The sequence below is a fragment of the Helianthus annuus genome, chromosome 14, assembly GCF_002127325.2.
Source record: "Helianthus annuus cultivar XRQ/B chromosome 14, HanXRQr2.0-SUNRISE, whole genome shotgun sequence".
NCBI lineage: Eukaryota > Viridiplantae > Streptophyta > Magnoliopsida > Asterales > Asteraceae > Helianthus > Helianthus annuus.
In genome coordinates, this window is record NC_035446.2 from 125505670 (window position 1) to 125577758 (window position 72089).

The 72089-nt window shown below is 39.4% G+C and overlaps 4 protein-coding genes across 4 annotated transcripts; 1 reads left to right on the top strand and 3 right to left on the bottom strand.

Annotated features, from left to right (window-relative positions):
- Positions 1-36566: 36566 nt before the first annotated feature.
- LOC110907321 (protein FAR1-RELATED SEQUENCE 5-like) lies at positions 36567-40489 on the top strand. Its single transcript, XM_022152317.1, has 5 exons — positions 36567-36600; positions 37619-38429; positions 38537-38795; positions 38907-39470; positions 39563-40489. The coding sequence occupies exons 1-5, from the start codon at positions 36567-36569 to the stop codon at positions 40319-40321; spliced, it is 2427 nt and encodes an 808-aa protein (XP_022008009.1). The 3' UTR covers positions 40322-40489.
- A 1068-nt stretch (positions 40490-41557) lies between these two features.
- LOC118486648 lies at positions 41558-43605 on the bottom strand. The gene is made up of 4 exons (XM_035983235.1): positions 43318-43605; positions 42991-43171; positions 42658-42906; positions 41558-42070 (listed from the first exon to the last, which is right to left on the bottom strand). Exons 1-4 carry the CDS (start codon positions 43569-43571, stop codon positions 41660-41662), a joined length of 1095 nt encoding a protein of 364 aa, XP_035839128.1. The 5' UTR covers positions 43572-43605; the 3' UTR covers positions 41558-41659.
- Positions 43606-43655: 50 nt separating this feature from the next.
- Positions 43656-47274, bottom strand: LOC110907320. Its single transcript, XM_022152316.2, has 6 exons — positions 47121-47274; positions 46861-47028; positions 46645-46770; positions 45769-46562; positions 44696-45352; positions 43656-43937 (listed from the first exon to the last, which is right to left on the bottom strand). The coding sequence occupies exons 1-6, from the start codon at positions 47272-47274 to the stop codon at positions 43683-43685; spliced, it is 2154 nt and encodes a 717-aa protein (XP_022008008.2). The 3' UTR covers positions 43656-43682.
- A 16462-nt stretch (positions 47275-63736) lies between these two features.
- Positions 63737-64997, bottom strand: LOC110909313 (E3 ubiquitin-protein ligase RING1). Its single transcript, XM_022154345.2, has one exon. The coding sequence runs from the start codon at positions 64944-64946 to the stop codon at positions 63957-63959; it is 990 nt and encodes a 329-aa protein (XP_022010037.1). The 5' UTR covers positions 64947-64997; the 3' UTR covers positions 63737-63956.
- Positions 64998-72089: the final 7092 nt, after the last annotated feature.

The window sequence follows — 72089 nt, forward strand, 5'->3', positions numbered from 1 at the left end:
AGTCTCGCAAGCTTTGGATGCCATTATTTGTTGGACAATATTTCTTTTTACTTTGATCCCTTGTGTATTTATTTCGACTATTCGTGATACTTGGATATTACATTCGATGGTTGAAATATAATCTATCTTTATGCTTCCGCTATACATTTAAATATTGTGTGGTTTGACTATATTGTTGCCAACTACGTCACGGTAATCCCCCACCGGGCCCACCGGTGATACACGTGGAAATCGGGGTGTGACAGGTTGGTATCAGAGCCAACGTTGAGTTAATTAAACACTATCCTTATGTGTTTAATCTCAATGACACAATTGCACATACTCGAGTCTAGACAAGAACATAGGACAAATTCGAATTGTTATTCTAGTTTGTCTTTTATTGTTTATTGTGATTTAAAAATTTGTTAAGCAGGAAATATGCCACCAGCAATTAGAAGAGGAGGAAGAGGTAAAGGGCCGATCACTACTCACAATGATCACGAGGCCGGACCTTCGCATATGCGAGCTCCTTCCAGCACAAGGAGCGAAGAACCTCAGAGGCGTAGGAGGAACCTCTTTGAACCAGCAAGACGGTCCACCTCACACAGTTCGACACCTTCATACCGTCACTCTTTTGGACCAAATTCGGAGAACGAACCCGGTAACCCTCAACCTTCTTTCATACCTCTCCAGCGTTCTGGTTCGCACCGTTCCTATGGCGATCCTACTCCTTTCTTCCAAGGCCAGTTCAACCCGGCTGATTATGTCCAAGAACCAATAGGTTATAACCCTTTAGGACCCGAAGACCATTTCTCTGAAGATAATGCGGTAGATATGGACGAGGATACGGATCCCATCGAACCCGCAAGAGGTACTCCCAACCATCCTATCGAGATCTCTGATGGGTCATCCTTCCATGGAACACCCTATCAAGTTCCCGACAGTTACCAGGCGAGGTTTAACCAGTGCGAGTGGGACTTTACACCCTCTCACCATTCATCACCTCACCAGCAGCAACAGCAGCAACAGGATCCTTCTGAGGATTCACGTTTCGTGGCAGTTACGCCACCGCCTCCACCGCCACCAGTTCAACAAGCACCTCCAGATCCGCCAAGGCGTAGGAGATCAGGCGCACGGATGTCCACCCGAGGAGGGGAATTTCACTTTAGCACCCCTCGCCACTCGAGTGCAAGTCATTTTCCGCCATTGCCCGAAGAACCCCAAATGGGTGAACCTTCGAGCCACCCTGCAGAGGTGAATTCTGCACCAGTTGCACCACCTCCGCCACCATTTGGGTATGATAACCCTATACCTGCGTACGCCGGTTCCGCAGCGTACAACCCGTTTGAGCAGCCAGCTCATATGCGCTACAACTATAATTATGCGGATGCTGACCCATACGTGGTAGCGGCCAATTACAACGCCCTCCATCCCGAAGGACCTTATGGGGATCCTTGGGGATTAGGATACGCAGCTCATGGGTATCCAGCTCCTGCTAGAACTCCGGCTCAGCACGTAACGCAGCAGCCACGCTTTTCCCCACCAGAACAGGAAGAAATCCTCCACCGTTTGAACCGAGTGGAACGAGACTTTGAGCAAGAACGTAAAAATAATCGTGGATTCCTCAGAGGCCTAGCAAACCTACTAAAAGGGAAGAAGAAGCGAGATCATTAGTCTGTATATGTTCTATTGTATTTCCTATTTTAATCAAGTCCCTGCGTGGACATTTATTGTGTTTAGTCCCTGCATGGACAATTGCCTTTCAGTCCCTGCGTGGACTTATCTTTTTGTCCCTATGCGGACATCTATCCATGTATTTGGTCCCTGCGTGGACTTGTTTTCTGTAAACCTCTGCGTAGGTATTTGTCTATTGAAAGTCCCGTTTAGGGTAGTGTGTAACTTTTTATATGTATTGGAATGGTGAGTTATAAATTTCATCTCTGTCTTTATATGCACTATTATATGAAATAAATAAATCAAAAATCATTCCTTTTAAATTAATCTGCCTATCGGTTATTAAATAAAGAATCTTAATGGTTCAAACCTTCATGCCTTGATTCTCTGAAATCCTGGCTAATAATATATAAAAACGTTCTTGTGACTAGGCTTTTGTGCCACTAACAATATTATTTGTAATTAGGATAAGTTATGTTCAAATCCTAAATAAGAGTGAGTAACAAATTAACCAAATATGGTCTATGTTTACCATGGTTAATGAATTGCCATAAAAGACAATTCCATAATAAATTTCTAAATGAAATTTTGTCATTATCCTCTGTAGCAGATCAAGATCTCAAATGGCTGAACTGAATGGAGCTAATAGTCATTCAAAGGGGGATGACAATGATAACGCCCAAATTCATATAACGGGCGCTGAATTAAAAGCTTTGGTAGACAACGCGGTTAAGACAGCCTTAGATCGGCAGTACGAAGAATATAGCGAGTCTCGAAGCAGGACCTGATCTGCACCGCACTCCAATTCAAAAACCCATTCTGAGCATCACAGCAAACCACCCTCGACCCAGTCTAAGCCTAAGAAGGACGACGATCGGCACTCATCAAATGAGAATAGTGTCCGTCCTAAGAAGAAAGCGTTCGATAATGCACCTCGCGCCAAGGGTTGCACATATAAGTATTTCGTTTCCTGCAAGCCCCAAGATTTTACTAGGGAAAAGGGCGCTGTGGATTGTATGACCTGGCTAGACGAAATGGACACCGTGGTGGACATTAGTGGTAGTGCTGAGAGGGATGTGGTGAAGTTTGTATCCCAGTCATTCAAAGGTGAAGCCCTAGCATGGTGGAGATCGTTGGTTCAAGCCTCAGGGAAGGCTGTGTTGTATAGCATGTCATGGGAGGAATTTATTGCTCTCATCAAAGAAAACTACTTCCCTCAGCACGAGGTTGAGAAGATAGAATCTGATTTCTTATCGTTGGTCATGAAGAACCTGGACTGCCAGGCATATCTCACAAGTTTCAATACTCTGTCAAGATTGGTTCCGTACCTTGTGACCCAAGAACCCAAACGGATCGCGAGTTTCATTGGGGGGTTGGCCCCAGAGATAAAAGCTAGCGTAAAGGCTTCTAGGCCTGCTACATTTAGATCCGTGGCGGATATATCTCTGTCTCTCACACTGGATGCAGTGAGGCAGAGATCTCTGAGAAATGCTGACGGTGAGAAAAGGAAACGTGAAGATGATGATTCACGTAGGTCTAACAAGAAGCACCGAGGAAATCGTGACCACAAGAAGGAGTCAGAGAACAAGAAGAATGATCGACAGTCGGGCGATAGGCCCAAGTGCAACGTTTGTAAGAAGCACCACTTCGGAAAGTGCAGATTTGAGCAGAAATCCCAGCCAAAAGCATGTGGGATATGCAAGTCCTCTGAGCATAGGACTCTTGAGTGCAAGAAACTCAAAGATGCAACTTGTTATAGTTGCAATGAAAAAGGGCACATCAAGACTAACTGCCCGAAGATAGTAAAGAAGGCTGAAGAAGGGAAAAAGACCAATGCGAGGATCTTTCAGATGAATGTTCAAGAGGCTATCCAGAACGACAACGTTATAACCGGTACGTTTCTTATCAATGATGTATTCGCAAGAGTGTTATTTGATTCTGGAGCAGATAAATCCTTTGTGGATGATAAGTTTTGTGAGCTGTTAAAATTGCCTGTTAAAACCTTGAATGTGAAATATGAAGTAGAACTAGCTGATGGGACCATGGGAACAGTCTCAACTGTTTTAGATGGGTGTGTTATATCCATTAGGAATCACTCATTTCCTTTATCCCTGTTACCCTTTAAAATCGCCAGTTTCGACGTAGTGTTGGGTATGGATTGGTTATCGCATAACCAAGCCCAAATTGTGTGCAACAAGAAGCAAGTGGTAATCAAGACTCCGTCTGGAGAACCACTTACCATCCAGGGAGATACTCGACATGGATTGCCTGCACAAGTATCTATGCTAAAGGCATCCAGATGTTTGAAGAAAGGATGTGTCATTTATATGGCACAGGTGACTATCGGTGAGGAGAAACCCAAGATTGAAGACATCCCAGTCATCTCTGACTATCCTGAAGTTTTCCCGGAAGAACTGCCTGGTTTGCCACCAGATAGGCAAGTGGAATTCAGTATCGACATCATTCCAGGAGCCGCACCTATTGCGAGAGCACCTTATAGATTGGCACCCACGGAAATGAAAGAATTGAGAACGCAGCTAGATGATCTGCTAGCCAAAGGTTTTGTTAGACCTAGTTCATCTCCATGGGGAGCACCAATCCTGTTCGTTAAAAAGAAATATGGTTCGATGCATCTATGCATCGATTACCGTGAGCTGAATAAAGTTACAATCAAAAATAGGTATCCTTTGCCCAGGATCGACGATCTGTTCGATCAGTTGCAAGGAGCAAGCTATTTTTCTAAGATTGATCTACGGTCAGGATAACATCAATTGAAGGTCAAGGACGAAGACGTGCACAAGACTGCATTTAGGACTCGTTATGGTCATTTCGAGTTCCTAGTGATGCCTTTTGGGCTCACTAATGCACCTGCCGCATTCATGGATCTCATGAATCGCGTTTGTAAGCCTTATTTGGATAAATTTGTCATTGTCTTCATCGATGACATCCTCATTTACTCCAAGAGTCAAGCTGACCACGAGAAGCATCTTCGATGTATTCTTAAACTGCTCCATCAAGAAAAGCTTTATGCCAAGTTCTCTAAATGTGAATTTTGGCTACGAGAAGTTCAATTCCTTGGACACGTAGTCAGTAAGCGTGGCATCCAAATGGATCCCGCCAAGGTTGAAGCCGTCATGAATTGGCTGGAGCTGAAGACACCTACGGAGATTCGCAGTTTCCTAGGTCTAGCAGGATACTACAGACGCTTCATCGAAAATTTCTCAAGAATTGCTGCACCCCTAACTTCTTTAACTAGAAAGAGTATAAAGTTTAATTGGGGCCCTAAGCAGCAAGAAGCTTTCGACATCCTTAAACAAAAGCTGAGCAATGCTCCAGTGTTGACATTGCCGGAAGGAATGGAAGAATTTGTCGTATATTGTGATGCATCGCACACCGGTATGGGTTGTGTACTTATGCATAGGGGCAAGGTGATTGCCTATGCGTCACAACAATTAAAAGTGCATGAAAAGAATTACACCACCCATGACTTGGAGTTGGGTGCCGTTGTATTTGCACTAAAGCTTTGGAGGCATTACTTATATGGCATTAAATTTGTGATCTATTCTGATCACAAAAGCCTTCAGCATCTGTTCAATCAGAAAGATTTGAATATGAGGCAGCGACGTTGGATGGAAACTCTGAACGACTATGACTGTGAAATAAGATACCATCCGGGCAAGGCCAACGTAGTCGCAGATGCCCTAAGCAGGAAAGAGAGAGTGAAACCGATAAGAATCAATGCCAAGAGCATTGAAATCAAGAACAGTCTGAATGAACGATTGTTAGCTGCACAGAAAGAAGCTGTGTCAGAAGCTAACTATCCCAACGAAAAGCTACGAGTAAGTGAAGAGCAGTTATCCTATGGCAAAGATGGAATTCTGAGATTGAATGGAAGGATAAGGGTTCCTGTTTATGGAGGTCTTCGTGACGTTATCCTCCAGGAAGCCCACAGTTCCAGATATTCCGTTCATCCTGGAGCTGATAAAATGTATCAGGATTTGAAGGCGAACTTCTGGTGGATAGGCTTGAAGAAGTCTATAGCCACCTATGTAGCAAAGTGTTTGACTTGTGTGCAAGTAAAAGCGGAACATCAAAAACCGTCAGGCTTGCTACAACAGCCCGAGCTTCCCCAGTGGAAGTGGGAAATGGTGACGATGGATTTCATCACCAAGTTACCAAAGACAAAGAAAGGAAAGGATTCAATATGGGTAATAGTTGATAGACTGACTAAGTCAGCACATTTCCTACCCATAAAGGAGACTCATAGCTCCGATATGTTAGCCCAGTTGTTTGTAGATAAGATTGTAGCCCTTCATGGCGTGCCTGTGTCTATTATCTCTGATAGAGATACCAGATACACGTCACACTTTTGGAAAAGTTTCCAACAATCTTTGGGCACGCAGCTAAACTTCAGTACGGCTTACCACCCTCAGACAGATGGACAGAGTGAGCGTACAATCCAAACGTTGGAAGACATGCTTCGTGCATGTGCGATCGACCTAGGTGGTAATTGGGATAACCACCTACCATTGGTCGAATTCTCCTATAACAACAGCTACCATACAAGCATTAAGGCTGCACCTTTTGAAGCTCTATATGGTAGAAAGTGTAGAACGCCCGTTTGTTGGGCAGAAGTTGGGGATGTCCAGATGACAGGACCTGATATTATATTTGAAACAACGGACAAGATTGTCCAAATTCGCGATCGATTGAAAGTTGCCCGAGACAGGCGGAAAAGCTACGCATATTTAAAGCGTAAGCCTTTCAATTTCGAGGTAGGCGATAAGGTATTGCTTAAGGTATCACCCTGGAAGGGGATGATGCGATTCGGTAAGAAAGGTAAGTTAAGCCCGAGATATATTGGACCCTTCGAGGTAATCGAACGTGTCGGATCGGTTGCCTACAAATTAAACTTACCGGAAGAGATCAGTGGTATCCACAATGTGTTCCCCATCTGTAATCTGAAAAAGTGTTTCGCTGATGAATCACTGGTTATACCGCATACAGATGTACACATCGATGAAAGCTTAAAATTTTTTGAAAAACCTGTGTCGATCGAGGATCGACAGGTTAAGAAGCTTCGCAGGAAGTATATACCAATTGTGAAGGTAAAATGGGATGCCCGTAGAGGTCCCGAGTATACGTGGGAGGTAGAGTCCACGATGAAAAAAAAGTACCCTCATTTATTTCAATAAATCTCGAGGTCGAGATTTCTTATAAGGGGGTGAGGATGTAACACCTCGAAATTTTTGCGTCCAATAATGTATTGACACGTGTAATAAGTTTACACGTGGTATTAAATACTAAATAAAGGACTAAAGTTGACAAACATTGAAAGTATGTAAATTCAAGGGTTAAAAATGTCAACAAGGGATAAATATACTGTACATTAACCCTAAATGATGCTCGTGCCTTCAAACGAATAAATCATGGATCGTACGGAACGAATTGTGGAAAAAAGTGAGGAATTACAAACTGCAGGGGCCAAATGTGTCAACATGTTTAAGTTATACCTCTGAGTGACCTTTGGGCATACCCGAGGCTTTGTAATGGTAAGTTATACTCACTAGAATGCGCGATATAAATTTTGCAAAGTTCCGTCTTAAAACGAGAAAGTTATGATCAAAATCGTATGCGAAGGGTTAAAAGCGTCAAACTTTGAAAGTTATGACTTTTCGGGTAATAATAAAATTAACCAAGGGTTAATAAGTTGGGTAAAAGCCACGGGGCCCTTATACGCAAATTAACGAGGCCCAAAACGCAAAGTTACCCCTTCGAAACCCAAAGGCCAGTGCAATGATTACAAAAGATTTGAAAATCTTGAAAATCAGGTGATGTGTGTAAAATACAACATATAAATCACATCAATTAAGGCATAAAACTAACCCTTTTTAAGTACTAATGTTGGAAAAAGAGTGTTTTTGTCTTTCTTTTGTATTTTCAGGATGAAATGAGCTCAAATTCACAAAAGAAGCAAAAAGACAACTAATTCTAGCATAAATACAAGAAAAGGAATAAAAGTAGACTGCCCGGACCCTCAACGGCATCCTCCAAGGCAAAGAAGAGAAAGCAGAAGTCTGAACACGCCCCGTGCTCAGCCAGCACGGGGCCGTGCCCAAGAAGCAGCATAAAAGACAAACTTATAGAAGCTTCCATTGCCCACCACGGGGCCGTGTCCAGCGGGCACGGGGGCGTGGTGAAAGTACAGCAGGCGCATTAATTGTAATTGCGAATTACAATTAATGAGGAGAGAGAGTGTCAGACGGGCACGGGGGCGTTTCCAGCGGACACGGGGCCATGCCCAGCCTTCTGTTCAGCCTATAAATAGGAGTGCTTGGTTTCATTCCATCTCATCCCTTGGCACACCACCTCTCTCACACTTCATCCACCACCCACCACCACCATAACACCATCATCCACCACCATCATCCATTGTCCATCATAGAGTGTGTGAGTCGTCTCGGGATCCAAGATTGATCGTAAGAGTTCTTGACAATCAAGGCCATGTTTGCCTAAGTCTCTTACATCACTTGGTGAAGACAAGTGTTTAGTATAATACTTTTTATTTTTAATCTTTTGCACTTTTTATTTGGTTTTGTATTAATGACTTTAATAACTAGTTGCTTATGTTGAAGGTGATCTTTCCTTATCGTTTGTCCGTGGTGTCTTGGCATTATTTTACTGTCTATATAAAATAAAAGATTTTCACCATTCATATCTCCACGGTCTATATGGAGGTATGTTGGCTACCTGGTCGGGGGTTAAGGGAACGGTTTGGTAAGGGTCTTGCCCTTGTTCAGCGTTTAGAGGTCCTGCAAGGGACCTGGGTCAAATTTAGTAGGATCTCCTTCAATGCCCATAGGTATTGGATGGCGGGGATCCAAACTCTTTGACCCCCTCATAAGTTAACTGCTATTAATACTATAACCCGGCTATTTAGGACTGTATCCCTGCTGACTCAGACTACTTAGCCGACGGTAACGTCACCGCCGAAAGCGGGGCCTACCACAATTTGCATTAATAACTTAATTCATTATCTTTCAATAATCCGACCCTTTAGGATTGTATCCTTGCTGACTCAAACTACTGGGTTGAGGGTAACGTCGCCTTCAAAAGAGGGGCCTACTACAATAACTAAGATAATCTCTTAAACAAGTGCAAAAGTGCGAAAATAATCAAAGGTTATACTAATACACGTGTCGGATCCAAGTGATTCATCTTGTCTATCTGTTTTTATTTTTCAGCATTTATTTAGTTTTTATTTTCTTAGTTTAAAAAACATTTTCTCTCACTTTTCGATTTGATTAGACGTTGAGCATAAACCGGTATTAAAAGCTCTTATGTCCTTGGACGACCTCGGTATCTTACCAACACTATACTACGTCCACGATGGGTGCACTTGCCCATATGTGTGTTTAGTGTTAGTAAATATCGTGTTTTATAAATTTAAAACTTGGCTAAAAGTGTAAAAGGGGCTTAAATATACATCAAAAATATAACACACTTCACGCACATCAAGTTTTTGGCGCCGTTGCTGGGGACACAAGGATTTTAAGAAAGTTAGGAATCAATGGCCTAATCATATTTTTATTTTTCTTTTTAATTTTTAGGATTTTTCTTAGTTTTTCAGCTTCTGCAGAGCTCAGCACGGGGCCGTGCCTGCTGAACACGCCCCCGTGCTCAATCATTGGAACTGGCAATCCTGTTTTAAGTCAGACAGTAAGCTGAACACGGGGCCGTGTCCACTCAACATGCCCCCGTGCCCAAGATTCTCTTACTGAAAACAGAACCGTTAGATCCCGGCGGTTGGTAATTTCTGACACAAACATGGGTGATAGTAATTCTTTTTACTTTCGGCACTCTTATGGTATGTGGTGTCGATTATGTGGAGGCGAACATGAAGAATTAAAATGTTATTTTCTAAATTATAGGCCCCACTATATAGACCCACCGATTCCTTATAACCTTAAGAGGGGCGAAAGTAAAAATAAGCACTATCTCTCCCTCGAATGCGCCCAGCCAGATATTCTAGGGGAAATGCTCCTTGACGAGTTATTTCAACTAGAAGAGCTAATTCTAAATTGGTCAAAAGAACTTAGGAAGGATTTTATTGATCCACCCCAAGATGATTACCATGAGGAAATGTTGGAACCGCATTCCGACAACCTCGCTGCTCCCGAAAATACCTTCATACCTAGAAAAGACTTGGACGATAGTCGTCCCTGTGCCGATTGTGCCATGAAGGACTCCCCATCGACTTCGTTCGATGCATACATAGACCTGAGCGATTCGGCATACACCTTCTTTAACGAGAGCCCGGAAAAGGGTTGGACTTGTCCACCTAGAATGAAAATAGGAATTACCCTCACCGATAACCTCTTGCGTTCTCGCCTTAGTATAGGACAATTAAGGTATCTTAGGCACTTTGGGGTTGTTCCAACAAATCAAGAACCACCCGATATAAATAAGCTCCTTAGGAGCAACAAACTCCATAAAACAGCCTCCCGACACGAGGCCGTGTCCGGTGTACACGACCCCGTGCTCACTCAGATGATTCTCTGCTGATTTTGTCAGAATACGGACAAAATGTGTCAGGATTTTCTCTGCACACGGGGCCGTGCCCAGCGGACACAGGGCCGTGTCCAGTGTGCTGTCGTTTTCTTTAAATGCAGCCTGATTCCTGCTCATTTTTTACCACTTCACTAAACAGAGATACCTGGGATCTTCACATATACCATCCTAGGTAAGTGCTAAAAGAAGGTTCCCAAGGACCATCTTGTCTTTTCCACTTTTGTTCATTTCTCCTTCTTTCAAAATTTTTCAAACATCTCCTCCATGGAAGCTTGGAAACCCCATGATTCCAATCTTCTATGAGAAGTTTGTAAGATTATTGGCTGTGGATTCTTGTTTAAAGTTAGTTCCATAACTTTGTTTTAAATTATCTAAGCTTAAACCACAGTTAAAAGATGTTAAAATAATTTAAAACCCAAGAATCGTTAGACAAAAATCCTGCAGACAACTGAACACGGGGCCGTGCTCAGTGAGCACGGGGCCGTGTTCGAGGTACTGTTCTGCAAAAGTTTAGTTATCTTCGGTTTCTTTCACAGAAAATGGCCAGCAAGAATAGCGGATCATCTTCACGAAATAACCGAAATGGAAGAAGGTCGTCCACAGCAGAAGATTCCCTAGTAAACTACGTTTACGCCTTGAGGGAAGCCATAGACGAAATGACGGGAGTAGAAGAAGCATTAGTGGACCGTATTAATCATCTGACGGTAGGATTGGAGGGCTGTCTTCGAGAAGTAAACCTCCTGCACCAGAGGTTAAACCTTCTCGCTTCCCTGCCTTTGGTTCCCGTGATAACCCAAAGAGCGTGGAATGTAGTGCCCGAGGTCATCATTCCGGCCGAATGGCACGCCATGCACCAAATGCCTCAACAAAGGGTGGTGCAAGGAGTCCCGGTGAGCGTTCCTCCTCAAGCCACTGAAGAGAATGAAGCTACCTTCTACCTCCCAAGGGAGACAGAAGAGTGGCTTTGAACAACAACCGAGGAGCCATCGGCTAAAGAGTGTTACTACATCGGGAAGCTATTTCCGAAATTTTCCTAAATAAGTAGAACCTTTATGATAACCTCATGTATCCCCTAGTTATTTAGCTAACTATATGTAATTCTCTATGTTTGCAATGATATGATGGTTTCTAAGATTGATGGTTATTAGTGAATAAAACACACTCATGGTGGTAATGGATGAAAAGGGAAACGAGAAAAATGGCCCCATGCACAAAGAACAGAGCAACCCGACACAAATCTCCATCACAGAAGGCTCAACACGGGCCGTGCCCAACCAACACGGCCCCGTGCTGAGCCACCTGCAGAAAAACGCCCAGTTCAGGTAACTGGACACGGGCCGTGTTCAGCGGACACGCCCCCGTGTCCAGGCTTCTGTCTTATTTCTTTAATTTCTGTTACTGGCACCTGACCACGGGGCCGTGCCCGGTCACCACGGGGCCGTGTCCAGGATGCCAGTAACATAAATCTTTGCTTTTTAACCCACTTTTACACATTCTAATCAACCGAAAACCTTATTTTTGGGACACATTGAGGACAATGTGTAATTTAAGTGTGGGGGGGATGCTAAAACCTTGAATTTTGCAAATCCTAATTACAAGCCTTACACAAAACTCTATTGGAACCGCTAAACACCCCAAATTTTTTCAAAAACTTTTCATTTTTTTTACTTGTCTTGGTTTAATTTGGGAATAACAAGTTCTAAAAAGGTTATATTTTTACAAATTTACAACCGATAGCGTCGTGATAACAAAGAACCAACATAAGAAAATTACGAAACGGCATAACAAGTCTAGTTAAAAATTCGATTATATATACTTGATCGCATTAAAAACCCATTCCCACAAAAGTGAGTTTTGAGCATTTATTGAGCATACAAATATACATCTTTAGACTAAATGCTCATTTTTCGTTTCTTGTGTGAATAGCCGCTTGGTTCTTACAACTCTAGAACTTGCCACGACGATACATTCCCGGTCCTTACCAACTTAAACCCAAGTAAGTAAGTGATGGAGGCATTCGGACTAACCATATTTTTCTTTCTACACCATTATTTTTCATTTTTTTTACCACATACCCAAAATCCCCCTAGTTAGCCCCTTTGAGCCTAAACCTTTCATTTCATTACCCTAAAACCCTTTTTACCCACCAAAAAAAACCCTTTTTTATTTTTCACCCTTTATTTTAGTAACAAGCTCGGTTTTTCGTAAGCTCGCTATTTTATGTGACTCATCAAAAAAAAATAATGAAGTCAAAAACAAACAAAAGCTATATAAAGGCTTGTTTGGAGAAATACTTCAAAATAAAAAGTCACTAAAAACAAGGTGTGTCACGAAAACCGACGCTTTTTACGATTTTCGCCCTTTTACTAACCACTAACCCAACCACCCACCTTTAACCCAAGCCTAACCCTTCACCCAAAAAGTCCTCTTGATATTTACAAAGGTAAAAAGTTAAAAAGGAGGAGGATTGATTGCTTGGCAAGCCTATGGAAAGCGTAAGTTCCATACCGCTCTCGAGTGATTCACTAAAAAAATTACACCTTCGGCCGAGTGTTGAGTGATCTCCCGTGAGGTATGTGAACTTGTATATAAATGGAATTTTAATAAGGCATGCTATGCCCGAATAAGTAATTTATCTTGTGAAACGTTCTAAATAAATCATAACGAATAGGATTGTAAATAAATAAAAATAAAACTTACAAAGATCTTGGATTCCCGACACTCTATGACAAGCCAAAAACTTTCTCTTCTACCTATTCCATTTGGGAGTGTAAGCCACATTTAAAAAGTTTTGCTTGAGGACAAGCAAAAGTTCAAGTGTGGGGGTATTTGATGTGTGTAAAATACAACATATAAATCACATCAATTAAGGCATAAAACTAATCCTTTTTAAGTACTTATGTTGGAAAAAGAGTGTTTTTGTCTTTCTTTTGTATTTTCAGGATGAAATGAGCTCAAATTCACAAAAGAAGCAAAAAGACAACTAATTCTAGCATAAATACAAGAAAAGGAATAAAAGTAGACTTCCCGGACCCTCAACGGCATCCTCCAAGGCAAAGAAGAGAAAGCAGAAGTCTGAACACGCCCCGTGCTCAGCCAACACGGGGCCGTGCCCAAGAAGCAGCATAAAAGACAAACTTATAGAAGCTTCCATTGCCCACCACGGGGCCGTGTCCAGCGGGCACGGGGGCGTGGTGAAAGTACAGCAGGCGCATTAATTGTAATTGCGAATTACAATTAATGAGGAGAGAGAGTGTCAGACGGGCACGGGGGCGTGTCCAGCGGACACGGGGCCGTGCCCAGCCTTCTGTTCAGCCTATAAATAGGAGTGCTTGGTTTCATTCCATCTCATCCCTTGGCACACCACCTCTCTCACACTTCATCCACCACCCACCACCACCATAACACCATCATCCACCACCATCATCCATTGTCCATCATAGAGTGTGTGAGTCGTCTCGGGATCCAAGATTGATCGTAAGAGTTCTTGACAATCAAGGCCATGTTTGCCTAAGTCTCTTACATCACTTGGTGAAGACAAGTGTTTAGTATAATACTTTTTATTTTTAATCTTTTGCACTTTTTATTTGGTTTTGTATTAATGACTTTAATAACTAGTTGCTTATGTTGAAGGTGATCTTTCCTTATCGTTTGTCCGTGGTGTCTTGGCATTATTTTACTGTCTATATAAAATAAAAGATTTTCACCATTCATATCTCCACGGTCTATATGGAGGTATGTTGGCTACCTGGTCGGGGGTTAAGGGAACGGTTTGGTAAGGGTCTTGCCCTTGTTCAGCGTTTAGAGGTCCTGCAAGGGACCTGGGTCAAATTTAGTAGGATCTCCTTCAATGCCCATAGGTATTGGATGGCGGGGATCCAAACTCTTTGACCCCCTCATAAGTTAACTGCTATTAATACTATAACCCGGCTATTTAGGACTGTATCCCTGCTGACTCAGACTACTTAGCCGACGGTAACGTCACCGCCGAAAGCGGGGCCTACCACAATTTGCATTAATAACTTAATTCATTATCTTTCAATAATCCGACCCTTTAGGATTGTATCCTTGCTGACTCAAACTACTGGGTTGAGGGTAACGTCGCCTTCAAAAGAGGGGCCTACTACAATAACTAAGATAATCTCTTAAACAAGTGCAAAAGTGCGAAAATAATCAAAGGTTATACTAATACACGTGTCGGATCCAAGTGATTCATCTTGTCTATCTGTTTTTATTTTTCAGCATTTATTTAGTTTTTATTTTCTTAGTTTAAAAAACATTTTCTCTCACTTTTCGATTTGATTAGACGTTGAGGATAAACCGGTATTAAAAGCTCTTATGTCCTTGGACGACCTCGGTATCTTACCAACACTATACTACGTCCACGATGGGTGCACTTGCCCATATGTGTGTTTAGTGTTAGTAAATATCGTGTTTTATAAATTTAAAACTTGGCTAAAAGTGTAAAAGGGGCTTAAATATACATCAAAAATATAACACACTTCACGCACATCAAGTTTTTGGCGCCGTTGCTGGGGACACAAGGATTTTAAGAAAGTTAGGAATCAATGGCCTAATCATATTTTTATTTTTCTTTTTAATTTTTAGGATTTTTCTTAGTTTTTCAGCTTCTGCAGAGCTCAGCACGGGGCCGTGCCTGCTGAACACGCCCCCGTGCTCAATCATTGGAACTGGCAATCCTGTTTTAAGTCAGACAGTAAGCTGAACACGGGGCCGTGTCCACTCAACATGCCCCCGTGCCCAAGATTCTCTTACTGAAAACAGAACCGTTAGATCCCGGCGGTTGGTAATTTCTGACACAAACATGGGTGATAGTAATTCTTTTTACTTTCGGCACTCTTATGGTATGTGGTGTCGATTATGTGGAGGCGAACATGAAGAATTAAAATGTTATTTTCTAAATTATAGGCCCCACTATATAGACCCACCGATTCCTTATAACCTTAAGAGGGGCGAAAGTAAAAATAAGCACTATCTCTCCCTCGAATGCGCCCAGCCAGATATTCTAGGGGAAATGCTCCTTGACGAGTTATTTCAACTAGAAGAGCTAATTCTAAATTGGTCAAAAGAACTTAGGAAGGATTTTATTGATCCACCCCAAGATGATTACCATGAGGAAATGTTGGAACCGCATTCCGACAACCTCGCTGCTCCCGAAAATACCTTCATACCTAGAAAAGACTTGGACGATAGTCGTCCCTGTGCCGATTGTGCCATGAAGGACTCCCCATCGACTTCGTTCGATGCATACATAGACCTGAGCGATTCGGCATACACCTTCTTTAACGAGAGCCCGGAAAAGGGTTGGACTTGTCCACCTAGAATGAAAATAGGAATTACCCTCACCGATAACCTCTTGCGTTCTCGCCTTAGTATAGGACAATTAAGGTATCTTAGGCACTTTGGGGTTGTTCCAACAAATCAAGAACCACCCGATATAAATAAGCTCCTTAGGAGCAACAAACTCCATAAAACAGCCTCCCGACACGAGGCCGTGTCCGGTGTACACGACCCCGTGCTCACTCAGATGATTCTCTGCTGATTTTGTCAGAATACGGACAAAATGTGTCAGGATTTTCTCTGCACACGGGGCCGTGCCCAGCGGACACAGGGCCGTGTCCAGTGTGCTGTCGTTTTCTTTAAATGCAGCCTGATTCCTGCTCATTTTTTACCACTTCACTAAACAGAGATACCTGGGATCTTCACATATACCATCCTAGGTAAGTGCTAAAAGAAGGTTCCCAAGGACCATCTTGTCTTTTCCACTTTTGTTCATTTCTCCTTCTTTCAAAATTTTTCAAACATCTCCTCCATGGAAGCTTGGAAACCCCATGATTCCAATCTTCTATGAGAAGTTTGTAAGATTATTGGCTGTGGATTCTTGTTTAAAGTTAGTTCCATAACTTTGTTTTAAATTATCTAAGCTTAAACCACAGTTAAAAGATGTTAAAATAATTTAAAACCCAAGAATCGTTAGACAAAAATCCTGCAGACAACTGAACACGGGGCCGTGCTCAGTGAGCACGGGGCCGTGTTCGAGGTACTGTTCTGCAAAAGTTTAGTTATCTTCGGTTTCTTTCACAGAAAATGGCCAGCAAGAATAGCGGATCATCTTCACGAAATAACCGAAATGGAAGAAGGTCGTCCACAGCAGAAGATTCCCTAGTAAACTACGTTTACGCCTTGAGGGAAGCCATAGACGAAATGACGGGAGTAGAAGAAGCATTAGTGGACCGTATTAATCATCTGACGGTAGGATTGGAGGGCTGTCTTCGAGAAGTAAACCTCCTGCACCAGAGGTTAAACCTTCTCGCTTCCCTGCCTTTGGTTCCCGTGATAACCCAAAGAGCGTGGAATGTAGTGCCCGAGGTCATCATTCCGGCCGAATGGCACGCCATGCACCAAATGCCTCAACAAAGGGTGGTGCAAGGAGTCCCGGTGAGCGTTCCTCCTCAAGCCACTGAAGAGAATGAAACTACCTTCTACCTCCCAAGGGAGACAGAAGAGTGGCTTTGAACAACAACCGAGGAGCCATCGGCTAAAGAGTGTTACTACATCGGGAAGCTATTTCCGAAATTTTCCTAAATAAGTAGAACCTTTATGATAACCTCATGTATCCCCTAGTTATTTAGCTAACTATATGTAATTCTCTATGTTTGCAATGATATGATGGTTTCTAAGATTGATGGTTATTAGTGAATAAAACACACTCATGGTGGTAATGGATGAAAAGGGAAACGAGAAAAATGGCCCCATGCACAAAGAACAGAGCAACCCGACACAAATCTCCATCACAGAAGGCTCAACACGGGCCGTGCCCAACCAACACGGCCCCGTGCTGAGCCACCTGCAGAAAAACGCCCAGTTCAGGTAACTGGACACGGGCCGTGTTCAGCGGACACGCCCCCGTGTCCAGGCTTCTGTCTTATTTCTTTAATTTCTGTTACTGGCACCTGACCACGGGGCCGTGCCCGGTCACCACGGGGCCGTGTCCAGGATGCCAGTAACATAAATCTTTGCTTTTTAACCCACTTTTACACATTCTAATCAACCGAAAACCTTATTTTTGGGACACATTGAGGACAATGTGTAATTTAAGTGTGGGGGGATGCTAAAACCTTGAATTTTGCAAATCCTAATTACAAGCCTTACACAAAACTCTATTGGAACCGCTAAACACCCCAAATTTTTTCAAAAACTTTTCATTTTTTTTACTTGTCTTGGTTTAATTTGGGAATAACAAGTTCTAAAAAGGTTATATTTTTACAAATTTACAACCGATAGCGTCGTGATAACAAAGAACCAACATAAGAAAATTACGAAACGGCATAACAAGTCTAGTTAAAAATTCGATTATATATACTTGATCGCATTAAAAACCCATTCCCACAAAAGTGAGTTTTGAGCATTTATTGAGCATACAAATATACATCTTTAGACTAAATGCTCATTTTTCGTTTCTTGTGTGAATAGCCGCTTGGTTCTTACAACTCTAGAACTTGCCACGACGATACATTCCCGGTCCTTACCAACTTAAACCCAAGTAAGTAAGTGATGGAGGCATTCGGACTAACCATATTTTTCTTTCTACACCATTATTTTTCATTTTTTTTACCACATACCCAAAATCCCCCTAGTTAGCCCCTTTGAGCCTAAACCTTTCATTTCATTACCCTAAAACCCTTTTTACCCACCAAAAAAAACCCTTTTTTATTTTTCACCCTTTATTTTAGTAACAAGCTCGGTTTTTCGTAAGCTCGCTATTTTATGTGACTCATCAAAAAAAAATAATGAAGTCAAAAACAAACAAAAGCTATATAAAGGCTTGTTTGGAGAAATACTTCAAAATAAAAAGTCACTAAAAACAAGGTGTGTCACGAAAACCGACGCTTTTTACGATTTTCGCCCTTTTACTAACCACTAACCCAACCACCCACCTTTAACCCAAGCCTAACCCTTCACCCAAAAAGTCCTCTTGATATTTACAAAGGTAAAAAGTTAAAAAGGAGGAGGATTGATTGCTTGGCAAGCCTATGGAAAGCGTAAGTTCCATACCGCTCTCGAGTGATTCACTAAAAAAATTACACCTTCGGCCGAGTGTTGAGTGATCTCCCGTGAGGTATGTGAACTTGTATATAAATGGAATTTTAATAAGGCATGCTATGCCCGAATAAGTAATTTATCTTGTGAAACGTTCTAAATAAATCATAACGAATAGGATTGTAAATAAATAAAAATAAAACTTACAAAGATCTTGGATTCCCGACACTCTATGACAAGCCAAAAACTTTCTCTTCTACCTATTCCATTTGGGAGTGTAAGCCACATTTAAAAAGTTTTGCTTGAGGACAAGCAAAAGTTCAAGTGTGGGGGTATTTGATGTGTGTAAAATACAACATATAAATCACATCAATTAAGGCATAAAACTAATCCTTTTTAAGTACTTATGTTGGAAAAAGAGTGTTTTTGTCTTTCTTTTGTATTTTCAGGATGAAATGAGCTCAAATTCACAAAAGAAGCAAAAAGACAACTAATTCTAGCATAAATACAAGAAAAGGAATAAAAGTAGACTTCCCGGACCCTCAACGGCATCCTCCAAGGCAAAGAAGAGAAAGCAGAAGTCTGAACACGCCCCGTGCTCAGCCAACACGGGGCCGTGCCCAAGAAGCAGCATAAAAGACAAACTTATAGAAGCTTCCATTGCCCACCACGGGGCCGTGTCCAGCGGGCACGGGGGCGTGGTGAAAGTACAGCAGGCGCATTAATTGTAATTGCGAATTACAATTAATGAGGAGAGAGAGTGTCAGACGGGCACGGGGGCGTGTCCAGCGGACACGGGGCCGTGCCCAGCCTTCTGTTCAGCCTATAAATAGGAGTGCTTGGTTTCATTCCATCTCATCCCTTGGCACACCACCTCTCTCACACTTCATCCACCACCCACCACCACCATAACACCATCATCCACCACCATCATCCATTGTCCATCATAGAGTGTGTGAGTCGTCTCGGGATCCAAGATTGATCGTAAGAGTTCTTGACAATCAAGGCCATGTTTGCCTAAGTCTCTTACATCACTTGGTGAAGACAAGTGTTTAGTATAATACTTTTTATTTTTAATCTTTTGCACTTTTTATTTGGTTTTATATTAATGACTTTAATAACTAGTTGCTTATGTTGAAGGTGATCTTTCCTTATCGTTTGTCCGTGGTGTCTTGGCATTATTTTACTGTCTATATAAAATAAAAGATTTTCACCATTCATATCTCCACGGTCTATATGGAGGTATGTTGGCTACCTGGTCGGGGGTTAAGGGAACGGTTTGGTAAGGGTCTTGCCCTTGTTCAGCGTTTAGAGGTCCTGCAAGGGACCTGGGTCAAATTTAGTAGGATCTCCTTCAATGCCCATAGGTATTGGATGGCGGGGATCCAAACTCTTTGACCCCCTCATAAGTTAACTGCTATTAATACTATAACCCGGCTATTTAGGACTGTATCCCTGCTGACTCAGACTACTTAGCCGACGGTAACGTCACCGCCGAAAGCGGGGCCTACCACAATTTGCATTAATAACTTAATTCATTATCTTTCAATAATCCGACCCTTTAGGATTGTATCCTTGCTGACTCAAACTACTGGGTTGAGGGTAACGTCGCCTTCAAAAGAGGGGCCTACTACAATAACTAAGATAATCTCTTAAACAAGTGCAAAAGTGCGAAAATAATCAAAGGTTATACTAATACACGTGTCGGATCCAAGTGATTCATCTTGTCTATCTGTTTTTATTTTTCAGCATTTATTTAGTTTTTATTTTCTTAGTTTAAAAAACATTTTCTCTCACTTTTCGATTTGATTAGACGTTGAGGATAAACCGGTATTAAAACCTCTTGTGTCCTTGGACGACCTCGGTATCTTACCAACACTATACTACGTCCACGATGGGTGCACTTGCCCATATGTGTGTTTAGTGTTAGTAAATATCGTGTTTTATAAATTTAAAACTTGGCTAAAAGTGTAAAAGGGGCTTAACTATACATCAAAAATATAACACACTTCACGCACATCATCAGGTCTCAGGCGGGCCGTGTTAAAGAAACAAGGGACTTTACGCGGGCCGCGAGCACAGGTAAGATATGGGCTCTGACATTAGGTTTCAGGCGACCCGCATAAGAGTTGATATATCATTTACGCGGGCCGCGTCAGCCCCCCAGATGCAAAAAATTCAGACAGAAGCACTGTTGAGTGTTTTAACCGACTTTATGTGCAATAATGAGAGCATGGGCGTCCCCTAAACGTCCCCTAGCACTCAGGGACACATGTTGGTGATCTAAGAACACTTGTAGACTTGTGTGGCAATGATCTAAGGTCCCAAATTTGCTATAAAAGGGCCATGAGTTCCAATCAAGTTCTTCACACCTTCATTCTGCGTTCTGATCAATTCTGGAGCTCAAGCATTCTCTCTAAACTTCACAAGTCGTGCTTAGGACTCTTGTAAGTATGTTTAACCCTTTGTGGTTTAGTTTTTGCTTAGTTATAGCTTAAAAGTCAATCCGTCGTAACTAACGATTGACTTAACGGTTAATCACAAATGGCCCAGTGATTAATCGAAATAAAGGTAGTTATATGTTGGTAATCATGTGGGCTTTAAACCCCTAAAAGGGCACCCTCTAATTCCCACTCTAACTAGTCCAAATGTCGAGTCAAAGTTGCTTAGAAAAAGTCAACAGAATGCTAAATTGCGATTTTATGCATAATCAGCAATGTAGATGGCGTGTAACCTGTTTTGACACTCATAAAACATGATAATAAGTATTATAACTGGTCTAAGCTTGTTTGATCCGACCATTTACTGTTTTGACCCGGTTCGGAACCGCAAGTCGCAAAACTTTGACTTTTGCTTTGACTTCAGTTCTGACCCGTTATGGTATGACTTAGATATGCCTTAGGACTCTCTTAGGACCAGGTTACATGATGGTATACCCTCTGTGACTGGTTCGTTGTTTGTCCGAGTCTTTTGCACATTTCCGTTAAATGCTTAAAAGTTGACCATAACGCCCTTTTCACTTTAAAACGAGAATTTTGGACATGTGAAAGGACCATAACCTTAGTTACTGATTTCTAAGCATGTCCCTAAAATTTCATGTCAATCCGAGGTCTAGAATATGAGTTATGCTAAATAGCGCAATTTCGGAAACTTTAATAATTAAACGGCGCAATTAGCGTAAAGCGTATCTAAACCCAAATTTCGACACCAAACCTTTTACACACTAATGTAAAATAATATTTTGGGATTTTTAAAGATTTTTAATTATTTTTAACCTGCTCATAACCTGCGGTTATGGCATCAATTCGGTAAATACCGAATATACCCTTTTCGGACATAACTTGAGTTCTACATGGTATTTTGACCCGATTCCAGTTGCTACTGATTTTAATTAATAAATAAAGTATTTTGGACTTTATAAACAGTTTGGAAAACTCAGATTTCTTGTAGAACCCAGAAATCTCTTTTATAATCTTTAAAATGACCGAAATACCCCTACGGGGCGTATTTTGGAATTAAACTCATTACGGGCATTATAGAAGGTATCCTACTGATACCACAACCCCTTTTAAAGCATATTGACTTAAGAAACCTGTGTAGGACTCTTACGGTTACCCGTTACGCCTTTTGCGCGCACGGTTCGGTTTATGTAACTAGTTTACATAAACTAGCCGAAACGGGTCAAACCTTATTGTTTTTACTTCAAAATCCAGAGTGTGGTTATTATACCCATATAAAACAAGTCTTCAAACTTGTTGGGTCCAAACCACATTTCATTCTCGGTTTTCGCCCTTCACGCAATTAAACCGTAACGATCCTTTGAAACTGACCGGTCTAAGCTAAGGCTAAATTAAAGACCCGTTAGGATTCTAATAGGTTGTTATAAACCTTCGTTCCAGAATAGGAGACCAGTAAAACATACTTGCATTTGTTTGATTGAGGTTATTACTTGCTCAGGTAAATACTTTTAACTTATTTTTCCGTTATACGGGCTTGGGTTACGGTATATAAAAATACCGCTTGGTCGGGCAATTGACCCCAACTCATTAGTAGTTGGGTATTGTCAATGTGACCCGTTTAAAAATTTGTTTTGTTGGCTTTACGCCTTTGGGAACTTAATGACCATGTCCCGGATATCCTTGGCATCATTTTACGAAATGGCCACGACCCCGACACACGGGTGTTGGCGTACACCCGAAAATGTGTCAATATTATTAAAGGTATAACCGTTGGTTTTCCCGCCACGGCTTTATGCTATGTGGCGTGTCTATTAACCTTAAACCCGGCACGACCCGGGCGACTGAACGCATAGTGAACATGTAATTCTTTTACAAGATTTAATTTATAAATTATCCCAAGTTATAAAGAGTTTGTGCCTTGTGCATTCAAATCAATTTTATTAAACCTTTTTCAAAAGTGTCGGTTGAATGTATTTACCAGTGTAAACTGACGTATTTTCCCCAAAAGATTAAATGCAGGTTCTGCACGAAATAGGCTGGCCACTCCTTAGCATCGTTAGAGTCTCGCAAGCTTTGGATGCCATTATCTGTTGAACAATAATTCTTTTTACTTTGATCCCCTGTGGATTTATTTCGACTATTCGTGATACTTGGATATTACATTCGATGGTTGAAATATAATCTATCTTTATGCTTCCGCTGTGCATTTAAATATTGTGTGGTTTGACTATATTGTTGCCAACTACGTCACGGTAATCCCCCACCGGGCCCACCGGTGATACACGTGGAAATCGGGGTGTGACACCAAGGATATCCGGGACATGGTCATTAAGCTCCCAAAGGCGTAAAACAAACAAAACCAATTTTTAAACGGGTCACATTGATAATCCCCAACTACTAATGAGTTAGGATCAATTGCCCGACCAAGCGGTATTTTATATACCGTACCCCAAGCCCGTATAAGGGAAAATAAGTTAAAAGTATTTACCTGAGCAAGTAATAACCACAACAAGCAAGTGCAAGTATCTTTTACCGGGTCCCCTATTCTAGAACGAAGGTTTATAATAACCTATTAGAATCCTAACGGGTCTTTTACTTAGCCTAAGCTTAGACCGGTTAGTTCAAAAATAAATGCGGTTTAATCGCATGGAAGGCGAAAACCAGAAATGGAATGTGATTTAGACCCAACAAGTTTGGAGACTTGTATAATATGGGTTAACTAAACACATTCTGGATTTTGAGACAAAGATGATATGGTTTGACCTGTTTCGGCTAATATGCGTAAACTAGTTACACAAGCCGATCCGAACGCGAAAGTGCGTAACGGGTAACCAAATAATTCATATACAAGTTCCCTGAGATTATATGCACTAAATATGTTGTGATATCAGTAAGATATGTCCAATTATGCCCAAGATAAGTTTAAACTCAAATTATGCCTCATAAGGGCATTTTGGTCATTTTAAAGGGTATAATAGAGTTGAACTAGTAATCTGAGTTATATATCTGAATAACTCAGTAAATATACTTAGTTAACTATGTTATAACAGTATAGTATCAAATATATGTGAATTTTTGTTAATTATAACCATCTTATGCACCGAAAGGGCATTTTGGTAATTTCACATAAGCCTAAAAGGTCAAAACTGGAAATCTGAGTTCGAAACCTTAGTTTACTGTTATAATATAAAATTTTACTGAATATATCAGTAGGTATTGACTCTTATATATATAAACTAGTTTTGACACATACTATGTCGTAAAAATGCCTAAAAGGCGATTTGGAGCCATTTCCGGTTTTCAAAGCAAAGCTGATATTTTTATAATTCCAGAAGGCTTAAAATAATATATTTATCATAATAAATCAGTAGAAAAAGGTTTGAGGTCAAAAGGATTTATAAAACTCATTTTATAGCCTAAAAGGGCAAAACCGGCAATTACCGAAATAAGCTTAGAACTCTAAGTTACGCTCAGCCTAAAAATAAATAAAAATTTCTAAAAATCCCAAAATATTATTATATATCAGTGGGTATAAAGTTTGATATAAAAATTTGGGTTTAGATAGGCTACATGCTAATTATGCTAATTAATCACTAAGAAAGCTTCTAATTACACTAATGAGCATAACTCTTAATCTAGACCTCCAACTTATGTCAAATTTTTGGTACAAGTGTATAATTCAGTAACTAAGATGTTTACCCTTTCATATTTTCAAAAATCACATTTTATGGATATTTGGGCATAATGGTCAACATATGGCATTTAACGGAAACTTGCATAATAATTAGACAACTAGTGAACCAAGCCGTATAATCATAGAGGGTTATACTAACATGTAACTAGGTCCAAAATAAGCTCTAAGGCAATGCTAAACTTGACTAAAATGGGTCAGAACTGAAAGTCAAAGCGAAAGTCAAACTATGCGACTTTCGGTTCCAAACCGGGTCTAAACAGAAAATTGTCGAGTTGAACATGTTGGGACATGTTCTTACATTAGTTACCAAGTTATATTAATGATCAAATAGGTTGCATGTATCCTACATTGCTAATTATGAGTTAATTTGGATTTAAGCATTCTGTTGACTTTTTAAAGTATGCTTTGACTCGACAATTAACATAGTTAGAGTGGGAATCTGGAAATACCCTTTTAAGGGTTTGTTACCCACATAATTACCTACTTATAGGTATTTTTAATTCGAGATTTGACTGAGTAATTATTGACTAATCTCGAAGTCAAACCTTAATTACGATAGTTTGACTTTTAGCTAATTAACTAAGCTAAACTTAATTATGAATGATTAAGATCACTTACAAAGGTCCTAAATAGGATTAGGGGCTTAAGAGGAACTTGTTTGCTGTCCAGTGAAGCTCCAAGAATGCTCCAAGTGGGTTGCAAAATGAATGATCAAAAGTTACAACCTTCACTCCTTTATATAGTGATCAAGGGAGCTCAAGATCATTCCATGCAACTCTACAATTGTTGTGTGATCACCCCAGGTGTCCCTAGAGGGCTAAATACTGCCTAGCAAGTCCCTGGTTTCGAAAACCATGCTTATAAGTCGGTGTAACAGACTGAACAGGCAGCTGTCCATTTTCTGCTGCCAGCGACAGGCTTACGGACCGTAAGCCTAAGCTCTTGCGGTCCGTATGCAGCTCTTGCGGACCGTATGCTGAAATGGTTGCGGTCCATAACCGACCTTTGCTGAAATCGCCCAGGTATGCACCTTACGAACCGTAATCTTAAAGCCATACGCTCCGTAACCGTTGGCCAGATACCAAAAATTTTGTGAACATCCAAGTATTGACCATGCAATTGTGAAATGCCGAATCTCCAGGCCTTTACTGCAGTGTAGGGTCCATTATTTCAGGTTTTGCATGCTTGCATGAACATCTTTACTTTGGATTCTTATGGCAAGCTTTAAATTGACGGAAATACCAAGAACAAGTCTTGGATTCTCATAATAGTTGAACAAGTTTAATTATCTACTTCCAACTTCCGTTAGACTAGGATTTAAACCAGCATTTTCTTGTAGTAACACTCCTAATAACCCAATTTCCATATGAAGATGGAATTTTATTTATTTAGAAAACAACTGGTTAATATATTAGATGTTTATCAAACGATTTAAGGATCTTGGGATTTATAAATTCGGGTCGCTCAGAGGTGTTTTAATAACATGTCGCCCTTGGGTCGTTCAGAGGTTTTTTTAATAACATGACGCCCTCTTTAAAATCCTACCATACATCTTTTTATTTAATCCGGGTTCCTGACACGTTAGTCTCTCATGACACGTGTCTTTATTTTATTGGGCACGAACTTTCGAGGTGTTACATCCTCACCCCCTTAAAAGAAATCTCGACCTCGAGATTTATTGAAATAATTGAGGGTATTTTTCTTTCATTGTGGATTCTAACTCCCATGTATAATCGGGACTTCTGCGGCCATCCCATTTGACCTTGACAATAGGCACATACTTCCTTCGAAGCTTCTTTACCTGTCGATCCTCAATTGACACAGGTTTTTCCACAAATTTCAAGCTCTCGTCTATGTGCACATCTGTGTGTGGTATGACTAGCGATTCATCAGCTAGACATTTCTTCAGATTGCAGATGTGGAACGCGTTGTGAATACCACTGAGCTCTTCAGGTAAGTTTAACTTATAAGCCACTGATCCTGCACATTCGATAATCTCGAACGGTCCTATATACCTCGGGCTTAACTTACCTTTCTTACCAAATCGCATCACTCCTTTCAAGGGTGATACCTTTAGTAGAACTTTATCACCAACCTCGAACTTGAGGGGTTTTCGCCTTTTATCAGCATAGCTCTTCTACCTATCTCGGGCAGCTTTCAGGCGGTCGCGAATCTGGACAATCTTGTCCGTTGTCTCAAAGACTAAATCAGGACCTGACAATTGAGTGTCTCCTACTTCTGCCCAACAGATGGGCGTTCTGCACTTTCTACCATATAGTGCCTCGAAAGGTGCAGCCTGAATGCTAGTATGGTAGCTATTGTTGTAGGAGAACTCGACCAAAGGTAGGTGCCTATCCCAGCTACCTCCTAAATCAATCACACATGCACGCAGCATGTCTTCCAGGGTTTGAATGGTACGCTCGCTTTGCCCATCCGTTTGAGGATGGTAAGCCGTACTAAAATTTAATTGCGTGCCCAGATACTGTTGGAAACTTTTCCAAAAATGTGATGTGTATCTAGTATCCCTATCAGAGATAATAGATACTGGTACCCCATGCAGGGACACGATTTTATCAACATACAGTTGGGCCAACATGTCCGAACTGTAAGTCTCCTTAATGGGTAGGAAATGTGCTGACTTAGTCAGTCTGTCAACTATGACCCATATAGTATCATTTTCTTTCTGCGTCTTTGGCAACTTGGTGATGAAATCCATCGTCACCATTTCCCATTTCCAAGTGGGAATTTCAGGCTGTTGTAGCAAACCTGACGGCTTCTGATGCTCAGCCTTGACTTGAGCACATGTCAGACATTTGGCTACATGGGTAGCTATAGACTTCTTCAAGCCTATCCACCAATAATTTGCCTTCACGTCCTGGTACATCTTATCCGCTCCAGGATGAACGGAATATCTGGAACTGTGGGCTTCCTGAAGGATAACGTCTCGAAGTCCTCCAAATACAGGAACCCATATCCTTCCATTTAATCTCAGAATTCCGTCTTTGCCATAGGATAACTGTTCTTCAATCACTCCTAACTTTTCATTAGGATAGTTAGCTTCCGACACAGCTTCCTTCTGTGCAGCTATCAACCTTTCATTTAGACTGTTCTTGATTTCAATACTCTTGGCATTGATCCTTATCGGCTTCACTCTTTCTTTTCTGCTCAAAGCATCTGCGACTACATTGGCCTTGCCTGGATGGTATCTTATTTCATAATCATAATCATTCAGAGTTTCCATCCAACGTCGCTGCCTCATATTCAAATCCTTCTGATTGAACAGATGCTGAAGGCTTTTGTGATCAGAATAGATCACACACTTAGTTCCATATAAATAATGCCTCCATAGCTTTAGTGCAAATACAACGGCACCCAATTCCAAGTCATGGGTGGTGTAATTCTTCTCGTGCACTTTTAGCTGTCTTGAAGCATAGGCAATGACCTTGCCTTTTTGCATTAACACACAACCCATTCCGGTGTATGATGCATCACAATAAACTACGAATTCATCAATTCCTTCAGGTAACGTCAATACTGGAGCGTTACTCAACTTTTGCTTCAAAATATCAAATGACTCTTGCTGCTTAGGCCCCCAATTGAACTTGCTATTCTTGCGAGTCAGCAAAGTTAGGGGTGCTGCAATTCTTGAGAAATTCTCGATGAATCTCCTGTAATATCCTGCCAGTCCTAAGAAACTGCGAATCTGCGTAGGCGTCTTCGGCTCCTGCCAATTCATGACAGCTTCAACCTTAGCGGGATCTACTTGGATACCATGCTCGCTTACAACATGTCCAAGGAACTGGACTTCTCGAAGCCAAAATTCCCACTTCGAAAATTTGGCATAGAGCTTTTCTTGATGAAGCAGCTTGAGAATACATCGAAGATGCTTCTCGTGGTCAGCTTGGCTTTTTGAGTAGATGAGGATGTCATCGATGAAGACAATGACAAATGTATCCAAATACGGCTTGCAGACGCAATTCATGAGATCCATGAATGCGGCAGGTGCATTAGTGAGCCCAAATGGCATCACTAGAAACTCGTAATGACCATAACGAGTCCTAAATGCAGTCTTGTGCACATCTTCATCTTTAACCTTTAATTGATGGTATCCTGACCTTAGATCAATTTTGGAAAATTAGCTTGCTCCTTGCAACTGATCGAACAGATCGTCGATCCTGGGCAAAGGATACCTATTCTTGATAGTGACCTTATTAAGCTCACGGTAATCGATGCACAAACGCATCGAACCATCTTTCTTTTTGACGAACAAGATTGGCGCTCCCCATGGAGACGAACTAGGTCTAATAAAACCTTTGGCTAGCAGATCATCTAGCTGCGTTCTCAATTCCTTCATTTCTGTTGGTGCTAGCCTATAAGGCGCTCTTGCAACTGGTGCAGCTCCTGGAATGATGTCGATTCTGAATTCCACTTGTCTATCTGGTGGTAAACCAGGTAGTTCTTCCGGGAAAACTTCAGGGTAGTCGGAGATGACTGGAATGTCTTCAATCTTGGGTTTTTCCTCACCAATGGTTACCTGTGCCATATAAATGACACAACCCTTCTTCAAACATCGGGATGCCTTTAGCATAGCCACTTGCTCAGGCAATCCATGCTGAGTATCTCCTTGAATGGTAAGTGGTTCACCAGACGGAGTCTTGATCACCACTTGCTTCTTGTTGCACACTATCTGAGCTTGGTTACGCGATAACCAATCCATGCCTATTACTATGTCGAATCCGGCTAGCTTAAAGGGTAATAAGGACAGAGGAAAAGAGTGGTTCCTAATGGATATAACACATCCATCTAACACAGTCAAAACTGTTTCCATGGTTCCATCAGCTAATTCCACCTCATATTTCACACTTAAGGCTTTAACAGGTAATCTTAACAACTCACAAAACTTATTATCTACAAAGGATTTATCTGCTCCAGAATCAAACAATACTCTTGGGAAAACATCATTAATGAGAAACGTACCGGTTATGATGTTGTCGTTCTGGATGGCCTCCTGAGCATTCATTTGAAAGACCCTAGCGTTGGTCTTTTTCCCTTCTTCGGCTTTCTTCACTAGTTTTGGGTAGTTGGTCTTGATATGCCCTTTTTCATTGCAACTATAACAAGTTGCATCTTTCAGCTTTTTGCACTCAAGAGTCCTGTGTTCAGAGGACTTGCAAATCCCACATGCCTTCGGCTGGGATTGGGATTTCTGCTCAAACCTGCACCTCCCAAAATGGTGCTTCTTGCAGATCTTGCACTTTGGCCTATCACTTGACTGTTGATCACCCTTCTTGGATCCCGACCCTTTCTTGTGGTCGTTGTTTCCTTTTCGCTTCTTATCTGAGCGTCGTGAACCATCATCTTCACGCTTTCTCTTCTTGGTGTCAGCATTTCTCAATGATCTCTGTCTCACTGCATCCAGTGTGAGAGACAGAGATATATCAGCTACAGATCTAAATGTAGCGGGCCGAGAGGCCTTCACGCTAGCTTTGATTTCTGGGGCCAGACCCCCAATGAAACGTGCGATCCTTTTGGGTTCCGGGGTCACAAGATACGGAACCAATCTTGACATGGTGTTGAAGCTCGTGAGATAAGCCTGACAATCCAGGTTCTTCATGACCAGAGATAGAAAATCAGACTCTATCTTTTCAACCTCATGCTGAGGGCATTAATTTTCTTTGATAAGAGCAACAAATTACTCCCATGACATGTTATACAATGGAACTTTTCCCGAAGCTTGAATCAATGATCTCCACCATGCTAGGGCTTCACCCTTAAATGACTGGGATACAAACTTTACGATGTCCCTCTCAGCACAACCACTAATGTCCACAACAGTGTCCATTTCATCCAGCCAGGTCATGCAATCCATAGCGCCCTTCTCCCCAGTGAAGTCTCAGGGCTTGCATGAAACAAAGTACTTATATGTGCAACCCTTGGCACGAGATGCATCATCAAACACTATCTTTTTAGGGTGAACACTGTTCTCATTTGATGAGTGTCGATCATCATCTTTCTTGGACTTATCCTTCTTAGACTTAGGTGAGGTAGGTGGTGGTTTGCTGTGAGCCTCAGAATGGGTCCTTGGCTTAGAGTGTGGTGTAGACAGGGTTCTACTTTGGGTCCCAGAGGACTCACTATTCTGTCTGTCCAAAGCTCTTGTGACAGCATTATCCACTAGCGCTTGCAGCTCCGCACCAGTTAACTGTATTCTAGCGTTATCGTGGTTTTCCATCGGATGACTATTCGCTTCATCCGACCCGGCCATGTAGCTTCAATTGCTACATGTAAAATAATGGGCAAGGTTTTATTTATAAGCTTTTACAGTAATTTATATTTTATTAACCATGGTTTTAAATTGCCATTTTAGGTTAATTTGCTAAAATTTTAGGATTTTTTTTATTATTACCCTAAAAATATATTAATAATAGCACATAAGGCCTAGTCACAAGGACAATTTATTTTAATTATAGAGTAAATTACACAGATTGTCCTTTAATTACACCCTAAATTGCAGTCCCTGCCCTTTCCCTTTAATGTGTGCATTCCATGTCCTTTAAATATCAAATTTGGACACTCCTTGTCCTTTTCTCCAAACCCCATCCAACAACCCAGTTAAATGCACCCATGTGCCTCTCACATGATGGATAAAATTGTAAATGACCTTCCACCTACCCTTAAAAACCCCAGGAGTCTTCTGATAACATAATGAACAACAACATATCTACAGGCAATTTAATCACAACAACACATGAAGATGACAAGTGCAGCACATGTATCAGTTATCACGATTGACAATTAACATAAATATAACAAAATCACATCTTCACTTTGCACATTTAAAACCACCAATCGGTCAAAACAAACCATCAGACTTCCTACCATATTGACATATAAGCTGTTTATATAAAAAAAAATCATATCATCATCTTCAACTTCCTACCATATTGACACCGCCACCTGATATCCCGACTGCCTCCTATATTTCCGGTGACCACAACCACCAGATTCAACCCAAACGACTGCCAACCCTATGAGAATCATTACAGAACGCGAGACGGGGTTTAAGATCAGAAAATTATCACAATTACTAGCAACATTGGACACTTACAATCTTACCCCATCAGATTCGAAGCCTTCCGGGGTACGAAGACCTGAACAGTAACGCTGTTAAAGTTGTGCTTCGAATTCCGGCGGCTAAAGACAGCAGGAGGGTGAAGAGGGTAGCGTTTGGGCGTCGCGCATCACCATTATTCAATCCCACGAAACCACCTCCTCCACCACCGGCTGCGGCAGCCGCCAATGGCCCATGTTCTGCTGCCGTCGTAACGGTGGTTCTTCCCACTGTCGCTGCACTCGCGACACTCTCTCTCTCTCTCTCTCACCTCTGACTCTCTCTCTCACCTTGCTTTATCTCTAGATGTGCAGATTAAGAGGGGTGTGTGCGGAGTGATACGAGGGAGCTCGGAGAAGGAAGGGTGGCGTGGAGGCGTTTTAAACCAGCAAAAGTGAAGGTCGGAGTCCTGGGGTTTTTAAGGGTAGGTGGAAGGTCATTTACAATTTTACCCATCATGTGAGAGGCACATGGGTGCATTTAACTGGGTTGTTGGATGGGGTTTGGAGAAAAGGACAAGGAGTGTGCGAATTTGTTATTTAAAGGACATGGAATGCACAAATTAAAGGGAAAGGGCAAGGACTGCAATTTAAGGTGTAATTAAAGGACAATCTGTGTAATTTACTCTTAATTATAAACCAGGAATTTTATAAAGTCCCGGTATTCAGGTTTGAACCACAGTTCATCACCCTTTATCTACAGGGAGTCATAAGCTACCACTGTTTTTAGTCCCAGGGGACATTTAATTATTGCCCACAGGCACTTCGCCCCTAAGAGGCGGTTATATAATTAAGGGAATTTAAATTAACCCCTTTTTTTAAAGGTTGGCCTGTGTGACTTTACTGATTCACAGTTTTCCAAGAATGTTAACATACTAACAGATGTTAACAATAATTGGAATCTATTATGTGGATTCTACCCTCTTGGCCATGTCTGCAACAACATAAAGGCTAGGTTTAACCTCTAAGATTCCTTTAATAATTAACGCAGAATAGTCCTAAATTGAGATGTTAATATGGATCTTAATCTAATTATGGAACTACCATCTTGGCCTTGTTTTATGATAACATATGGCTAGGTCTCTGTTCTTTTTAGATTTTACCATTTTAATATAATGGCAGATCTTTTTATTATTTTCATTTATTTCATGTTTTGCACACATAATTAATAATAATAAATAAAATGAAAATTAAACTAGAACATCTCATAAATTGTTTAAACAAGTACATCATTTGCCCCAAATGGGACTTCTACGAAAATAAATGCCCACGCAGGGGCGGAAAACAAAACAAACCCACGCAGGGGTCAACCAAGAGACATGCCCACGCAGGGGCAGAATACAAAATGACAAGCCCACGCAGGGGCTGAGTACTGAAGCAAAAAGTCCACGCAGGGACTTGATTACATAAAAATAAAATAAACAAAGGTCTTCAATGACCCCTTCTCTTGGACTTCCCTTTGATTAGGTCTGACAAACCCTTGAAGAAGCCTCGTGTGTTACTGCGCTCTGTTCGGATTTCCCGTTCACATCGGTCCAATCTTTCAAGGACCTCTTGTTGGCGCTCAGGTGGGATCAACTGTGGCTGCGGCGGCTGATACAGAGGTTGAGGAGGTGGCGGACGCTGGTACCCATAAGTTGGGTAACCAGTGGTCCAAAGACCACCATAGGGTCCCTCTGGGTGACTAGCATTGTAGTCCCATGCCTCCTGGTATGGGTCCACATCAGCATAGTTGTAATGGGTATGCACCGGCTGCTCGAAAGGGTTATACGCCGTAGAGCCGGCGTAGGCAGGGATTGGGTTGTCAAAACCCACTGGTGGCGCCATAGGCGCAGAGTTGATCTCTGGGATGGGGTTTGATGGACCTCCCATCTGCGGGTCTTCTTCTTCCTGAAGTGGCGGATAATGACTGCCATTTGAAGGCTGAGGAGTACTGATACGGACTCCTCCTCGCACGGACATCCGTGCGTTTGACCTTCTCCGCCTCGGGGGCTCCGGAGGCGGTTGCTGTTCCACTGGTGGTGGTGGCGGCGGAGTGACTGCCACAAATCGAGAATCCTCGGAAGGATCCTGCTGCTGCTGCTACTGCTGGTAAGGCGACGAGTGCTCCGAGGGCGTAAAATACCACTCGTACTGGGCGAACTTCGCCTGGTAGCTGTCAGGACCACGGTAAGGTGATCCGTGAAAAGATGACCCATCGAAAATCTCAATGGGGTTGTTCGGTGTTCCGGACGCAGGCTCCACGGGATCTGTATCTTCGTCCATGTCGTCCGCGTGATCCCCTGAGAAGTGATCCTCAGGTCCTAGTGGGTTAAAACCCACGGGTTCTTGAAAGATATTAGCCGGGTTGAACCGGCTCTGAAAGACTGGTGTAGGGTCGCCATAGGAATGATGGGAGTTCGATCTTTGCAAAGGTATAAAAGAAGGTGGTTGGTTGTTGGGCTCGTTTTCCGAGTGGGGCCCAAAAGAATGCAAATACGAAGCTGAGGAACTGAGGGAGGGAGACCGACCGCCTCCCGGGTTCAACGTAGAGCCTCCATGGCTCCTGCGGGCTAGTACTCATGGTAATTGATGGCGTTCGCCGGTGCGATGGTCCGGCCTCATGATCATGGCCCGTAACTGGGCCTTTGCCTCGACCTCTCAAAAATCTCGGCGGCATTTTCGACCTGCAAACATGGTTAAGATAACGACCAATATATATAAAAATAAAGGACCGAATAAATCAAAAACAAAACAGAGTTTGTCCTATGTTCGTTGTCTAGACTCGGAACTCGAGGAATGTGCAATTTGTGCACTGAGATTAAACACAAAAAGGCTAGTGTTTAATTCACTCAGTGTTGGCTCTGATACCAACCTGTCACACCCCTAATTTCCACGTGTCACCGGTGGGCCCGGTGGGGGAGTATCGTGACGCAGTTGATATCATCATAGTAAAATAACACAAATTATAATGCACAGCGGAAGCATAAAGATAGATTTATTTCAACCAAACAAAATGTAATATTCATGTATCACAATGTAGCTGAAATAGATCCACAGGCGGATCAAAATAAAAAGGAGAAATTGTTCAACAGATAATGGCATCCAAGCTTGCGAGACTCTAACGATGCTAAGGAGTGGCCAGCCTATTACGTGTAGAACCTGCACTTAATCTTTTTGGGGAAAATACGTCAGTTTACACTGGTAAATACAATTTAACTGACTCATTTTGAAAACATTTTAAAAATTGATTTGAATGCACATGGCACAAACTCTTTATAACTTGGGATAATTAACAAATTCTAAACTTGTAAAAGAATTACATGATTGTTATGCGTTCAGTCGCCCGGTTCGTGTCGGGTTTAAGATTAATAGACACACCACATAGTATAAAACCGCGGCGGGAAACCAACGGTTATACTTTAATAAATATGGACACATTGTTGGGTGTACGCCTACACCCGCGTGTCAAGGTCGTGACCATTTCATGAATGATGCCAAGGATATCCAGGACACGGTCATTAAGCTCCCAAAGGCGTAAAACAAACAAAACCAATTTTTAAACGGGTCACATTGATAATGCCCAACTACTAATGAGTTAGGGTCAATTGCCCGACCAAGCGGTATTTTATATACCGTACCCCAAGCCCGTATAAGGGAAAATAAGTTAAAAGTATTTACCTGAGCAAGTAATAACCACAACAAGCAAGTGCAAGTATCGTTTACTAGGTCTCCTATTCTAGAACGAAGGTTTATAATAACCTATTAGAATCCTAACGAGTCTTTTACTTAGCCTAAGCTTAGACCGTTTAGTTCAAAAATAAATGCGGTTTAATCTCATGGAAGGAGAAAACCGGAAATGGAATGTGATTTAGACCCAACAAGTTTGGAGACTTGTATAATATGGGTTAACTAAACACATTCTGGATTTTGAGACAAAGATGATATGGTTTGACCCGTTTCGGCTAATATGCGTAAACTAGTTACATAAGCCGATCCGAACGCGAAAGTGCGTAACGGGTAACCATATAATTCATATACAAGTTCCCTGAGATTATATGCACTAAATATGTTGTGATATTAGTAAGATATGTCCAATTATGCCCAAGATAAGTTTAAACTCAAATTATGCCTCATAAGGGCATTTTGGTCATTTTAAAGGGTATAATAGAGTTGAACTAGTAATCTGAGTTATATATCTGAATAACTCAGTAAATATACTTAGTTAACTATGTTATAACAGTATAGTATCAAATATATGTGAATTTTATTAATTATAACCATCTTATGCACCGAAAGGGCATTTTGGTAATTTCACATAAGCCTAAAAGGTCAAAACTGGAAATCTGAATTCGAAACCTTAGTTTACTGTTATAATATAAAATTTTACTGAATATATCAGTAGGTATTGACTCTTATATATATAAACTAGTTTTGACACATACTATGTCGTAAAAATGCCTAAAAGGCGATTTGGAGCCATTTCCGGGTTTTCAAAGCAAAGCTGATATTTTTATAATTCCAGAAGGCTTAAATATTTATCATAATAAATCAGTAGAAAAAGGTTTGAGGTCAAAAGGATTTATAAAACTCATTTTATAGCCTAAAAGGGCATAACCGGCAATTACCGAAATAAGCTTAGAACTCTAAGTTACGCTCAGCCTAAAAATAAATAAAAATTTCTAAAAATCCCATAATATTATTATATGAGTAGGAGTTGTGTGGAAAGTCCTATTTTCCTAGAAAGTCTAGGAAGCAATAGTATAGTGACATGTGGCATGGATGTATTTTAACTAGAGGGGCAAACATGTAATTGCATATATTTTTTTTATTTTTGGTAATTATCTCAATTTATATATTTTTGCATGTTTCGTTTTGTAACTGATTTCTATGCATCAAATTCGGGATTGTAGTTTCTTTTCAATCCAAATCTATTCCAAATTCCACGAACACGAAACACACATCTATATATTATAATCCGATCATCCTATTATTCATCAGCAAAGTTCTTATTCTATATTTTTTAAGTCTGAAAGATCATGGCTTCGAACACCCTCGCTGATGTTGCAGATGGTAATTGCAGTTACCTTTTTAGCATTTTTGTATTGTTTTACTATAACCTTTATTCAAAATATTCAGATTGTTCTTGATGATGTGTTTTAACAGCAGAGGTCACCTTGTTAAAATCCACAGTTTTTTTTTTACGAGCAAGACCATCAAGCTTTGTTGTTGGTGATGTGTTTTAACAGTTATACAGATTCTTATTTGTCTGTGTTTTAACCGTATTGTGTTTAACAAGTTTCCTGTTGCAACAGATATTGAGGGTGTAGTCAACCTTTTATATAAATCATGTTAATGTTGTCTGTTAAATAGTGTTGTGTTTTAACAGTTATTGAGCCTGAAGACAATTTTTTTTAATGTTCCAGAGTGGATGTTGTGTTTTAAAAGTAATGTGTTTTACTAGTTATGTGTTCTATTTTAGTTTCTTATTGAATGATGTGTTCTAAATTGACTGTGTTTTACTAGTTATGTGTTCTAATGTAGTTTCTTATTGAATGATGTGTTCTAAATGTACTGTGTTTTACTAGTTACGTGTTATTATTGGATGTTGTGTTTTAAAAGTAATGTGTTTTACTAGTTATGAGTTCTTTTTTGTAGTTTCTTATTAAATGATGTTTTTTTTAACTGTAATGTGTTTTACCAATTACTTGTTTCAACAGATGTTGAGGTTGTGCCAAACCATCATCATGTTATTGGTGTTGTGTTTTAACAGTCATACATGTTCAGGGTGTTTTTGTTCATTGTTTCACATGAGTTGGATGATTGTTTGTAGTATGAAGGTCACCCCTTTTTTTACATAGTTGAATGTTGTGTTTTAAATTCCATAGTTGCAGTTTTTTGTTCATGTTTATTTTAAACTCTTTATGTGTAAACATCAGTTTGTTATATGTGATGTGTTTTCAACAGTTGTTGAGTTTGATGTGAATGTTTTTTTATAGGTTCACCTCTTATCATTGAATCGCTGTTTTTTAAGTTGCGTTATGTTTGGTTAGTTATGTGTTTTATACCCTTTTTTTGTCATGTCTTGTAGATGCACCTAATTACCAAGTACGTGGTGTTGAACAAGTTTCTCCAAACACCGGAACGAAGAGATATATTCCGGATTCACCCTCTTCGTTGACGCCAGCAGAGGGAATGTTATTCGACACAGTTGATGACGCGTATAACTTTTATAAAACTTACGCAGAAGCGGGAGGTTGGACTGTAAGGAAGGGCACACAGCACGAGAACCGTGGTATTGTTATAAACAAGTACTTTTTCTGTTCAAAGGAGGGTCAAAAAGACTTTCGACCAGTTGATACTTTAGTAGATCAGCCGTCCGATAGGTGGGTACGTAGGGTACCATCAAAAAGGACCGGATGCCAGGCTGCGATCAGAATAAAACTTACCGATGCTAAGAAGTATTTGCTTTATCATTTTATAGAGGCGCACAACCACGATTTTGTGCATGAAGAAGATTTACATCTTCTCAAGGAAAACAGGGGTATTAATCGTGCACACGAAGAGATGATAAACAAGATGTCACATCTCAACATCGGGCCTGTTCGTGCATTTAACATTATGAAGGAAGTGTATGGTGGGTTCGACAAAGTCGGTGCTACCAAAGTCGATTTTAAAAATTTCAAGAAGGAGTTAAATCTTTTTATCGGAGAGTTTGATGCGGAAATGTTTGTCAAGCGTTTGATGAGAAAAAAGGAGTTTTTACCGAACTTCTCTTGTGAATATGAAACCACAGACGAAGGTGTGTTGAAGTGCATTTTTTGGGCCGACGAGGATATGAAGAGAAATTATTATATGTTTGGGGACGTTATATCATTTGATGCTACATACAAGCGTAACAAGTAACTATGAGTTTATTTTTTTACATATTTATTGTGTTTTAAATCTTACTGTGTTATAAATACATCATGATTTGTTTTTTCATCGCTGATTGTGTGTTTTTTTAAAGGTATAACATGATGTTTGTCCCTTTTACTGGGATTGATAATCATAATAGGAACGTGACACTTGGTGCTGCAATTCTCGGTTCGGAAACGGCAGAGACGTATAGCTGGTTACTTAGGGCGATCAAGAACGCATACGGGTACGCGCCTCCTGTAATCGTTACTGACCAAGACCCTGCGATGAAAAGGGCTATAGCTGATGTTTGGCCTGAGTCGAGGCATCGGTTATGTATGTGGCATATCATGGATAAACTCACTACAAAGGTATGGGTTTTATATGGCAGGGTTTTATTTTTTTTTATTTTTTGTGTGATTTGTTCTGTGTTTTAAAATTAATTTTTTTTTTGTCATTCACGATACAATGTGCCATTTTAGGTTGGGGCTGCCTTATGTTCAAATACAGATTTCAGGAAAAGATTGTCTGCAGTTGTTTGGACTGATTCTCTATTGCCCGAAGCTTTTGAGGCTGAATGGGCCGCTATTATTCATGATTTCGGGTTAACCGACCATGAATGGCTGACGTATATATATGGGCTACGTGAATCATGGATTCCAGCTTACTATCGTGAAGAAGAAATGTCTGGTCTTATGCGGACATCATCTAGGTCCGAAAGCGAGAACCACTTTTTTGGAAAAATTAGCAATCCAAAGTGCACGTTGGTTGAATTTCTTAGCCACTTTGATACGGCTATTGAAGCGCAAAGGCATGAGCACCGAAAAAACGATCATGACACTCGATACACCAACCCTGGAGAGTGGAGTGATTTTGTTCTCGAGAAGCAAGCAGCTCAAATATATACTAGAACTTTATTTTTTGATGTTCAACTCGAGATTCAACATGCTATTCATCGTTGTGCGAGTATCAGATTAGATCACGTCGGTGATTTCATTAAGTTTTTTATAAAGGATCTCGATCAGCCATGTTCTTCGTACTTTGAGGTGATTGTTTATTTTTTCTTTATGTGGTCTTATTTTTTGTCTATTATTTATTTTTTTATGAACTGTGTTTTATTTGATATTAAATGTTACAGGTTATGATACGCGAGGAGGATGTTACTGTTAAGTGTACATGCAACAGGTTTGAGCAGTTTGGGCTGTTTTGTAGTCACATTTTTTGCGTGTTACGGATTCTTGATATAAGGGAGTTTCCTAAACAATATATATTGAGGCGTTGGACGCGTGAAGCTGTTCCAAATAGTTCCCCCGGGTCCATTCTTACGGATGGTGGAAATCCAGATCGTAGTGACGAGGTTAACCGGTGTGTTCGGGAGATTAGTCACGCAACGGAGTATGTCGTTAACAAGCTGATTTCAAATTTTGATAAGTTGTCTGATTTTCGAGACCATATCAAGCAGTTTATGTCAGCCGCGGATGAAGCTCAAATAAATGCACCTCCCAAGACACGACGTAACCGATTTGCTGAACTGCTAGGAGTTGCTCCAGAGAGCACGGCCACTATCCGTGTTCCAGTTGGTACCAGGTTCAAGGGCTGTGGTTCTCATAAACGCCTTAAATCTCAAAAGGAGCGAGCCGTAAGTCAGTCTGGAAGTAAACGTCGTCAATGTTCAGTATGTAAAAAATACGGTCATAACAGAGTAACGTGCTGGAAATACAACGTGGCTGGGGCTGAGGCAGGTTCTTCGCGGAATGCTGGTGGTAATGAAGACACAATTCCTGAAGGAGATGCTGCTATGGTTGTTCAAGGTGATGGTACTGGTTTGAACGATGATGATGATGTGTTTTACACATCTGGAAACGATGCAGATATGGACGATGAGGAGATGGCATAGTAGGATCTTTTTTTATCAATATTTTTCTAAGTACTTTTTGCTGAACTATCCGTTTTTTAGTTTTATTTTTTTATCGTATGTTTGTGTTGAGATTTGGTTTTGGTGATTTTAAGACTGATTTGTATTCGACATTTTATGAAAATAGTTGCTTTAGTGTTTTAGTTTTAAGCTCTTTATGTAGTAGCCATATCTGTTTTACGGGATTCTGGATTTGTTCGTGGGTTTGGCATATTTGTTTACTTCGTTAAAAATGTGTTTTAAACTTGTTTTAGTCCATAAAGTGCAGTTTTCAACTGTGTCTTAAGTACTCACTTTGTTCCAGAGTAACGAGCATACTTTTTAAATGTTAATGTGTTTTAGTAGTCATATGTGTTTTAGCATACTATAAATGTTAAATGTTAACTTTGTTCCAGACAAAACACAAGCCTTTTAAATGTTAATGTGTTTTAACATTTTTGATTTGGATTATGTTCCTTAGAATCCATCCGCCTGTTATACGTAATGTGTTTTCACAGATATTCGAACCTGAAGTCATTCTTTTGTATACTTGAAGGTTTTTTCAAATATTTAGTTTATGTTATTGATGTTAAAGTGCGTTAACTTGTTTTAATGTATGTTTTCACAGATACTCGAATCTGAAGTCAATCCTTTGTATACTTGAAGGTTGTTGTAAACTATTTAGTTTTTGTATTTGATATTTAAAGTGTTTTAACTTCGTTTTAAGGCATAGACACTTGATGATATAGATAGGTTGCTTACCAGATTTCATTATTGGCACTAAGTATGTAGACTGTGTTTTAAGGGGTCACACAACTGTAACAATGCCTTTTCCAGACAAACCATCAGCCTCTTTAATTGTTAATGTGTTTTAACAATTTTAATTTGGCTTATATTCCTTAGGATCCATCAGCCTGTTATATGTAATGTGTTTTCACAGATATTCGAAGTTGAAGTCAATCTTTTTAATACTTGAATGTTTTTGTAAACTCTTTAGTTTCTGTATTGATATTAATGTGTTTTAAGTTTGTTTTAAGGTACAGATGCTTGATGACATAGATAGGTTGGTTCCCAGATCACATTATTGGCACTGTGTTTTAAGTATCTAGACTGTGTTTTAATAGGTCATAGCACTGTATATCTTTTGTAGATTGAAACAAAGTAATAATATAGCCACAAATTCACAAGGTTCAAGAGGTTCAAAGTTAACATATTTGTACTTGTTAAAGTCATTGAGATAACTGAACAAAACAAACTAACTGGGTTTTAAGAAAATCAGTGCACAATACGTCAACAAACTACCGCTAACAAAGTTTTTTTTCGAGAACATGTCATTTTAAGCTAGTTATCCAATCTTGCAAGGATTGTGTCATAGGCTTTTGATTCTAGCCTCTTTTTTTCATCCGCCGACAACTTGTTATATTTAGCAACCTCGGCTTTAACAAAACCTCTGTACTCGTTTCCTTCACTTAGGAGCATCTTCGTAATGTACTTACGCCAGAGATCATCAATCTCTTTGCTTTGCTTGTATGAAATCTCACCCGCATCAGTGCACTCATTTGAGAATCCGCATTCCCAACCTTTTCCAGATACGCCCTTGTATGTTTCCATATGGCGCATCAGGAAGACGCCACAATCGATTACATTATTTTTTGTACGCCATGGCATTTCCAATCGTACCGGCTCAACCTTATCGATCACCCCGCCCGCCGGATGCCCATTTTTTTCCAAGTACACCGATAAAGCATCACGCTGCACGATAAACAGTTTAAATCAGCGCTTGTGTTTTAAGCTGAATGCATTATAATGATCAACGTAATTAACAAAGAGATAAATTTAAAGTTCTGACTCAGTGTGTTTTAAGCTCTTAATACCGTTATTAAGTATAGGCACAATACTGTAGTAAAGTAATAAAGTAATACACATGTAGAGGCACAATACAACGTAGAATTAAGTAACAGTGTGTTTTAATTTAATATTTATATGTTATTATGTTCTACACTGTGTTTTAAAGATTCACTAGTGCTGCTAACGTATCATTCATTTTATCAAGTGTGTTTTAGCACACTAAACTTATACTTATCATGAAGTGGGTTTTAACACATTAAGTAACAGTTTAAGTAACATTTTAATGTGTTTTAGCACACTAAACTTATAATATCATCATTTAGAGTCATTTTATTATCACATGTGTTTTAACATCAAACCTTATTCATATATATTTTGTAAACATTTTTTTTGCAGTTTTTAATTTTTTGTGTTTATAAAAAAATTGTAATCCAAATGACATGCATTTACATAACATAGGACTTTTGTATTTTATATACAGACGGGCGTACCAATTTTTCCGGCCTTTTTTTGTATTTCGCTTGCATTGAGACATCCTTAGCGCTGTTGTCCAAAACTTCTACCTTCATGTCCTTTAAATTAAAGCATACACAATAGAAATGAGCTTCGTGTAAGACTGGTACAAAGATGAGGGCATGTTCAGGTATCTTTTTGACATCAGCTGAAACTAAAACCGGTTCCATGTTGTCTCCGAACGTTTTTGCTCTTGATTTTGCATTTTTAATGTAGTCGTCTTCATTCTGCATTTCAAATTAATCGTGTTAAACAATATTTATTACTAAAGTTGACCACTTAAATTGCAATTCCAATATGATCAGCCTTACCAACATATTGACTGAACAGAACAGGCGTGCGATGCTTCCCTTTAGCTTGAATTTTTCTTCGTAATTCAACAAATCCGCCCACGCGCTTATTACCAATATGTGCACCTCGATTCCCGGCAATAATGATTCGAGCGGAGATCTCATCACCGGCACTCCTTTCTTAGTTCTGAAGACAACATCCCTAATGTATACAAATGTGTTTTATTAAATGTTTTACAATTTATTCATCAGAATCAGTTTCAAACTGTTGTGAGTATATCGGTGCATTACTATTTTTTCGAATACAATATTAATGTGTTTTACCAAAACAGATGTGTTGTAACATACCACATTGAACCCCAGGCTGAAAACATGTATGAGCTGACGGAGAGCTCAGCGTTTTCAAGCTTTGCCTTAATCGACACTGCCCGCTTCACGTAAGGTGACCTTAGAGCATCGGTCAACTCTGTTTGTCTTTCCGGTCTTATTTTCGGCTTTCCAAGGTCCAGATCGTGTATTAGCCGCCCACGTCTAATTGTATATTCGTACTCTTCCTGTGTTTTCTGGGAGATTGGTGTGACGGCGAGTGCGGTCTTCTCCATTTCTTCAACCTGAGTCTTCTGTGCGGGCGGCTCAATTACTGCAAGCTGAGTCGTCTGCGTGGTTGTCTTGTCAACCGTCTTGCATACCTCTTCGGCCAATGAAGGTGTCCACTACGACAACTGTGACATATCCAAATTCTCCTTATTTGCCTCTTTTTCCGGTGTTTTATCATCAGGAGTTTGTGGTTGTTCGGTTGTCGTACACGTTGATCCGACCTTTTTCAACTTATCTGTCCACAATTTGTGTACTTCTTTGATTTTTTCACTTTGGGGGTACAATTGGAAACCTTCTGTAAAAGTGTCGGTTATCCTTTTTACACATTCGTCGAATTGATTCAAGAAAACCTCCAACATTCCCGCATGTACCTGAATTACATCATACACACTTTATCATATTCTTATTTCTCCAATTACACAACGTGTTTTTACCAGGTTATAATGTGTTTTCCCTATCAATATTTGTGGTTCTTTTTTAATTTTTTATGTTGTTTGTGTTTTACCTACCAGCAGTGTGTTTTATTAGCAAACAGAATATGTGTTTTAAATGATCAGGCTGTTAATACTTTAATGTGTTTTACCATTCGTAAAGTGGTTTACCAATCACATAAATGTGTGTTTTAACATTTAGCAGTGTGTTTTACTAATACCAAATATGGTTTAGCTGCAGTGTGTTTTAGCAATCACAAGGTGTATTAAATCAGCATTGGTGCTACTTCCAAACCCTGCACTATGTTTTTACCATTATTAAAAGTGTTTTACCTTTTTGGAAAATGCTATTTTCCAATCATTAGTTTGTTTTTTTATTATTAGTGTGTTTTTACCAAATAATTATTAAATCAGCATCAGTATTCTGTTTTTACCAAATAATTAGTGTGTTTTAATAATTCCAGATTAAGTTTTTTGGTATTCTGAATGTGTTATTAGCAAACAGAATATGTGTTTTAAATGATCAGGCTGTTAATACTTTAATGTGTTTTACCATTCGTAAAGTGGTTTACCAATAACATAAATGTGTGTTTTAACATTTAGCAGTGTGTTTTACTAATACCAAATATGGTTTTTAGGTAGTATGATTGTGTGGTTTAAGATGTTAAGTGTAAATAATTGGAAAATTATAAGATTACCTCGTCGCTTTGTGTCGCTGGTGTCGATCCATATTGAGATGCCATAGATGAGCTAATTCCCGGCTGACTTTGTTGTGTTTGTCCCCACTCGCCGGTTTCTCGGTAGTATCTTTCTATATCGGATGTATCTATAATAGGCACTCGTTCCTGGCCAGCTTCTTCATTCATGCAATCTGCGAAATCGGCTTGGAAACCCGCATTAACCGGTATTTCTTCTACAACACGCGCATTTTCCGGACCACTTTCAATTAAAATTTTCTTCTTCCCAGCCTCTCCGGCTTTCGGCAGCTTCTTTTCAGTCTGTTTTTTTTTCGGTGACGGTGAGACCGGAGGTTTACCATGTGCTTTACCGGCCGGCTTTACGAATGTTTTTTTCTTTTTTTCCGGAACACACTTGGTAATGTGTTTTTCAGCCTTCGGTTCATCTTTTTTCTTTGTTTTCACTACTTCTGCTTCGATGTCATCATCACTCTTTTTTGCAAATGGATACCTTTGTTCCGGTTGCAACTCGTACTCTTCCACTAAGATTTGATCTAATCTGACCGAGTCCAACTTTATGCTCACTGCCTCGATATCGTCATCATTGATATCTTCGATGAGATGCGCTGCTCTTTGTTCACCTTCTTTGTATATCTTCTGGTCACGTATCAACGCAGCCTGTAAAAAACCAAATAACGAAACTAACGTCAGATGTGTTTTAAAGGTTTGGTATACTCCAGGTTGTGTTACATCACCTATAATACTGTTTAACTATTCTTAGAATGTGTGTTGATGGTTTTTATATACATAATGGTCTTCAAAATAAGTTTTGAGTCTATCGGTGCATTTCTATTTTTTCGAATACAACATTAATGTGTTTTACCAAAACAGATGTGTTTTAAAGGTTTGGTATACTTCAGGTTGTGTTATATCACCTATAATACTGTTTAACTATTATTAGAATGTGTGTTGATGGTTTTTATATACATACTGTGTTTTACTAGAACAGATGTGTTTTTACCAAAACAGATGTGTTTTAAAGCACATTACTCTTTGTTTTATATTAGGAAATTACATATCTATTTAGAACATACCACTAGCAATGGCATTGGTCCAAGGAAGGGCTCCTTTGGTGTCCATGCTTCCACCGTTCGATCCAGACACCTGATCATGTACTCACACCAGTTAAAACTTTTGATATCCTTCCCTCGATGCAATGCTGGTAAAAACTTCATATTAATTGATGAATTCGTAGTTGTCTCTCCCAGAAGTGTGTTGTAGAACAACAAAAAGTTCAACACAAAGATCCGTCCGCTCGCTTGTTGCCCCTGCATGTATGTTTTGAACTGAACAGGCGTCAAGCGTGCAGGATCACTTTCGAATTGTGCTTTCCATTCTGCCACAACCTCGTGGAAATCAGCCCTTGCCCTCGCTACTTCCTTTATTTCTTCGTTCCCTCTCGGTACTCCGAACACATCGTGCACCAATTCCTCTGTTATTTGAATGTGGTGGCTACCGCAATTCAAGACCCGTGTTTTAGTGTCGTAATTATTTACCAACCACCAACTCAGAGTTGAGGGAATCGGACCCATTCGAAAGCTAAGTATTGACCCGAAACCTATGTTTCGGACAGCCCCCCGTTGATTTTCGTTCAAAGATTCCATTAACTCCCCCATGTGTTTAAGAGCCAATCGCATAGTTAGTTTCCCATCAGCAAGTGGTATGTAATTCTTTACCGGTTGTCGCTTCTTGTGTGTTTTAGAGTCTTTGATTGATGTAGCATATGCGGGTTGTTGTGTTTTTTCAACTACTTTTTGACCCGCACCTGACCTTGTTTTTTTCCAAGGTGGGTTGTCAAAATCATCATCAGAATCGTCTATTGTCGTACCTGACAAAACACCAATATACCAAGCCGGTCAGCAAGTCAGTCTTTTAAGTATCTGAAATTTAGTCCTTAATATTAACTTTACCGTGTGCTGCTTCTTTAATCGGCTTAACCGTTTGTACAGTCGCAGCTTTCTTTTCTTCCGGTATGATTCCAGCCTCTTTGTGCTTCCTCTTCTTACCGGTTTCGTTTCCCTTTTTGTTTGTGGCGGCTGATTTAAAGCCCATAAAATTTGTTAGTACTATGCTGTTGTGTTTTAACTCATTGAACATATGGTTTCACGTTCGTTCATTTAACTTACATATGGGAATTTCACTTTTTTCGTTTGGTTCCGACTGTAATACGACATCTTTATCCATTACGTTCGGAAAGAGATGTGCAATGTCAGACAGAAGGGTACCGGCAGGCGGTTGTTGTGTGGACGATACTTTGCTGTCTATTGTTTCTTTATGTTTTTTAACACGCTCAACTGTTTGTAACAAAAATTAACACAACTTATCAGACAGGTGGCCATATAAGTTACCCACCCCCCCCACCTTTAACTGCCACAACTAACCGTACCCTGTAAAGGTGATCCTTCTTCTGTGTCCGATTCATCCAGTATTATTGGCTTGTCCGGTGGGTTTCCGGGTACCCTTGAAAGCCATTTTCCTTTTATTCTCTCACTTTTTCTCCGTTTGACTGAAAACACATCTTTGTTATTTATAAAACACATTTCTACTGCCTTATCTAATAAATTAACCTTAAAACAAACATGTTCACCGTAAACTTATGACCAAAATGACCTTAAAACACATATGCTTTACACCCACATCTAATAAAAAAACCCATTAACAAAAACAGTTTTTTCGACAACACATCATTACCCTAACAGTAAAACACAGCATGCTAATACATTACAATAAAACACATTTTGTTCAAAAAGTGTACATCAAACCTATTTTTAATACGAATAAAGCACTTACAGGCTGACAGTAAAACACATCTGCACTGTTCAAGTAAAAGGCTGACATTAAAACACATTTTCAGTACCCTAACCATTAACAAACACAGTTTATGGAGAACCCACCACACAACCTATCCATAAAACACATTATATTTACACCTATCCCATAACAGATGTATGTTCAAAAAAAGGTACATAAAACACATTTGTCCATTGAAACCATCTAACTACCTGTGTCTAAAACACATCATCGGAAACACACCCATAAAACACATTTGGGGCAAACTCATTAACACAGAGAATTGGTCTATACATAGTGTAAAACCTATATAAACATTCCATATCACACATAACCAACAACAAAAAAATTAAAACAAAAAAAAAACACAGTCATCCCAAACAATCGTAAATCATACTCACCTTTTTTTACTCTAAAACACATACCTGAGGTTCTCGCTACTACAACTTTGCTCCCGGATAGTCTGTTTTCACTTTCACCCACTTTGATTTTGCTGGATTCCATCTTGTTTAAATCCTCTTTTTTTTTTTGAATTTCTTACCTGCAAACATAAAACACTTCAATGTAGAGAACTATCGAACCCTAATCGCCTTCTAAAACACAGCAACCAATGTCCAATTGATCTTACGTATATAAAAGATTGAAAATCTCTTATCTTCATCCATGATTCTCGGTATTTTTGGTATGAATATTTTCTGACTTCTTCGAGGGTTTAGAGAGAGAAAGTGAGAGAGAGGGAAATTCGCGTGTATTAAGGAGATGTGATGTGTTGACGGTTATACTTGATTGTTTTAAAACACTGTGAAGACGATTTTGCCCCTCATCATTTAAAACATTCTATTAAATTTTATTGAATATTACAATCTTGCCATTGATTTGATCTCAACCATTAAACACACCAATCCAATGGACAAGATCGCTTCCTAGGCTTTCTAGGAAAAACACACTTTCCGTGCGAACCCTACTCATTATTATATATCAGTGGGTATAAAGTTTGATATAAAAATTTGGGTTTAGATAGGCTACATGCTAATTATGCTAATTAATCACTAAGAAAGCTTCTAATTACGCTAATGAGCATAACTCTTAATCTAGACCTCCAACGTATGACAAATTTTTGGTACAAGTTTATAATTCAGTAACTAAGATGTTTACCCTTTCATATTTTCAAAAATCACATTTTATGGATATTTGGGCATAATGATCAACATATGGCATTTAACGGAAACTTGCATAATAATTAGACAACTAGTGAACCAAGCCGTATAATCACAGAGGGTTATACTAACATGTAACTAGGTCCAAAATAAGCTCTAAGGCAATCCTAAACTTGACTAAAACGGGTCAGAACTGAAAGTCAAAGCGAAAGTCAAACTATGCGACTTTCGGTTCCAAACCGGGTCTAAACAGAAAATTGTCGAGTTGAACATGTTGGGAAATGTTCTTACATTAGTTACCAAGTAATATTAATGATCAAACAGGTTGCATGTATCCTACATTGCTAATTATGAGTTAATTTGGATTTAAGCATTCTGTTGACTTTTTAAAGTATGCTTTGACTCGACAATTAACATAGTTAGAGTGGGAATCTGGAAATACCCTTTTAAGGGTTTGTTACCCACATAATTACCTACTTATAGGTATTTTTAATTCGAGATTTGACTGAGTAATTATTGACTAATCTCGAAGTCAAACCTTAATTACGATAGTTTGACTTTTAGCTAATTAACTAAGCTAAACTTAATTATGAATGATTAAGATCACTTACAAAGGTCCTAAATAGGATTAGGGGCTTAAGAGGAACTTGTTTGCTCTCCAGAGAAGCTCCAAGAATGCTCCAAGTGGGTTGCAAAATGAATGATCAAAAGTTACAACCTTCACTCCTTTATATAGTGACCAAGGGAGCTCAAGATCATTCCATGCAACTCTACAATTGTTGTGTGATCACCCCAGGTGTCCCTAGAGGGCTAAATACTGCCTATCAAGTCCCTAGTTTCAAAAACCATGCTTATAAGTCGGTGTAACAGGCTGAACAGGCAGCTGTCCATTTTCTGCTGCCAGCGACAGGCTTACGGACCGTAAGCCTAAGCTCTTGCGGTCCGTATGCAGCTCTTGCGGACCGTATGCTGAAATGGTTGCGGTCCGTAACCGACCTTTGCTGAAATCGCCCAGGTATGCACCTTACGGACCGTAAGCTTAAAGCCACATGGTCCGTAACCGTTGGCCAGATGCCAAAAATTTTGTGAACATCCAAGTATTGACCATGCAATTGTGAAATGCCGAATCTCCAGGCCTTTACTGCAGTGTAGGGTCCATTATTTCAGGTTTTGCATGCTTGCATGAACATCTTTACTTTGGATTCTTATGGCAAGCTTTAAATTGACGGAAATACCAAGAACAAGTCTTGGATTCTCATAATAGTTGAGCAAGTTTAATTATCTACTTCCAACTTCCATTAGACTAGGATTTAAACCAGCATTTTCTTGTAGTAACACTCCTAATAACCCAATTTCCATATGAAGATGGAATGTTATTTATTTAGAAAACAACTGGTTAATATATTAGATGTTTATCAAACGATTTAAGGATCTTGGGATTTATAAATTCGGGTCGCTCAGAGGTGTTTTAATAACATGTCGCCCTTGGGTCGTTCAGAGGTATTTTTAATAACATGACGCCCTCTTTAAAATCCTACCATACATATTTTTATTTAATCCGGGTTCCTGACACGTTTATCTCTCATAACACGTGTCTTTATTTTATTGGGCAGGAATTTTCGAGGTGTTACAATTGTGCCATCTCCCGAACCACTGGTATAAGCAAACACATCACAGAACGGATTCATGAACAAATCATCCATCTTTCAAGTACCTGAAACGATCAACAAACACTTAGAAAATTTTTTTGAAATTTTGAAAAACAGCAACTTCAAGCGGAATCAGTTGAAGCGAAATAGCTTCAAGCGGAATACTGCTCAAGCGAAATCAGGTTAGAAGTGAAATCACTTATTTCGCTTGAACTTTCAAGTGGAATAAGGGTTTAAGCGAAATCAGAGATTGGTTTCAAGCGGAATCAACTTTGGAGCGAAATAGCTAATTTCGCTTGAACACTCAAGTGGATCTGATTTCGTTTGAAAAACAACAGCACTTTCAAGCAGAATAAGTGATTCCGTTTGAAATAACAAAGCAGATTCAAGCGGAATAAGATGATTCGTTCAAGCGGAATAAGGTTTTAGTTCATTTTTTATCAGATTTAACCCGAATTTTGGCTTGATTCTTTCTAGGGTTTGTTAAAACTATGTTTTACGTGATATATTGAAATTTAGGCCATTTCAACTGTTAAATCTTGTTCAAATCAGAAAAGAAAAGGTAGAAGTTAGAGAATCCGGTAAAATCAAGCTGAATTGGTATGAACTCCTCGTCCTGAGCTCTGATACCACTTGTTGGACCGTTGTGTGACCCTAAACAGTCAATATGAGTAGTTCATCATCATTTACAAAGGCGGAATCAATGCAAACAATGTTAAACAGCTTGTTCCTTTTCAATTCTTTTCTATTAATGATCTCCTGAGCTTTTACAATGATTTCTGACAAAAATCCGACAGCACCTCGACTCGGAACATATGATCTAATTCCGCTCCAAATGACACACACATCACCTATTTATAATGAACCTGATTCCGCTTGAAACATCTCAAGCGAAACCTGATTTCGCTCCAAACAAGTTCAAGCGAAATCACCATGTAGGTTTCAAGCGGAATTAAAACATATCTGATTTCGCTTGAAACGACCTAGTGTCATTTCAAGCGGAATTACCTCTAATTCACACTTTCTTGATTTCTGTGCCCTGATCTATTTAGTTCTAGACATAAGACTCGATTAAGACGAAGTTAACAGACACTAGATGCACCAACACCTCCTGAGAGGCAAGTTGAGTTCAGGATAGACATTCTGCCAGGATCTGCACCAATTGCACGAGCTCCTTATCGTCTAGCGCCTACTGAAATGAAAGAGCTCAGGACTCAATTGGATGACTTACTGGAAAAGGGTTTTATACAACCCAGTTCTTCGCCTTGGGGAGCTCCTATTCTGTTTGTGAAGAAAAAGGATGGATCAATGCGCTTATGCATTGATTATCGTGAATTAAATAAGGTAACGATCAAGAATCGTTATCCTTTGCCCAAGATCGACGACTTATTAGATCAACTTCAAGGGGCAAGTTATTTCTCGAAGATTGATCTAAGATCTGGGTATCATCAACTCAAGGTTAGAACTGAAGATGTACCAAAGACAGCGTTCAGAATAAGGTATGGACAATTGGACACTACGAGTTTCTGGTGATGCCTTTCGGGCTCACTAATGCACCAGCAGCATTCATGGACCTCATGAATAGAGTCTGCAAGCCATACTTAGATAAGTTTGTCATTGTCTTTATAGAAGACATACTTATCTATTCTCATAGCCAAGTTGATCACGAGAAGCACCTTCAATGTATCTTAGGGTTGCTTCGGCAGGAGAAGCTATATGCTAAATTCTCCAAGTGCGAGTTCTAGCTTCGCGAAGTCCAATTTCTTGGACATGTTGTGAGCGAACGTGGTATCCAAGTAGATCCTACTAAGATTGAAGCCATTATGAATTGGGAAGCACCTAAGACACCAACTGAAATTCGCAGCTTTCTGGGTTTAGCTGGATATTACAGAAGATTCATTGAGAACTTCTCAAGGATAGCTGCACCATTGACTTCTCTGACCCGTAAGAATGTGAAATTTGATTGGGGTCAAAAACAACAAGAATCTTTTGAGATTCTTAAACAGAAAATGAGCAATGCTCCGGTGTTGTCCTTACCTGAAGGTATTGAAGAGTTTGTTGTGTACTGTGATGCTTCACACACCGGTATGGGTTGTATACTTATGCAAAGAGGTACGGTGATTGCCTATGCATCACGACAACTAAAGGTACATGAAAAGAATTACACCACCCACGATTTGGAATTGGGTGCCGTTGTATTCGCACTAAAGTTGTGGAGACATTATCTGTATGGAACTAAATGTGTGATCTATTCGGATCACAAAAGTCTCCAACACTTATCCAATCAAAAGGATCTCAATATGAGACAGCGTCGCTGGATGGAAACTCTAAATGACTATGATTGTGAAATTCGCTACCATCCTGGTAAAGCGAATGTGGTCGCTGATGCTCTAAGCCGAAAGGAAAGAGTCAAACCTATCAGAATTAATGCCAAGAGCATTGAATTGAAGAATAGTCTAAACGAAAGGCTATTAGCTGCACAGAAAGAAGCTGTTTTGGAAGCTAACTTTCCAAATGAAAAGTTAGGTGTAACTGCTGAACAGTTAGCACCTGGCAAGGATGGAAGAATTTGGGTTCTTATTCATGGAGGGCTTCGTGATATAATCCTTCAGGAAGCTCACAATTCCAAATACTCAGTTTACCCTGGAAGTGACAAAATGTATCAGGATTTGAAAGCTAATTATTGGTGGATATGTTTGAGGAAATCTATTGCCACACATGTAGCTAAGTGCCTGACTTGTGCTCAGATTAAAGCTGAACATCAAAAGCCATCGGGTCTACTACAACAGCCAGAACTTCCCACATGGAAGTGGGAGATGGTAACCATGGATTTTATAACCAAGTTACCTAAAACAAGGCATGGAAATGATACTATATGGGTCATAGTTGATAGACTGACTAAGTCAGCACATTTCTTACCCATCAAGGAGACTCATAGCTCCGACAAGTTAGCTCAATTATATGTGGATGAGATTATATCTCTCCACGGAGTGCCGGTGTCTATTATATTCGATAGAGATACTAGATACACCTCTCACTTTTGGAAAAGTTTCCAACAATCTTTAGGCACTCGTTTGAATTTTAGTACTGCTTACCATCCTCAAACAGATGGACAAAGTGAGCGTACAATTCAAACTTTGGAAGACATGCTTCGAGCATGTGTTATTGATTTGGGAGGTAGTTGGGATGACCATCTACCTTTGATCGAGTTCTCCTATAACAATAGCTACCATACTAGCATTCAGGTTGCGCCTTTTGAGGCATTGTATGGAAGGAAATGCAGAACGCCTGTTTGTTGGGCGGAAGTAGGAGAAGCTCAGTTGTCAGGACCTGATATAGTCCTTGAAACGACGGACAAGATTGTCCAAATTCGCGATCGCCTGAAAGCTGCCAGGGATAGGCAGAAAAGTTATGCTGATAAGAGGCGAAAACCTCTAAAGTTTGAGGTAGGTGACAAAGTCTTACTGAAAGTATCACCCTGGAAAGGTGTGATGCGTTTTGGTAAGAAAGGCAAGCTAAGCCCAAGATATATTGGACCATTCGAAATCATCGAATGTGTCAGCAGTGTAGCTTATAAGCAAACTTGCCAGAAGAGCTGAGTGGAATTCATAATGTGTTCCACATCTGTAACCTAAAGAAATGTCTAGCTGATGAATCGCTAGCAATGTCTCATAAAGACGTACAGATTGATGAAAGCCTGAGGTTTGTTGAAAGACCTATATCGATCGAGGATCGTCAGGTTAAAAAGCTCCGAAGGAAGCACGTGCCTATAGTAAAGGTTAAATGGGATGCCCATAGAGGCCCCGAATATACGTGGGAAGTTGAGTCCACTATGCGACAAAAGTACCCTCACTTATTCCAGTAAATCTCGGGGTCGAGATTTCTCTTAAGGGGGTGAGGATGTAACACCACGTAAAAATGTGTCCAATTATGTAAAGACACATGTTCTAAACTCTAAATATGTGAAAGTTTGAGTTTGAAGGACTAAAGTTGACAAATGATGAAAATATGTATGCGAAGGGACTAAAAGTGTCAACATGCCAAACTTATGCCTCTGAATGACCATACACGGAGAAAATATTCTTAAACGAGTGATTAATTAGATATACGAAGCCGTTTATGAAAATAATCGGAAGATTATAAACTACAGGGGTTAAACGTGTCAACATATTATGTCTTACCTCTGAGTGACCTTTTAACAAACCCGAGGCTTCGAAATATTCAAATATACTCTCAAGAATAAGTGATAAAAATTTCACGAGGTTTCGAGATCGTTAAGCAATTTTTCAAGACTTTGGGTTAAAAGTGTGAATAGTAAGAAACTTGTGTTTATGGTGATCTTTTAACGGAACCGGGCCTAACGGAGTTTGGTTATACTCCCTTCAACCTCTACAAACTAACTACAATGGCCTTATATGCCAAAAATGAAGTTGTATTAAATTTATAAAGGCCAGGGTCTGAAACTGCCAAAGTTAAAACATATTTCACCTGATCAGAAGGTCGTCGCGGCCCACGTAGACTCCTTCTGAGTCTTACGCGGCCCGCGTAAAAGTGCCCAGCGCAGAAAAAACCTGCCAGCTGCAGGTTTCAGCTCCAAACCGACTTTAACTCATTCAATTCGATACCATGGGCTGTAAGACGGACTTGTAATACTACTAGGACACCTGGGGTGATCCTAGATGCCTCCAAAACAGCTGCAAACATCCTAATGTATAGCAAATTGTTATATAAACGCTTCTAAGTTTATTATTCAAGTGCTCATTCACTTGCAACAACCTTAATACTCACTTCTGGAGATAGCCAGCATTAGAAGAGGATCAAGAAGTGTAGAAAAGATAGCTAGGCCCTTATGTAAGTGTCTTAGCCCTTCCTTAGTTCAGTTTACTAGTTTAAAAACCGAAAAGTCAAAGATATCATAATTAGACTTTGACTTTCGGTTTAATCACAAATGGTGCAGCCACTGCCCGAAGTAAAAGTGGTTATGGAACCATATTAAGGTAGGTGATTAACCCTTAAAAGGGCACCTCCTAATTATTTCGTTTGGCTAGTTAATTGTCGGGTCAAACTAATGAGTCAAAAAGTCAAACTGGACAGAATTTAAAATAATGATTTAAACTAATAAAACAGAGGTTATAAATTATATTTTAGCATTTTAATGACTTGGTAATTAGTATTAGAACATGTTTAAACATGTCTAACCCGACAATTATCAGTCAAAGGTCGGTTCATAACCGAAAGTCGCAAAAGCTTGACTTTTTCTTTGACTTTCAGTTCTGACCCGATTGGGCTTAATTCTTCCATGTTTTAAGCTTCCATTAGGACCATATTATACAGTAGTATAACCCTCTGGAGTTATATTGCTTGGTCCTTAGTAGTTTGAATTATATGCTCTTGTTTGTTATTATGCTTATAAATGCCATAATTGCCCTTTTGACATATAAATGAGATTTTTAGAAATGTGAGAGGACAAAAACCTTTGTTACTGATATATAAGCTTGTCCTGAAAATTTGATATCAGTTCTTGGTCTCAAACTGAAGTTATGCTCGATATCGTAAATTGAAGCTTTTTATTAATTAAATTGCGATATCTTGCATAAGACATGTTTAAACTTGGATTTTGAACCAAAACTAATTACCTACTATTAAGATATTATTTTTAAGGATTTTTAGGATTTTTGGTCAGATTATAATCTGCTCATATCATAGAGTTCTTGTGTAATTCGGTAAATGACGATAATACCCTTTTCATGCATAAAATGAGATTAACAAATGATTTGAATGTCAAACCTTTTCCTACTGATTTCAGACATTAAATAAATTATTTTGAGCATTTAAAACTGATCAAAATCTCAGATTTACATAAACATCTTAATTATCGTCAATTAGCGAGTTTTACACTAATTAGGTGCATAGTATGGTTTAAAACCATATTTAACACCTAAAACTTGTTACCTACTGAATTTTTAAACAAATTTCAATATTATTACAATAGGTATAAGTCATGAACTCAGACTTCCAAAAATGTCCTTAAAAGCATATGTGAAATGACCAAAATGCCCTTTCGGGGCATAGTTTGGCCATAAATGGTAAACCTCACATATGTATAATATCTTATTGATGTAATGTGATAAAATAAATATTTTTACTGATTACCAAAGACCAGAACCTCAGTTTATTATAAAATCTCTTTTATAATCATTAAAATGACCAAAATGCCTTTACGGGACTTAAATTGGTTTTAAATACTTTTTGGGCATATATGTTAACATCCTACTGATGTATTAACATATTCTAAGCATAATAACATTTGAGACCTGTATATAATTCATTTGGTTACCCATTACGCATTTATGCGTTCGGATCGGTTTATGTGACTAGTTTACGTAAAATAGCCGAAACGGGTTTAACCTTATCATTAAATCTTCAAATTCCAAAATGTGTTTAGTTTACCCATATTATACAAGTATCCAAACTTGTCGGGTCTAAACCACATTCTATTCTGGTCTCCGCTTAATCTAGCGTTTAGAACCGTAAAGTTTCTTTCAAGCTAGCCGGTCTAAGTCCTTGACTTAAATAAAGACCCGTTAGTATCCTAATAGGTTATTAAACCTTCCATACAGATTAAGTAGCTTCAGTAGAAGGTATTATCATAAAGCTTTAGGAATATACAGCTGAGTTACTTCTCACATTTAGCTCAGGTAAATACTTTTAACTTATTTTCCGTTATACGGGCTTGGGATATGGTATTATAATAATACCACTTGGTCGGGTATGAAATCATTTAATCGGATTGTGATTAATAAATTTACATAACCCGTTTTAATCTGTCTTGTTTGATAACATAAACATTGGGGGTTAATACGACCGTGTCCTGGATATCCTCGGCTCATTTCATTTGAAAATGGCCACGACCTATGCACGGGGTGTAGGCATACACCTGACAGATGCAAATGCTAAAATATAAACCCACATGTTGGGGATAACTCCTTTGTGGGTTCTATAAGTGGTGAGTCGGTTAATCATGACCGGCTTCCAAACCGGCCCCAATTGTATGACAAACATGTAAATCTGTATACAAGATTATCTTAAATAATTGTCCCAAGTTATAAATGATTTGTGCTTTGTGCACTTAAATCAATTTTCATAAATGTTTTCAAATGTTTCAGTTAATTGTATTTACCAGTGTAAACTGACGTATTTTCCAAAGACTGATTGACAGGTACCTCGGGTAAATAGGCTGGAGCTACTAGGTGTCATATAAGATGATCTTGCAAATCCCTAGATACCTGGAGTCTGTTATTTCAGTTTCTTGTATTTTATTTTATGATCCGCCTGTGGATCTTATTACAACCAAGTCTGTATATTCTTTCATTCGGACACTCAAACACTATGGTTTGTAATAGTTTATTCACCAAGCCTTCCGCTGTGCTATTATATTGTGTGTATTGACAATGATGATATCAACTACCTCACGATACTCCCCGCCGGGCCCACCGGTAATATGTGGAAATATCGGGGTGTGACATGTATTATGATCGGTTACCGCCTAACTCGAGCAATCCTTACGAAAGTAACAATGCATCACATTCTTTTTACGTGCAACAAGACCATTCGGGTGGATACGGTGGTGAGCAACCATATTATGAAAGTAACAATGCATCACACTCTTTGTATGTGCAAAAAGACTATCTGGACTACGAAGGGTACGACGGTGAGCCTCCGAACACACCACCATATGATGATTGGCAAGGGTCCGATGAGCAATCCCCTAACCCAGGAAATCGCTGTCAAACTAAGCAGGTATCACATTTATTTATTTAAATGTTATATATTAAAATTAGTATATATAGTAAAAAAAGTATATAAAAGTCCTAAATATGAAATGTAAGTTAATCGTATCGGTGAAACAGCTTTTCAAGTCTCTAAAAGAACTGAAGGAATTGGTACAAAAAGGGTAAATAAGAATGGTTACGTTATTGTAACGTGTCGATCGAAGTTTGGGATGGTATGGCTTGAATGTGGCCGTGGTTGTGAGCATTGTACTAAAGAAACGGTTAGAAAAGTCGGCAACAAAAAAACTGGTTGCCCGTTTTCACTAATAGTCGGGCAGGTTGACAACCATGATATCTGAGAGATATTAGTGGGAAACTTAGAACATAACCACAAACCTGATTTTGATCAGTCTACCGACGTGTTTGTGTGAAGATTTTCTCTTAGCGAATACAAGATGATAGAATAGCTGACAACTCAAGATATGGAGCCATGCAACATTTTTTAAACCACAAGGAAGCAGTTCCCCGACAGCCTCGATGTTCAGAAAGACGTACAAAATATGGTGCAAAAGATTAGAGCATCACAGAAAGACGGTGTACTCTAATGTAGACACTAGAAACCATGTCGTTGAACAACTATTTCATTTACAAGACTCGGCAAGAACTCGTAACTGATGTCATAATAAATATTTTCTTTGTTCATCCCCGCTCTAGTGATATGTGACGTGCATTCTTGCGTTTTGTTTATCGACGCAACGTACAAAACATATATATTTACAACATGCCATTTGTCTAGCGGAGATTATGCTAAAATATATAAAAGAGTAAATTGCCAAAATCGTCCCTGATGTTTGGGCATGTTTGCCATTTTCCTCCAAAACAACTTTTTTTGTACAATATAGTCCTTCACCTTTGAGATTTTTTGCCATTTTCATCCAAACATCTAATTTCCTTTATTTTTTCTATCAAACATTTGGATGGAAATGGCAAAAAATCCCAAATCTCAGGGACAATTTTGGGAAAAAAAGTCAGATGTATGAATGAAAATGGCAAAAAATCCCAAAAGTGAAGTACTATATGGTACAAAAAAGTTGTTTTGGATAAAAATAGCAAACATACCCAAACCTCAGGGACGAATTTAGCAATTTACTCTATATAATATTTGTAATATTTCGACTTTGGTACAAAAAAGTTGTTTTGGAAAAATAGCAAACATACCCAAACCTCAGGGACGATTTTGGCAATTTACTCTATATAATATTTGTAATATTTCGAATTCGACATGAACTCGGTATAACGAGCGTAGATTATACTAAAATATATAATATTAGTAATATATCGACTTTGACGCGAACTTGATATAACTAATGCATGTTATGTTAAAATATATATTAGTGCATAGATTAGACTAATATATATAAAATTATTATCGTTTCATCTGGGTTTTTTTTGGTTTTTTAGGATGATGGATGTGGAGATGGATGACCACATCGAGGTGCAACAAGCAGCAGTAGCAGCAGCCTGTGGTCCACTTGTGAGTCACCCATACTTGGAGTTTCCACCTGACTTCGAGGCCGATGGAGATTGCGCCAAACTTAGGAGGATGCATGTCGTAGGTCACGATGCGGTCGACTGGGCGTTTATTGAGACCATTGGTGAGACAGCTAGAGCCCGTGAGTTTAATTTGATTGATTCACCATGTGATCGCCTTTTTGAGTTATCGCACATGCCGGCCTATAGAGAGCTTGTCGTCAAGTTTTTGTTGTCCTTCTACTTTCATCCATGTCGGGCTGACCAGCCTGAGAAGCCACATGACCAGGCACACCCCCTCCCCCAGAGGTTTCTGTCTGCCTAACCGACAAGGTGCGTGCTGTGATGCTTGCACATTTTGCGGTCCGTTGTGGCTTATACCCGGAGGATGAGATCGCTACAGATCTTTATACACATGTACATTTATTATTAATTCTTGTATTGTTTTTATTATCATTTTAATATATAACATTTATCTAAGAAAAGTACATGTAACCATGGACTGGTAGTGGTTGATAAACCCACGCTTCTACGGTTTTAGGATCTGGTTGCAATTAATGACACTTGGGAGCACCTGCTCTCAAGGGGAGGGTTTCAGCTATTATTGACCTGATATATAGATACGTTTATTATCATTGTTAATATGACTTATAATTAATTATTATTACTAACACTCTTTGTAGGTACCTACACATGCTCATCTCCTCTTCCATCACGGCTCGAGGGAAGAGCAGAGAGTGGTGTATGGGTGGAGATCTGCTTTTCTTTTACTGCATCTTGTACAAGAGCCGTGTGCTCTCGCACACGGTTTGGCGCAGTACTTCACCTCCACACATCATCAGCAGGGGCGCGGACAGTTGTACGGCAACGCCTATGTCAATGTGATAGCTCGTTCGTTTGGCTATCACCCGAGCGGTGACCCGCACTTACTACCGGCAATAAGGCCGAGGAGGCTGGGGAGGAGCTCACCGGGGGGATGAAAGTTCTTAAGAAGTTCCCCGTCCTTGGAACGCGGTTCTGCGCTAAGAACGAAGACATCTTCGTGTCGGTTCAGTTGCCGACACACTTCGACCCGGTCGCCACCACAACCCGAGGTCGTGCAGGAGCATGTTCTCGATATTGAAATTCCAGAGTTTCCACAACCGCGACCACTGCCCACTGCGCCTCAGTTTACACAGTACGTTGTTCCAGGTCCTAGCCCGGGACTAGTGACGTATCTGCAGTTACGGCCCGATGTTAACACGCTCACAGATATGGTCGACACGCTTTCTTATATGGTGCAGTGGTTGATTGAGGAGGCGCAGGAGCGATGACATCGTGAGGGATTACCTGTCCGACCGTGCGTTCCGCCTCGAGGACGACATCAACAGCAGGATCCGCAGCAGCCGGATTTGCAGCCATAGACTAACATGTTGTTCTTATTTTTGTATTTAGTATTTAGTTATATTTCATCTTTTGTTTTGTATATATAAACTTATGCGCTATATACACCATATTCAGTTGTACTTATGTCGTTCGATTACGTGATGTTTGTTTGTATTACATAATATCTCATAATACCTTAAAATTGAAACGATGTAATATTTTGAAACAATAAAACTAAAACGGTACAATGTTCAAACGATAAACATTGTAAAGATATATTATTGAAACGCTAAGCTTGAAATTATATAATATTTTGAATGATTTAATATCGAAACGGTATAGTGTTCGAATCAGACGAGAGTTAAAAACGATATAATATTTTAAACGATATAGTATTGAAACGGTGTAATATTCAATGGTATCGGAGTTTATTAAACAAATGAACGGTATAATATTTTAAACGATATAATGTTGAGATGGCATAATGTTCTTACCGGATGAGAGTTAAAAATACAGTATAATATATTCAAATCGTACCAGAGTCAAAATAATTAACGGTATAATATTTAAAACGATATAATGTTCGAACCGCATAAGAGTTTATCACGAAAACATCAAATTCACCAATCTAAATTCGGATGCCTTATGTACGCCACGTATAGCCCTGTACGTGGCGTATATAACCCCTGGATTTATGTGCTGACACCAGTCACACGTTGAATTTTATGTACTTCTTTCCGCCACATATAGGTCTGTATGTGTTGTACATAAACTCTGAAATATGCAAATAAACACCAAGAGTGTGTCAATAGTTTGAGCCTTTATAAATATACGGGTAAATCTTACTTAGGGCAGGTTCAATGTCATTTAAGGGAAAACACTGTAAATTGTTGTTTATGAATTAAACTAGGTTTAAAGAAGTTCGCCGCATTGCGGCGAATTTCTTTTGTTATTTAGTTTGTGTTTACATGTGTTTTGAAATCACTACGAGCGTGTTGCGAACGGAACTGCTAACAAGAATAAAAAGAAAAAGTAGAATAAAACACTAAAAGATAACCGAAAGAAAATCAACCAAAAAAGTTGTATGGTAACGATGTTGTTCATATGAAACCCGTGGTCAGAGATGGGCAAATTGTTCTGGGTACTGGTACCAAATTTGCCAAACCGAAAGATCTTAAGTACCAATTCGGTACCGACTTTTGGCGTTACTGGTACCGGTTCACTACCGTTTTTTATCTTCATATACCGGTACCGTAACCGGTATTTTCGGTATCAGTACCGATTCTGTATCGATTGGCACCGAGCTCATCCCTACCCCTGAAACTAAAAAAAAGAAGAAATTAAAAGTTGAAGAAAATCAACAAAAAAGGTTGTATGATACCGTTGTTCGTACGGTAACCGTGATCCGGGATGAGCAAATGGTACCGGGTAGCAGCACTGAATTTCCCAAACCAAAAGATTTCCAATATCAATTCGGCACCAACTTTTGGCGTTTTCTGTATTAGTGCCGGTTTTTACCTTCATGTACTGATAACGAACAGGACCGTACCGGTATTTTCGATATCAGTACTGGTTCGATACCGGTTGACCCCAAACTTATCCCAACCCCTGATATTAAAAAAAAGGATTAAAGTTAAAAAGTAAAAAAATAACTATTATTATAATATTAAAATGATAAAAGTATTAAGAAGACTATATATTATTATAATATTGAAATCACTATTCATTTCAATTCGTTTAGTAATATATAATAATAATAATAATAATAATAATAATAATAATAATAATAATAATAATAATAATAATAATAATATATAGTAATTGACTACCGAAATATATAAACGTGTAGATTACCAACTCAATGATCTACGTGCTTTTACGAGGAAAAAAAATTAAAAATTCTTAAACTGTAAAAAAAAACATAAATTCGAAGTTGAGGTTCCAGATGATAAAATTCATGTTAGATTGCCCCGCTTGACCAATGAGATGAGGGTGTTTTAGCAAAGCAAAGCTAAAGCTTTTAAAGGAGAAGTCTTGAGTTTAAGTCCCACGTATAAACAGATTAAAAAGATATTCACCGTTCAAAGTAAAAGATGGCCCGGCTTGGTGTGACATTTTCGCCCATCAATTATAAAACTCATAACTCTCAAGTGTACCGAAAGTTATGCTTTTTTATTATGTTTGACCAATTTCTAGCTCATTGACTCTAATTAGTTACTTGTTCCAAAATGATTACGCTAGCTCTTAAATCAACTCTGTCCTCATATAGTATGGCCTTAAGTAGGTGAGGGAAGGGGGTGGTCACTAGTGACCATTTTTTCATCACTCACAATATCCAATTATGTTCCATCATGTCAGCAACCATTTTTCCATCACTCATAATCTTTTTTAGTGGGGGTGGTCATCACTCACCACCACACCCAACAATTTCCCCCCAACCAACAATTACACTCACAAAACAAAACAATAACGCGTAAAGAAAATAACGAAAATTGCTTTCCGTGATAAAATAACGCGTGGAACTTTGTTGTGCGGGTGGAAAAAATATTCCATCACGCGTTATACATGCTTTCCGTGATAAAATAACGCACGGCCCCCTCTGCCCTGATAGCGAGCGTTATTATTTGTTATGCGTGTTGAATAAAAAACGGTTTGATTTAGAGAAAAAATGAAGAGTTCAAACTTGTGTCTACAAGATGTCTTAACCTCAACATCCAACCTACAAATTCACAACGTTAAGATATCGATCATAGCTATATATAATCCATGACTGGTAAAAATATCGAAGCAATACATACATATACACAGGCTTTGAACAAAATGAGCTTGTTTCAACACTACAAAAACAAAGGAGTATAACCGACCATCCAATCCGGCAATAAAAACCTTATCAAAGTTCCCAACTTATATATATAAACTATATACTAGCTGGGTAATAGTATAATCTCAATCCTCATACTCAATAAGATTGATTATAAGGACGACACTTGCTTGTAAAACTATTCGCCTTTCGAAACGAACGCGCAAACGAAGCACTCTTCGTTACTCGACCGCTTATGTGAATGCTAGAACTCGACCCTTTGTGCTTATGTCCACTTTTTTTCATGCTATTCAGTTTCTTCGACATGAGGAAATGACTACTTGAAACTGATCTCCTCATTGCTACCAAATCTTCACCTTGTACGTGATGGTGATCACCCAAATCAGTTTTCACAATTTCTTCATTATTTTCAACATCAATTACATGATGACCATGATCATGATTGTCAATAGGTTCAGTATCATTAACTGGTGTTTCTGTTGTCCCACTTGTACTTGACTCAATCAAATTCGACTGGGTTATAGCATGTGATTCGGTTAGATCATTCGTGTTTTTAAAGATTGGCGCTCGACACAACGGGCAATTCTTATGAGACCGGAGCCAAGTGTCAATACAAGGGACATGAAAGGCATGGCTGCACTTGGGTAAAAGCCTAAGGCTTTCATCATCTTCAAACTCACTCAAACAAACCGAACAATCGGTCCCTTCGATCAGCTTTTCGCCTCGTTTATACTTGAACACTTGGATGGAGTCGATCTGTGACTGGTCAAGGCCTATTGTGTTGATCAACCAGATGGGATTGAGCATGAGTGGACCAAGATTCTCGTTAACGAAATCTTCTCGGGTTTCATGATCTCTGATCGCGTGGTTTGATCCGCGCCTTCGGTATCTTACGGCACATGTGAGGTAAAGAATGAAAAAGATAGAAACCACAAGGCCACCAAACATGATGATCAGGAATGGTGAGAATGACTGATTGACAGAGTGTGGTGGTGGTCGTGATGGTGGTAGTGGTGGTGAAAGAAGCCACGTTACTCGTGGTGGAGGATGCGGTGGTAGTGGTGTACAAGGTACATGATGAGAATTATCTTCAGGTTTGCGAAAAAATTTTCCATGTAGAAAAGGCATGGTACGTAACTAGGGTGCTGAAGCTGAAGACAGATGACACCAAATGTCGAACCAAGTGATTAATTCTAGAAATACTAGTGGGGTTGGGACAATTTCGTATGAGATGCGTTGATGGGGATAGAAGGACTTGGTATAGAGGATGTGGGGTCAGCGGACCACGCTATTCTGTTTTGAATGCCGATGTCTAAGATCTTTGAATACCGATGTCTGAGAATTTTGAACTTGCTTAGAAAATATCAATCCACTAATCAAGTTTGAGCGGGAGAGGTTTTGAGTTCAAGTCTCACAGACGGACAGGGAATAAAAGAAATTCACTGTTAAAATATATATATATACACACACACACGGAGGTAGGATTTGGAGAAAACGCCTAAAAGTGTGAAAACGGTGAGAACAATTTTGGTATTGACATGTGGCGTTGATGCTAACTTACATAGGGGCAGGACCATGCACATGCAAGTCACCTGCATATTCCACCATCTTTTTTAAACTCTCGTAACGTTTCTATACGTGATTATTTTTTTTTAAAATTACACCATTAAATCGAGTGTTTTATTATCTTTCCAACAAGTACACTATTGCTATACTTTTAAATTAAAAAAATGACATGAACTGGGTGTTCAATAAAAACGCCACAAGAACACCAAGTTCAGAAAAACGTCATGAAAAATACCCAGTTGAAAACGCCATAAAACACCAAGTTTAGAAAAACGCTATGAAAAATACCCAGTTGAAAAGGCCATAAAACACCCAGTTTAGAAAACCGTCATGAAAAATTTAGTTGAAAACGCCATAAAAACACACAGTTCAAAAAAACACCATGAAAAACTTAGTTGAAAACGCCATAAAAACACACAGGTTAGAAAAACGCCATAAAAAAACCTAGTTGAAAACGCCATAAAAACACACGGTTCAGAAAAACATCATAAAAACAACTAGTTCAGAAAACATCATAGAACTAGGTGAAAACGCCATAAAACATAAAGTTGAAAACGTCATAAAAAACCCAGTTCATTTTTTTCCAAAAAGTATATCAATAGTATACTGGTTGGAAAGATAAAAAACGTTGAGTTTTGTGGTGTAATTTTTTTAGAAAAATAATCACGTATAAAAAAGTTATTGACGTTTAAATATGATAGGGAAAATGACATGTGAACGCTTGTTTGGATCTTTCAATTTTACCCCTTAATAGTTTTAAGGTTCCTATTATTTATAAAAATAACACCGCATCATCTTAGCCACAAATCACAAAAATCTTGTAGCTGAAAATCGTTCTTACTGTTTTCATACTTCAAATCATATTCTTTTGAACCCATTTCTATATTCATATCCATATCCTAAGCATTTGAGAAATTAAATTAATAGAAAATAATGAATTTCAAGTTTAATTTATTATTTCAGGCATTCTTTCTATATCATTATTATAGTTTGATCAGTGCACATAGCTTTGTCATAATTATCTTAAAAATCTCATTAGAGCCCTTGTTTTATTCCGGTTACAATAACAAATTATCATTATTTATATGACTTGAACTGAAAATTCGGATGTCGAGTTAAGATATTTTTTTTTTTATATTAATTTTTTTTCTTTTATTGAGTGGACACAATTTCGTATGAGACGGGTTGCTTAGACCTTTTTGAAGTCAAGGTATACTGATCAGATTTCAAAGTCGTTTACGCGTTTGTGTAGTCATGACCCACGGTACCCTTTTTTTCTACTAGTACTTTGATGACCACTTATTATTGCAGGTTGAGTATTATATGGGGTATGCATGTCTCTATCAACGTTGAAGGGATTAGTGTTCACATATTTTATAGCTATTAAATTTTAATAAAGATATCATTATTTAACTGAATGAGAAACATAGGGTCAATATTGTGTTTACCTTCTTTAATAATTAACACAAGTAGAATTTTTCTGTGCGTTGAATTTATGGCTATTGATTTTTTTTTTTTTTTTTTTTTTTTGCGTTACAGTGAGATCTCGATCAGTATCAGTTTGATTTATTTGGTTTGTTGTAGCATTTGTATGCCACCGACACTCAATATACCAACCAAATGATAAAACCCAAAAACAAAGTCGTGATATGTTCAAAAGCAGTGGCGAAGCTTGAGATTTCCGACGGGGGGGTCGAAAACATATATACCCTAAAAATTCTACAGAACCGGGGGGTCGAAAACGTATATACTCAAAAATTTCTATACGAAAGCTACATACATAACACTACTGAGCGAAAAGTTTGGGGGGTCGGGCGCCCCCTCCAGCCCCTTCTAAGCATCGCCCTTGTTCAAAAGGATATTGACACGTTTTTTATATCGATCGAAAATCATAAAAACGAATATCAGTAACGGTTCGAATAGTACTAATCCCGGTACCGATGTTGTTTGCTCGAAATCGACATGGTACCGATGTTGTTGGGACGATATCAGTTCGGTTCGTCACACTACCGCTATGGTACTGACAGTCATTATAGTTAAGATGCAAAAAAGGTAATCTATTGCAAATACAACTCAGTTTTCAATATACCAGTATGGTACTGACAATCATAATAGTTACGATATAGAAAAGAATACTCTATTCTGAATACAACTTTGTTTTCATTGAAATTTGTATCAGAAACCATGCATAAAAACAAAAACAGGTACTACTAACGAAGTTGTTCGGATGATACAGGTTCGATTCGTCATGGTAAAGCAAAAAAACTAGTTATTTTACCCGTTCGATTTTAAATAAAACTTTTACTAAATTCTCGACAAAAACAACAACTAGTAGTTTTTAACTCGTTTAATTTGCCGTTAAAAAAATAAAAATTAAAAAAAAAATCCAAAACTTAAAAAGTGTTTAATAAAATAATATTGAACCACTATTTAAAAGGAATACAATTACTATTTTAACTCGTTAATTAATGAGGCATGTTTAAATTTATATGTAACTCATTTGATTAAATGAGTCAACTTGTTTAAAATGACAATAAAAAATATTTTAAACCATAGTTTTGGCACCACTTCCCCAGCCACTGACCCGAACCAGTTTTTGGCCAAACCGGTCCGAACCGTTGATGTGCCTTTGAACATTAAAAAATGGTAATAAGACCGTTTGGAGCCCATTTTGGATGTTTTGGGTTGATCATAACAGTCAAAAGCGAACCTAAAAACGCAGAAAAGCACTTACAAAAAACGCACTAGTCTTGAAAATAGTCCACTTCACCATACTTCTGAAATGCCTCCACATGGTCTCGTCTAGACCGAAGAAGAGGAGTACTCCGTGGGCCTTGCTTTTGTGCACGTTAGGACCTTAGACTAAAACGAGGAGGGTACAAGGGATAGATCTGGCCATAATTTTTTAGATCGCGTTAAGGATGGATTTGACGTGGAAATGAGATTTGCAACCGAGCGTACAAGGGATCAAATATCATCAAAGTGGACAAGTATAGCGTTAGTTCTTAGAAGATTTCACATAATCTATAACAACAGTCTGGTAGAAAATATGGGAGGCGATCAAAATGATAAGATGATTATTGAAGAATCTTTAGCGGAATACGCACGAGTTAATGGAATGTTGTTTACTAAGTTAGGAATTTGAAAGCTTATAGTCGACGTTAGTTTTTATTAATATTGTAATACTTATTTAAGTTAAATGTCAAATATGTCTGTTAAACAAAAGAGAAAAATGCTCGGATAGTCCCTGTGATTTGCTTCATTTTCACCTTTAGTCCCTAACTTTTTAAAATTACAGCTACAGTCCTCAACTTTTGCAATTTCATTACCGAATAGTCCCTAGCGTGGATAGGGTTAGCTTTTGGTGTTAAGTGAGTATGAAATGACGAGATTGCCCTTACTATCAATAAAAATAATTAAAACTCTTAATCAACTATAATATTAAAAAAAAATGGGCCCCACCTTATCTTATCCCCCACACCCACACCCACCCCTCTTTTCCCTTTCTCTTTTCTTCTTTCTAATTTTTTGTCTACAACACCAATTAAACTCCACCACCACAATTAAACCACCACAACCATAAAACTCCATAAGTTCAAACAAAAAATCACCAAGATTCAAAGTCCAAATTAGATGGTTGGCCCCATGGTTCTTTGTCTGCAACACCTCAAGTTCAACCAAAAGTTCAAAGTCTAAGTCAGAAATTAGGGGCGGAACTCGATGGTGGAAGTGAGTGATCCGGTGATGTGTTTGGGGTTTGTCGATGGTCGGTGTAAGGCAGAAGTTAAAGGATTTGCTTGTGGCGTCGGCGGCGCGTGGATTACTTGAAGACGATGAAGATGAGGTGAAGCGGTGGAGTGCTGGTGGCGGTTTGGTTGCACGACGTAGTGGTGGTGGGAGAGGGATGGGGTCGGTGTTATCAGGGACATTACGGCATTGGTTACTAAGACAGACGTGGGGGTCGGTGCTTGTGGCGATTCCCGAGTAAATGATTTGTTTAGGGAATGTAGAGATAGTTTCCACTTCCAGCAGTGATGATGATGGTTATGAATGTTGGATATATGATTCACCACCAAATTTCTTAAATGTTTCTTAAACGATGGTGAAAGGTGGAGATGGTGATGGTGGTGGAGATGGTGGTGGTGGTGGTGAGGAGTGGGGAAGGTGAAGTGAGTGGGGCGGGTCCCACATAAATTCTAAAATATTAATTATATTTTTTTAAATCTTTAGGTATTAATTTGACAGTAAGGGCAACCTCATCATTTCACACCCATTTAACACCAAAAACTAACCCTCATCCACGCTAGAGACTATCCGGGAACGAAATTGCAAAAGTTGGAGACAATAACTGTAATTTTAGAAAGTTAGGGATTAAAGGTGAAATGGAGCAAACCACAGGGACTATCCGAACATTTTTCTCTAAACAAAAATATTAACTTGTTGAAAAAATTTTAAATTAACAAAAAAATAAATGGTTATTGTTAATCGACAATAGTCTTAAAACTATAGAAATGATGAAAGACGTATTTATTTATTTATTTTGGCCAAAAAGTTTTAAAATGTGCGCTCAACAATCAGTACCAATGTTTAAATACCGGTATGAATCGGCCGGTTATACCGGTTAAACCGGATACCGGACACGTGCCCGGTACGATAAAGGCCGGTAAAACTCAAATACGGTATGTCTTATGTACCGCCGGTAAATCCGGTTCAAACCATTGAACCGGTTTGCATTATCTTAAAATTTGATTTTTTTTATTATAAAAAATCTGATATTAAGATATTACCGACGTTCCATTGTTGGTAATTAACCCAGTGTCTTCCATTACAATATTTAATCGCTTTATGTGTTGCCTGTGCGTGTTTACTTTATGTTATGTGTGGTGATCAATCGAATCAATCAAATCGAAACTCGAAACTCAATCAAACTCAATCGAAATCGGAATCGAATATGGAATGTAGATGCTCGTATGTAGATATAGTGGTTGGGACTAAAAGTAATTTGAATAGGAAACTCTATCGTACTTGTATCGTCTTCAATCGAAATATCAAAAATCATCGCCCCGAACACTCGAAACAGGCTGTGGATCGATCAGGCTCTTAGCCGATCGAACAGCCCAGCCGATCGGACAGACTGTCCGATCGAGCAGGCTGTCCGATCGGGATGCCTGGCCGATCGGCCAGCCCTTTCCTCTTTTGGAAGCCTATAAATAGGTCTGTCATTGTCATTCTTTCCACTTTTGGAAACCCTCTGACCGACCAGCTCGTGCTCCCCTTCTTTTCTCAGATTTCTCCCGATTTCGGTAAGTTTTCATCCTAAATCTTATACTTTCTTGATCAATACATGCTCCTACACCTTTCTATCTTCCAAATCTTGATTTCTAACCGTGAAATCATCAAGATCTAAGCATTCTAGGATGATGTCATCATGATGTTCTTCAAGAACTTCATGTTTTGGCCTCAATCCACCAAGAATCACTTGGATCTAGCCGATTTCCACATAAACAAACTAAGATCTATCACAGATCTAAACATTTACATGATGTGAAGGATTGAAAGAATGAATTTCAACTTTCTTTCAACTCTTTTACACTCAATGCTTTCAAACCGGTAGAAACGGAGCTTGAGCCAACTCACTAATCACTCTCATGGTTTAGTGGTTCAAGATTCGGATTCTATCTACAAGGTTCACCGGTTTCGGGTTAAACGTTAAACTACCGTTCCGAACCGTTCACCGCCCGGGCCTGGGTGATTCCTGTCCGAGCAGGGGAAACAAGTAAGAACAAAGGTTCCATGGTTCATCGCGTTGTCAACATACCTCGATATAACGTCAAACAATCAGAACAGCCAAGTGTTAGACGAACAGGCCGACCAGGTCAGGATGCTGACCGATCGGACAGGCTGTTCGAACGAACAGCCCGACCGATCGGACATGTCAGCCGATCGACCAGCCCAGCCGATCGGCTAGCACATGGCCCCACACTTTGACAATTTCATGATGTATGGTATTGAACGAAGTGGTGTTCGATCGAACGAGCTGTTCGACAACATTACTCATCGGATCATGAGATACTACGCTTCAACCCTTAATCGATTTTCAACTCGTTCGACATATTGGAGTGCCACCCGATCGAACATGCTGTCCGAAGTGTCTAACCGATCGGTTAAGCCGGTCGATCGAACGGCCCGTACGATCGATCGAAAGGTAAGAACACTTCAGTGTTCTCAAATACTACAACGAAAACTTCAAAAGGACAAGCCATCATACACAAACACATCCCACTCAAAGGAAGAAACAATCCACTCGAACATACCAACCGATCGAGCCTACCGGCCGATCGAACAGGCTGTCTGAATGGATTGTCTAACCGAACGAACGACCCGTTCGATCGAATCTACAGTTCGATCGACCAGGCTGTTCGACCCATCATCACTTGTTTCCATTTTACGCGTTACTCATCGTTATGCTATCGAACTATTCAGGCTAACCCTACTCTCAAGCGCTCCCTTCAATCCATCAATCAATCGCTGTGAGTATACTCAAACCCTTTTTGCTTTAGCACTTTTGGGTGTTACATACGTTACTTATCTAAAACACAATCGAACACACTACTCAATTACTTTATACGCTAATCGATATGCATGTATTACGTGACTAAATCAATGCTTGTTGATTGTGTTTACATGTGGAATGTTGTCTACCTG

Excerpts from the sequence above, each read along its gene's own strand:
- LOC110907321 (XM_022152317.1), top strand. The coding sequence starts at position 36,567 with ATGGCTTCGAACACCCTCGCTGATGTTGCAGATG. Across the intron at positions 38,796-38,906 it reads TGGATAAACTCACTACAAAG|GTTGGGGCTGCCTTATGTTC; the intron begins GTATGGGTTTTA and ends GTGCCATTTTAG. Across the intron at positions 39,471-39,562 it reads CATGTTCTTCGTACTTTGAG|GTTATGATACGCGAGGAGGA; the intron begins GTGATTGTTTAT and ends TAAATGTTACAG.
- LOC118486648 (XM_035983235.1), bottom strand. The coding sequence starts at position 43,571 with ATGGAGAAGACCGCACTCGCCGTCACACCAATCTCCCAGAAAACACAG. Across the intron at positions 43,172-43,317 it reads TCAGCCTGGGGTTCAATGTG|GGATGTTGTCTTCAGAACTA; the intron begins GTATGTTACAAC and ends TGTATACATTAG. Across the intron at positions 42,071-42,657 it reads AAAAAAGGCCGGAAAAATTG|CGTGATGCTTTATCGGTGTA; the intron begins GTACGCCCGTCT and ends TTTATCGTGCAG.
- LOC110907320 (XM_022152316.2), bottom strand. The coding sequence starts at position 47,274 with ATGTGTTTTATAAATAACAAAGATGTGTTTTCAGTCAAACGGAGAAAA. Across the intron at positions 46,771-46,860 it reads AAAAAGTGAAATTCCCATAT|CCGCCACAAACAAAAAGGGA; the intron begins GTAAGTTAAATG and ends GCTTTAAATCAG. Across the intron at positions 45,353-45,768 it reads GACCAATGCCATTGCTAGTG|GCTGCGTTGATACGTGACCA; the intron begins GTATGTTCTAAA and ends GGTTTTTTACAG.
- LOC110909313 (XM_022154345.2), bottom strand. The coding sequence starts at position 64,946 with ATGCCTTTTCTACATGGAAAATTTTTTCGCAAACCTGAAGATAATTCT.